This window comes from Aptenodytes patagonicus, chromosome 1 (assembly GCF_965638725.1).
Source record: "Aptenodytes patagonicus chromosome 1, bAptPat1.pri.cur, whole genome shotgun sequence".
In the NCBI taxonomy this organism is placed as follows: domain Eukaryota; kingdom Metazoa; phylum Chordata; class Aves; order Sphenisciformes; family Spheniscidae; genus Aptenodytes; species Aptenodytes patagonicus.
The window spans coordinates 197,396,033-197,467,869 of NC_134949.1; the positions used below are offsets into that span (position 1 = coordinate 197,396,033).

Consider the following 71,837-nt stretch of genomic DNA (forward strand, 5'->3'; position numbering starts at 1 on the left):
GTAGACACCTCCTAATTAGCCACTGTGTAGGACTTATCAGGCTAACAGATTTGAACATAGTCATAAAAATACACTTTACATCCTCTTTTAAGTACCTTAAGTCCTATTTTAGATGTGGCCCTAGGCAACTAGAAGCAAGAGAACTTTCTGCAGAACTAGCATTATTTTCATGTCCTCAGTGTTAGTTTGGTTTCGACAACAGAGTGGTTTACTTGTTTTGCTTCTTTGAAGATGTCTCCTGATACTTCTGTGTCTGACAGTCTTTGTGACCACTGCTATTAAATGCTATTTAATGAAAGGCTTGAAATTTGGGGAAATTTAACCTAGGAATATTTTCACTATATCCTTATCTTTAAACCAGTATCACAGCCTCGTAAGTATAAGAAAGTAATTAAAATCTAACTTCTCTTCTCAACAAACCCTACAGAGGAGGTAATGTGAAGCACAGGTAACAGATAAAATCTAAGTGAAGGCTAGGATTTAACACCTCATTCATTAAAATCTCTGAAATGCTTGGAATTTAATGCAGAGAAGTCTCCTTTTCACCATAATTATGTGAAAGACCAGAATAAAACAGAGTTAAATGAGGCAAATATATAAATAAGAGAGCCTAGAGTTTGTGGTAGCTTTACTTACTATCTTAATTATATATTTCCTTTGAATGTTTCTTTTTTCCCTCCCTGGGACAGATGGAATAAATTAATCTTAAATGCAGCATAAAATCTATTCCAGATCCTCTCATATGCCAGTGCTTAAACATAACTAACTAGAATAATAAAAGTCAGAGATGGAAAAGATCTATTAGCTGACCACCTAAAATTTTACATACAGAAATGTATCAATTTAACTAAACCTATTTCTAAATATTTAAGGAGGTTTGGTTACATCTTAAATCAGTTCAACAGTGGCTAGAGTCAATTTATTTCACTTTGAAATCACACTTAAAAGCAAATGGAAGTGACCTGCTTTTAAGCACAGTTGCACTAGCTAAATAAATAAATGTGTGTAGACTAAGAATCAGAGAGACAGCAAGGTCTGCCCAGTTCTGGTGACACAGACTACCGATACCTCCTTTGGGGGGCTCAGGGTCCTCCACCGCCATTGCTGTTGACGGAGAATAAATATTTACCCGTTCCCAAAACAGAGGCCCAAGGGAATCAAGATATACTGAATTGATGACTCAGTTTTGCCTCTCTCTGGCCTTGGACGAGTCTCTTAACATCACATTATGTCTGAAAACACGTTAATGCCTCTTACCTGAATAGGATGATTCAAATATGAGCAAGCTGAGAACCAACTCACGCCACGGTTACTTTCATAGCCAGGCACAGCGTTTTGGTCCCAGTCCTAAGAGAAATCACATGCATTTAATTTTTTGAGTAAATTGGTTTAGACGGCAGTTTACCAGTCACGAACAATAGAAGAGTTTGTTTCTGTATATTCTGAACTACTACGTAGGTGCCTGTACAGGACTGTTCTGTATGAGCACTTTTTATAGCATTTTGTCCAAACTAGCTTTTAGCAACTTGCTAAGGGAAAGACGGAAGAGGGATTGTAATTAAAGGGGCTTATTCCATACCTAAAGCCTTATATTTATGGTAATGTTTATGTGAAGTCCTCCACATAAACTGAAAAATCATTTATACTGCTTTCAAAATGACATGCATGCAAACCTAGCCAGATATTCAAAACAGATTAAATACCAACTTTCCTATACAATGATTTTTTTTCTAATTCTTAATGAATAGTAGAGGCTGAAAGTTTCTTCTAAAGATCACTGGAGACACACGATGGACTGACCTCCTGTGATGCCGAGAGGCCACAGAACTGCACACGAGCCCAGTGTCTCTCCACGGCAGAGCAGTGGGAATTCACCAGCTTCATAAGCATTCCTGGTTTTGGTGCCCGCTCGTTGTTCCTACAATATGCTAACAACACCTTGACAGCTCTTCCCAAGGTGTTCTCCTTTCCTTTGATTTTACAAACGTCCTACCCACATCCAGATTATTTTAGAGAACCAGGGCCATACACTATTAGAGACAACAGTGGCATGAACTACACCCAGCGTGAGCCTGTTAAACAATGTTCGATATTACTATTAATCTGTGCTACTGTATGCCTATATACGGCTTAATGTACCACTGACAAGCATGAATGTATCTTGAAATGGAGGACGTCAATGCCATACAACGTAGACATAGCTAAAAAAGTACCGGTGGCAGACTAAACCAGTTTAGCACTTTTTATGCCAACATAAGATTCTCTTGTGCAGTGTATTTTTACATTCTGGTCCATTTTATGTCTCAAATATTGAGATCTTCACTATTTTTCTTCTTTCTTGTAAGGCACAAATAATAAAAAGCAGAAGAAAATAATTATTTTTTAAAAACCTTTTTATTTTACTTCTGATCACTTTCTGCAAGTGGCCATCTCCTGCAGCTGATAGTAATTTGGTAGTTGGAGAATTTTGAAGAGAAAATTTCAATTCATCAAACCTGATATTTTCCACAAAACATTAATGGAAGAGGTTTCCCAGTTCTGGGGTAGATTTATTTTTTTAATTGTCCCACAATATCTAGATTGTGGGGAACACAGAACACCACCTCCCAGTTCTGTGCTTGAACCTGATCCAGAAGAGACCCAAGTGCTGGTCTCCCAGCTTGGGGACACAAGCTAACAAATCAGTTCTGTCCCCTCCTCTTGTCATCTGCTACAGCCTGAATGACCAAGTGGATTAAAGAAAGACTAATTTTTTGTCGGAGTGAGAGATTGGTTCATACCTATGTGGGTGAATATTTATGTAAGTGATGGAGAAACAGAGAGGTGTTGACCTCCAAATACAAAAGACGGGCACGGATGACATGCACAGAATACAGGAGCTCACCCACAACTTTTCATTGCACTGTCACGTTATTGAATACGACTGCCCCGCTACCGGTAGGCTTTCCTACATCAGCATTTCTTCCCAGGCAGCACTCAAAATGCTCCTTTTGCATCACATCATTTTTTGTCATCATTACAGAAATTCTCATGGGATTGGAAAACCATCCCCTGCCCTCTTCTCTGTGTAATTTCAAAATTATTATATTCGATGTAATGAGCAAGTGCCAGGCAGCACTAAGGGAGACTGGAGGAAGCTCAGTACAGCGACAGACTTCAAATAAAAGACTGTGACAGCAGATACTCCAAAAACATCTGGGTAGTGAGGACGTCCATCCAACAGGCTCTCTGAACTTTCACTGGATATGGGGCGCGGTACCTCTCGGCCCTTCTTCCAACTGGAAAACCAAAAGTGACATAATGAAGGTGCTCAAGTAGTTTCTAAAATACGGCCACCTAAACACGGTGGCCTGTCGACAGGCGTGGATGAAAGGTTTTCTCTGCGGGACGGGGGTACTTTCAGGGAACCGGGCGAGGCAGGCGCTCTCCTTCCCCTCCGACCGGGCTCCCCCGCGGCAGGAGGGCGGCGGGAGAGGGGAAGGGGGGCTCGGCGCCCGCCACGGGCGGGGAGGGGGAGGCCGGGCCGGAGGAGCGGCTCCGACCCCCGGGCAGGCGGGCTGGGGCGGGCCGGGCGGCGGCAGCCGCTGCCTCTCGCACACGGCGGAGCGGCGGCGGCAGAGGCTGGACGCGGCAGCCGCCGCTCGCCGGCGGGAGGGCGGGCGGGCGTGGAGCCCCGCCGCCGCCGCCGCCGCCGCCGCCGCCGCCGCCATGGAGAAGCAGCCCGGCGGCGAGGACGACTGCGTGGACTCGGGAGCCGAGACGGGCGGGTGAGTGGCGGGGGCCGGGCGGGGGACTCTTACCTTCCCCCCGGGCCGGGCCGGGCCGGGCCGGGCCGGGCCGTTGCGGCGAAGCGCTGGGGAGCTCCCTCCCGGGCCGGAGCGGTTGCAACCCGCCCGGCGGTTGCACTTGTTGCCGGCGGCGGCCGCCGCCGAGCGCGTCCCGGCAGCGACGGGGCTGGGGTCGCGGGTGCGGCTCTGTGTGCTGGGCTGAGCCTCCCTCCGGCAGACGGGACTGCACCCCGGGCAGCACCCCGCTCAGCACCACGTTTCCTTTCCTCCCCCCACCCCGGGGCTGGGGGTCCTGTGTGATCCCCTGGGGAGGCGGGGAGCGCTCCTGCCGCCGGGCACCACCGTGCTTGGAAAGCCCCGGGGAATTTACCTTCTCCTTCGGTTGAGTAGGGGAAAGGTCCCCATCATCCTCCTCCTACACGTGGGGAGGAAGATACTAAGAGATCGTGGCCGTGGGCTTTAAGTTTGAGCTCCAAAGCACGTTGTGCTGCCTCAGCGGTGGGGCCCAGCGCTGTGCTTTGTGGGCTGTAGACACGTTGGTCAGGGCTTGGTGCCGCACCATCCCTGTATCCCAGGATAACTCGTGTTAAGAATAGTCTGGAAGCGTGCCCAGCTACCTATGCTGTCCTTGTGGCAGTGACACTCGGACAATGTCAGGCAGACAGAGCTGACTCCTTAGAAGGACCATCAGAGAGCCACAAAAGCAGGTTAGATTTGTAGGCACCCTGAAATTGGGTTGCTGTTGTCATGATACTCATCGTACTGACTTATGAAGTGCTGTAAACTTTGCTGGTAGTTGTCTAATCTGTAAGTGTCATGTAAGAGTCAAGGAGAATGACTTTTTTTCCTGACTTCGTGACCCCACTGCCAGAGGTGTGCTATGTTTTTTAGTTGGATGACTTCTCCTAAGATCATGGAGCTGCAAGGATGATCCGTGGGATCCCCCATTCAGCTCCCACCTTCAGCCCATCTCTGTGGGAGAGAGAGGGCTGTGTCTTCTTGTCGGGAACGACAGTGAGCCTTTGCACCTTCTCTGGCTCCAGAAGGACAAAAGGAGGTTGCCCACTCCTGTTAACGCTGTTCTCTCCTAGGTCTTCATTCTCCCCCCTCCTTGCTTTCCCAACTATATTTCTCCCAGCTCCGTGTCTGGTGTATCTCCTGTGGTCTCTAGTCTGACTGTTGCATGGGCATGAGGGTGTACGCATAGACAGATACTTCCCTTTGCAGCAAGGTCAGACAGCGTTCCTGTTCTTTCTTTGACTCTTTTCCTTCTTCTTACCATAACAGCACATGCTGAGGTTCAGGGAAAAAGACGGTACCCTCATCTCAGACTGATACTGGTGAATAATAGCCCCATGTGTGGTGCACCATGATGCACCCACTGTTGCATCAGGGCACCATGCTGATGTATGAGAATGAGAGCATAACAAAACTGTAAAGACAATTCTTTTTTGCAAAGTGGCGTCAGGTGCACGGCACCAAAACTGAAGTAGCAATATTACAAATTAAAAAAAAAAGATGGAAATGGCATATGGCAATCTTTTTCATATGTCCAGCTATTAATTCAAATCATTTTTTTAATCTCTTCTGTGGTCTGGGAAGTTAAGGACTTTTTCCGTCACCTTAAATAGTTGTAGTATTGTGGACACACCCGACGGGGAGAGTTTGAAAATGTTTTATGTGACATGAGCTTAAAGGAGAAAATACAGGCCTCTTTCCAGATAGTAGGATAACAGGGTTTTAGTTCATCTTTGGGGAACGTGGGTAAAAGGAAGACAAAATAACCAGTGAATTCGTGGCTGGTTCAAAGCTCAAAAAATCCTTGATGGGTCAAGTCACTCTTAATTTGCTGTGTTTATCTGGAATAGAAAAACCTGGGTTTCCTTGGGAGGGGCACTTGGAAGGCTTTGACCCAGCTGGTGATGTTAGCCTTTAGACCTCAGTGACCAGCATGACAGCTGCTTGTGTCTGGTGCTGATGAGGTGGTAAAGCTGATGATTTTATGAAGCATCCCTGTCCCAGGCTTGACACTGGAAGGTGTGGGTTAGCAGAAGAGTCTGTCTGAAGAATTTGAACAATGACATATGGCAATTAATAACTGCAGTGCTTTGCACTGAAGTTTATTTTGAAAAGCAATGGGTCTCTGCATTTCAATTATTATTTTTAGTTCTGTTTAGCAGCTATTTTAGTCTGATAAACATGTTGCGTATGTCTCTTTCACAATGTTTATATTTCAGCTTTCTCACCAAACCAACTGTTCGCAGCACTTGCTTTTCCCTCTTACCAGAAGATCTGCTTTTTGCTTTGTCTCAGTCCCATCATAGCTATTGCTAAATTGAGCTGTTTTCCTTTTTCTCCAATTATTCAATGGAAAAAAAAAAATTAACTGTTTTGAAGTTCAGCTGTCATCCTCTGAAAGTACAAGGAGAGACAACTGTCAAAGTAATTCAGTAACAGTTTTGCATCGAGTGGTCCCTTTCTGTCACTCAAGGAACAATAGTTGATAGTGACTGTAGTAAATCCAGGCGCTGCAAGCCCTTGTCATCTTGGTGATGGTATGTAATGATGGGTGAGCTCTTATACAGAGCCTGTACTGCTGCAGCTGCTTATAGCAGCTAACCAATCTAATACATCAAGTACTCTATGGGGCATATGTTCCTTAAGGTTTTGCTGTGGCTCCCAGCTACAAGAGCAGGCAAAACTCTGTGCTACAGGCAAGATCGGTTACAGTTTAAAGCCTTCATTTTCCTAATCCATTGGAAAATACCTTCCTCTTACTGCATTTGCCTCGGTAAATGGGGTTGGCAAAGAGGCTGCTGAACAAAAACAGTGTATTTTGAATTCTTGAATCCAGTAAGAATGGATTGAGCTGGTGTTGTCAAGTACCTAAATAAAGGGAGTAGAACATCTAAGCCAATTAGTTTATATTGGCTATTTATTAATGAGATTTGAAAGAGTTTGACCATCCTTGGTCTTAGAGATTTTGCCTGTACAAATTGTGTCTTCTCAGGAAATGTATTTTTGGGCTTTTTAGTATAAAAACCTTATATTTATCTGCTACTGAAATATTTTAGCCCAGAAGTATGTGTCAGAGAGCTTTCTGTGGTAATAATTTTAGTAGTGGATTTGTGCTATAAAACCTGACATTTTAGGAAGAAGAAAATGGTCTTTCTTTGGTCTTTGATTAAAAGCGGACAGAGGGAAAAACAAGTGGAAGAAAGAAATTGAAGGGAGGAGAAATATGTATGTTTAAAGAACTGTAGATAAATTGTAAAGAAAAAACAAAAAAAGCTAGAAAAATTAACACTAAGCTACCTAAAATGAGTCATAGAAATGTTAATTTTCAAATTTTCTTGGTTTTACAAGCCATGCAAATGCTGTTATTTCACTATCCCTACTCTGAATAGCAGAGCAAAGTTTTGGGGGGCTGAAACTCCCAAGATGACAAACTAAAACAATTTTCGAAGTTGTTAGGCATGCGATTTTGAAGCAATGAGACCGATTCTTGCTACCGCTGATGTCAAGGGCAAAGCATCAGCTGAATTCATTGTATTCAGGACTGACATCCTGAGTGACGCATAGTGAATGTGGAAAACAGGTAGTTTCTCAGAACTAGTCTTAAATATTTGGTTCCCGAACTTTTATTTGGTCCTATTAGCTGTGTTCAGGGACTACTTCTGTAGGAATTCTCCCTCCTATTTATCAAGTGTATGTGCCTTAACTGAGCATAACACTTCAGTGAGGTAGCTGGCATTAAAGAAGATTTCAATATATGTGACAATTCCCAGCAGAACTTCATTTGTTCCCTTAGATGGCTGTGAAAGCCCATGTCTTAAAGGGTTCACGCTTTAATCATTAGCTTACTAATAGTATCAAAGTTCACCTAAACCCTTAGTTTTCTCCTTCCTCACTTAGAAGTCATTTAAAGTTTTGAGAAGTTATAACTTTTAACTTAAATTATTTGAATTTGCAACTTTTCCACTTATATTTCAAATAATTTATCTTTTTAGAGAAAGTGGGGAGACATTATTGAAGTACAAGGGGTTTTTTTCTGTATAACAAGTTAAAAACCTAAATATTGATGATGCAAACTGAATTCATTAGTATTTAATTGCTGAGTATTTGATGAATTTTAGGAAGAAGGAAAATTATACTGTCTCTTTGGTAGCAGACAACTGCCAAGGAACAGTTCAATAATATATAGAGAAACCTATTGCAAAACAGATAAACAAAAGATCCTTGAAGCTTAGGGTACTGTACCATGTGGCCGCTATTTTTAACATTTGTTTAGGAAAATCCATTACTGTTTGGTTACAGTTATATTCACGGGGGTTGTTCCCTCCTTTTCATTTTCTCCTGTGGTTCTATCCCTCATATTAATTTTGCAGAGATTATGTTAATTTTTTGACTGTGCTATACTTGTTTGTTGGTTTTCCTTGTGGCTCTCACTAGCTGCGTGTGTGACCCTGGCACCCTATAAAAAAGAGGGTGTACCTCACTTAAATGAAAAAGTATTAAGAAAATTGTAATTTATGTGTGTCCTCAGTCAGAATGGGTTGCTTAAATTATGAAATGAATAGTTGAATGGTTTCTTGGGGTGAGAGGTTGTTTTCGTGTCACATGTTTCTAGCTTAAAGGGCTTCAACATTAATGACTTTGTCATCTGTATGGCAGTCCTTCAATATGACATGTCAGTCTCTTGTCACATATTTCATCCATCTATGAGAAACTCTCAGGAATAGAAATCACTGCTGCTGAAACCTATTTTAAGGCCTGTTTTTACCTTGGGGTTTCTTTTTTTTTTTCCTGAGACTTTCACTTCCTATATATTCATCATTCCAGATGTGCCAAGGTAGACAACTTGTCTCTGATTTGACATTCAAATAATATAAAGTTCAGCTATTTGTCACAAATTGGGGTTGAGGCACCATTTCTAACCAGATTTAATTGGTGGGGCGAAGCTGTTTGGTTGAACCTTAGGGCAGGCAGACCTGCTAGCACATGGCACTGGGGCTAGGCACCGAAAGTGAGGTTGAAACAGACTTTAAATCACATTCTGGTGGCCAGGAGGTCTGTGCTGACACCCGTGATGGCTAGGTCCCAGCAGGCAGTGAGGTTCACCTCAGCTAACCGTAGCTGTGTGAAGGTTAGGCATCTGGTGTAAGTTAGGCTGCTTCTGTTGTTAGTTAAGAGTGACAGGGCCCTGGGAGGGTGACACACCTGCTGGCTTTGGATGGGCAGGTACGTGCCACCTGAGTCCTGATGCATCCCTCTAGGGAGTGCTCTGTGGATGAGTGGTGAGCGTGGTGCACAGTCAGGCGTGCTCACTAAAGCACAGTGTGGTCCTGTCCCATCAGATGCTTTTCGAAAGATTACAAACAACCCTTCATCCTTATAAAATGATGATGATGATGATGTCTCTCACATGGGGCCTCAAGCACTGTTGTTGGTAACAAGCTCCTGAGTGTGGTAGTCACAGCTGAGGGATGGGAATCCATCATCCGACTTCATTGCTTGAATAGAAATTCAGAGCAAGGCATTTTAAGACAAGATGCTCTGAGTTATTCCATTGCAGTTGTCTTGATTACAGAAGTAGAAGTATGGTGAAGGTAATGGATTTGCGTTGGAATGATATTAGTGAAGCAAACTGTAATCTGACCCACAGGAATTTGGTGAGAAGAAACCCAAGACAGAGCTACAAAGCTAAATCTTGACTCCCACATTGTGCTTTAACTGCTATAAAATCCTCCCGTGTGCCCTATGGAGGGCTCTCTGGGGGAGGCAAAGAAGCTGTTAAATACAGCTCTTACTATGAAACAGTGAAATCTGAAACAACACTAGGTGGAAAAGGCAGGGGAAATGTGAAGCCAGCAGGTGCTGTTCCATCAGTCCTAGGCAAGTGAAGGATGCAGACAGCAGAAGAGCTAGTAAACTTTCCACGATTTCATTTTTTTGGGGGAATAAGGAGTCCAGGCAATGGAGACCTTGGGCATATCGTGGTGTAGTGTGTTAGAATAACTTGAGAGGCGTGTGTTCGTTTTACACAGCAGACTGCCTTGTGGAGATGCTGCCTGGCTCGGAAACCCTAATTACAGCCATGCCAGTGCATTAAACAGCATGTGGGGGTGTCCCTGAGCACCGGGACAGAGTTGTCCATATTGTTGAATACTTAAAATGGTTGATGGCATCAGTTTGGATGGGGCCGTCTAGCTCTCTCCCATGTGATTCTTGGGTGTGTTTTACCGTGGGCCAGGGACTTGTTTCACCACATCACCATGGCCCAGGGACCGTTCCCAGCAGACCACTTGCCAGTCTGTTTTGGAAGGCAAGAGGTTTTAATGGTACAGGTGCAGACTGTTTCATGACAGTTGGCCTCAGTCCCAGACGGTTCTCTTGAGTGCATTTGTTTATTAGTGTAGATGTCACCACTGTAGCTGTGTTAACGTGATGCTGTGCCATGGCTGATCAGCATGCTGAAGTAACCCAAGCACAGTGCGACGCTGGTGGAGCTACATTGGTTGTGTGATTCAGAGATGTAACGTAGTCGTGCTTCTTACCCAAAGAAACAGGTTTAGAGTGTTTTACCATAGTCAGTAACTGCAAGTTGTGCTAGCAGCTACTTACTGGTATTTAGTGGGCTATTTCCTTTTCTTGGGTATTTTAAGGCTCTGTATTACTAATCAGCAATGAGTAGCACAGACTGATCTCAGAAGATTGCTTAGGATCATTTGTGCTCGTGATGGTCTTACGCTCTCCAATAATGCACAGTCCTGATCATTCAATGGTGCTAATGGGAATCGAGGTCCCACATTTATCTCAAGCTTCTACACTCCTATTTTAATGTCTCTTGACACGTTCACAGCTCCTCTTCGCTGGTGGGCTGACCGTTGAGCACAAATTCTTTGCAGACTGATATGACTTTTGACTGAGCGATGAGCCCTCCTGTTCAGTACCTCCCACTGCTTCAATACCCTTTTTGATCATTTTTTTCCTCATTATGTGCCTGTAAAGGGAACAGTCCTTCATATGTTCAGTTTCTGTCCTGAATGTCTCTTTCCTTTTAGCTATAATGTAATATCTATCAGAGGAAATAGCTTGCTGCAAGACTATGTAATTGGCCTGGAACCTCTGAGCCCCAGTATGGCCCCAGCCTGTCACCATTAAAGCCCATGAGTACTTTACTCTTGAGTTATCCTAATGGGAAAATCCTCTTCCAAGGGAACTGATAGAAGACGATACTCGGGACATTTAAAACAGGGATGGAAAGAATGGGAAGGAACTAAGTTGCTTGATGTCCAGAGAGTCTACATGACCCAGGAGGTGTTTATTTCGGTGCTTAATTTTTCTAATGCATGATCTTGTCAAAAGGAATGTTTGTTGTGTATACTAGTCTAAAAAGCTTAAAAGACTTATAGAAACTTCAGAATTTAGTATCCTAAATAGCTGACTATAAGGAAAAAAAATGTATTTTGTAAGCCACTTACCAGTGCATGTCATGAATCTGAATGGTTTGTGCTAAGGTTTTGAAAATATTAAGGATTTTACTAACACTGTTATTTTTGTTCTTAAGGACTAGGTTCAAGACAAAGAAATTCTAAGAAAGAAAGGAATCAAAGGGAGGACAAAAGGTGATTCAGGTTGGCCCTGAGAGCACATAGACTCGTATTCATCCCATTTGGTTTTAGCATGTAGCCGAGGGTCCTACATTAGGAGTGTGGTTTCTGTAGGCTTCGTCTCTAGACAACAGCCACTTCAGACCTCTCTTTTTATTGTCTGTAGAGGGAGCTTAGGGAGGGTACAGTCCTCATTTCAGCATCTGAGGTTGACATAAGCCTTTGAGCTTAATTATCCTTTTTTTTAATTCTGTGTATGTCAGTTATGCAACAAACATGAATTAAATATTAGCTTGAACCATGTTAGAATTACAAAAAACCCCCAATACAATTCTAAAGCCTATTAAAATGTGTCTGTGCAATTAGTCTCCAAGCACACTGTTGTCTCCTCCTTTCTTACTCCCCATCTTTTTATTTTTCCTCTTGTCTCATTTTTCATGTCCTGCCTGTACATAGACTGCCACTTCCTCAGCTCAGGACTCATTAATTCTCCATGTCCTATAATGTGCCTGCAGCACTTTGGGATAATAAAATAACAGTGTGAAGTAATAGAAAGCTGCTTCTACTTGCAGTAAGCAAAAGGCAAAATGTTGTCTTGCTTCTATGCGAAATACAAGCAGTGCAGATTCATATTGAATTAGCCGCCAACTGCTGAACATAGATACATTGAAGGACAGCCACAGGCTGTTTTCAAACAGAAGTGCAGACTAAATGAAGCCTTGCTTGGGATGCTTGGAGGCAGCTGGATGTATATTGCTTGCCTCTGGGCTTGTGAAGAGTGGCATGTTACGCAGTTTTAACACCATTCCAGATATACATGGTGCCAAATGATACCAACGTGACTTGCTGCTCAAAATACCATGCAGCTTTATGGCCTGCACAGCACTACTCAGCCAGCCCCTGGGATCGCTTCCCCTTGGTCCCTGCCCGGAGCCGGACCGGTGGTGTGTACGTGGCCTAGCAGTAGGAAGAAGGAGGTCTCCTTCTCTGCTCATGTCGTTACCGCCTTTGCCTTTCCCAGCTACATAAGGGTCCTGGGGGAGGTTGGTTGAGGGATAACATTTTATTCATAGAGGAGGTGCTACGTAGCAGATATATGGGGCAACTGAGAGGGGCTGCTAATGACTTAATCCTGTGGTCTCTGCCATGTGTGACATAAATATGTTTCCTTGCTCCTTGACATTATCAAAGTGGCTGGGGATGCAGGAGTTAGTAAAGGACAGAGAGCAAGAGAGAGCTGCAAGCCCCCATCAGCAACTCTCCTCCCCAGCATTGCACAGACCTCTTTCAAAAGCTTCGATAACCTCATGGTACTTGATATTATTGGTGGATTTTTTTCATCAGTATTGTGAAAAGTTCAGATTGTGTCACCTTCCACCAATCCAGCAAGATTGGCAAGAAGAGTTGGGGGTAGCTCCTCATGGTCTTTATCACCTAAACCAGCAGTCTTAGCATCTAATCTGCAGGATACCGAGTGCTAAGCATGGGGCTATGAAATATGGGGATGACTGTAATTGCTTTGTTTCTTCTGCAGAGATATGTCCATATTAAAATCGAAAGTGACCACTATAGTTATGTGGGGTTGTTGGCCTTTATTCCCTTGGATGCTTGACAGCCTAGAGTATGAAGGTATCCTGAGAATATGCTTAGATGGTATCTATTTCCAGACAAATATCTTAGGAGTCAAGGCTCACATGTTTTTTTAATTTAAAGCAATATTGCAAACTTGTTGCAATTATTTATATAAACCCAGCATTTAGGTTTGGATCCAAGAACTCTGTTATGGCTCCCCGAACAGTTTGCCTGTTATGTTCAGGGCACCGCAGGGCATGCATGCGAGACGTTAATTGTGGCAGACAGCTCTGGCGAGTGGGGTCTGTTTTGGGGACCCAGAGAATAGGGGAGTGGAGGCTGTGTGACTGTGAACTCCAAAACCAAACGCTCATAAGTCATAGGTAGGGCCTCAGAAGTGGAAATGAATTTTTTTTTTTTTTAAAGTATATTCAGTGTTGGCATATTTGTTTTACCTTAGTATTTCTGAATCTTTAGGACATAAATGGGCCAATGTTTATGAGTTTTAATCAGCCCAGAATGGGGTTTTCAGGAGTTTGGGGTTATATGCAGCTGCAAAATTAATTGCACTGTTGCTCAAAATACTTAACTGCTCTGACTTTCTCACAGGTAATCCAGTATGCACTGAAGTAGAACCAGCGGGCCTATGGTTTTACTGAGAGATGTCTTGAAGAGGAAAAGGGTTTCCTAAAGCAAAAAGCTTTGTCATCTAAATGTTTATATTTTGCTACTCATTTTGTGTCTTCCCTGCTAGTTGTGACCAAAGAACAATAAAAATTCTGCTCTTTGAATAGAGTTCTCTTAAAAAAAAGAAAAAAATCTGCAAAGCAGCATTTAGAGGACATAAGGCGGGGAAGATGAAGAGCAGAGTCAAAATCTAGTAGACTTCTGCTCCTAACCTGTCTCTGAAGCAGCCTATTTTTTCCTTATAAAGAGCCTTCTGAGCTTTAATTTTCATGCCTAAAGTTAGGTAGCATAAATAGCCCCTAGATAAAACCCTACTTGCTTTACTCACTCTACGTAGGCGTTTTCAAAATTCATGCAAGATGCCAGTTTTTCTGAGGCCATGTTCAAAACCTGTTCCAGTTATTATCTTAGCACAAAAATAATGCTAAATGGGTGTTAAACTATTTTAATATGCAATGTGAGTTAGATTTGGTACATTTTTCGTTATCTCTTTTAGATTTAATATGGTCTAACTAAAATCTTTGTCTTGCAGGTCTGAGTACAGCCGTATGTCCTCTACCAGCAGTGAGTATAACTGAGAATTTTTTTGAAATGGATTCTCATATTTTCTTTTTTTCTGGTTGCTAATATTTATTAACATCAACGTAGTGTTATGTTGGAGTTCACATTGACATGATAAAGCCCCCATTCCTTCTCTTCTTGGATCTATGTCTAGAAACAATATAGAAAATTAAACTGATTGGATGTTTATGACCAAAATACAAGCCATGTGTAAAGTCCAAGTATTGGAGCTCACAAGAATGCAAGGCAAAATGGAACAAAATCTGTAGACACAGTGTGGCCAGTGTGAATGGGTCCTCTGGGCAAATGAGTTTGCAGTGATGAACATCATTAGAGCTGGGGGATGCAGGAATAATTGAATGCTTATTGTAAGCTGATGCCAAGGAAGCACTTGAGAGCAAATTTTGTGAAGCATTTCTTTGATTTCAAAGATGATAGATGCTCTAGTAAGTGTCACAGTCTTTCTAGACGTTTACGACAGCCAGTTGAATTTCAGGTTATCCAACTGATAAAAGATGAATCCTAGTGTCTGGATTATTTTTTCTTTCTTTTTCATCAATGCAAAATGGCTTTTGAGTTTTAGGAACAAGGAGCGCTTTTTCAGTCCTCTCTCTACCCACTCCAACCATTTTTTTAGTTGTAGGACATACTGTATCCACAGCACTTTGAAATGCAATAATGCCTATTCATGCACAGCTACTAGTATCTCTCTCTTGTCAAAGTGCAAGGTGATGTCTGTCTCCCTGATTCACACGTAGACGTGAGCTTTATTTATGCCAAGCAAGCAGATCAAAAATTCACAGATGACTAATTGTGTTTTATAATCTGGATCTCTAAGCGCCATGAAAATCAGAGGGGAAGCAAGCTGTCAGTTTTTTCGCATTCACACATTCTGGCTGAAGCATGGAGAGAGTTATTTTCCATCTCCCATGGTCTTCAGTGGAGGGCTTTTATTGATTTCAACAAGAGCTGGATCAGACAGCGTTCGTAATGTCTGGCTCCTGAGCTGATGTGACTAACAGGGAGCTCGCTGTCTTTCCTCCATCTGCTCAGTGTGTGTGTGTATCTGAGAAAGAGAGAATTCAGTGCAGCTTTTTCCTAAATTCTGTTGTTTAAATAGATTTCTGGTTTCCCGCTGTCGGACGTGATTCTTGAAATGATTGGGAGGCAAAATCCAGGCAATCAACTTTTCTGTGATAGTAAAAGCATATTGGATTTGACTGGTTACACCAGATGTGTGCCCCACCACCCCCTCAGCTCACAATTGTGGGTGATGGCTTGGGGAATATGCTGCCAGCTTCCTCCACTTTTTGGGTGGTGACTCATAATTATTTGCCTAGTGGAAGTGCTTATTTGGCAGATAAGTTCAGAAAACAAGGTGTAAGTAAAGTATTTCTCATCTAAAAATTTGGGTTTGATCCCTTACCAACTTTGCGTGGCTGCTGGACGTTTTACAAATAAAGGTAACAAATTACAATTGTAAGTCTTTGTTTTTATTAACTGAGCTGTTTGGAAGCGTAATTTTTGGTTGTGTGGCAGCTACAGTGTGTCATGTTAACTGTGGTCACCTCAGTGTCTTGCTGGCGGAGGCTGTCCAGAATATGTGGGAATTACAGTTGTATTTCAACACCAGTAATTTGTCAGGACAAGGACGTATTATCATTCCAGCAAAGACACAAAAGTTCAGGAGACAGGACAGTCTCCTTCTTTCTCTTTTCTGCTTCCAAGGCAAATTATATTGATGCAGCTTCACAAGTAGCAGTATTTAACTTTGCATTTTGTGGGGTTTGTGTGGTCGGTTTGGTCAGACAGTGCAAGAGTAACAGAAACAGCTATATAAGAGTTTCAGTAAAATAGAAATGCTTTCATGTCAGAGGCTGGCAGTCAGGGGGTGCATAATGCATTTGAAGAAAAGATTATTGGGGAAGAGATATTAGGAAGAAAAGGTGATTTGGCCATTTTAATTTCTTTGCGGAAAAGATTCAGCAAGTGGTATAATTCACAGTGCAGAAAGCAGTCTAATCAATAACACTGTTAGGCCCTAACATAATACAAAGTAAGCTGTTGTAAATTAAAAAGCGAAGAATATCCATTACCTACAGCTGCTTCATCTGAAGCTCCTGTTCTAATGAAGTGGAGTTTATGTAAACCAGAAGGATTACAGGCTGATCTGGTTTTACAGGGGTCTTATTCGGTGGTACCAATGAGGCTCCGATTTCAGTGTTTAATAAATTAATAATCTTCTAAATTTCTGGATGAACTCCACTGGACAACAGTTTTCCACAGACGTGCTGAGAAAAGGATAAGAAAGATTTAGCAGGTGAATTAACTATAGCTGCCTATATCACTTGCTGCAGTGACAGCAGCTGAACAAACTGCAGGACTTTGCATCAATGCAAAAGTATACAGGAACCCTAGACGCCCCAAGTCGGAAGTAAAATCTCATCGGCTGCTATATGGCGATGGAAGGATCATTCTGTACATGTGTTATTTCTAGTACTTTTATTCCCTAAGCATATGGCAGCAGTTATCGTGGGCGATGTACTACTTCAGCAGTTCAAAGCCCTGCCTGGTGAGTTGGTTGGACCTTGGGTCTTATGCAGCATCTCAGTTCTTTTCTGCTTTGCCCTTGTGTCCTGGCTTCGGGTAACCCAAAAATGCTTTTTACTGGCAGCATTTGTCTAACATTTGTGGTTTTGTACAGCAAGTACTTTGGGAAAGAGTACCAAAGTTTGTAGAGTGTGTTTATTTCTGCAAGAAAATGCAGCAGTTAATCTGCCATGCAGGCTCTGGCTGTTGTCAGGGTGACAGTGTGCCACTTTGCCTTTTCTTATTGAGCAGAGTAAATAGGCCACGCAAACCTGTCTGCTGGATGCTGGGTTTTGAGGTATTACAGCTTTGAAAGGTTCAGCAGTGTGATTTCAAGGAAGAGAAGTGCTAAATTAATTTTGACATTTTTTTCCCTGAATTCTGGTGTGTATAGCCACTTTTCCCTTTGTTCTTTAGCAGGAGGTGTGCTTTGTCTTATTAGGATGTTTTGCCCATTGATGTGCTTTTCATTAATCTAGAAAATGTGTTAAGTTTCTTTTTGCTCATATTTTCAATTACCTTTTCAATTATGGTTTTCAGTTACCATTAGGGATCCCTAATCATATACAAGAGGAAATTCTGCTAGACAATTTACACACACAGAAGAGACCTTTACCCAAAGTACATAATACCAAAATATAAAGACCATAGATGGCATATGAATACAGACAGTTGGAATCACAAAGAAATAATTAATTACTGTTGGTCAGCACAATAAGCAACAGTCTCTGCACATCCACATTTTAATTATCTTCAAATGGCTTTGAGCTATGTGTTTCGGGGATGATTTTTCAACCAGGGAGGAGGAGTTTTGATGGGGGCTGCTTATTTCCTCCTCTGCATAATCTTTGCATTTATGATAATGGCTCTTCAGAAAGACTCAAAACAGAAGTGGGCATTTTGAAGCAAGACTTTTGTGATTTGTAACATTTGAAATATTCCATACCTAGTCAGCTCTGGAGCCAATTTAACCAGGTTGTCTTAGAAATAATTGTGAAAGTGAGCGATTCCCCCCCCCCCCCCCCCCCCCCCAACATTTTTCAGCTAGGCAATCAGTAGGGAGCTGCCTGGATACACCTTTGTAGCGTTCCAGCTAAGTCAGTAAATGAAACATAAAACTGGCCCTATGGGATAAGATGCAAATTTGTGGCAGATTTTAGAGCATTTGAGATAGTAAAACCCTGTAGCACGCGGTGGTTCATGTTGTGCTTCTCAATGAGGTAAAGGGCTTGTCACTCACCTGCTTTGCAGTTGGAAAGCTGGTAATTCACGTTTCCCTGCTCCCCTGCCTTTCATTGAGCAGCTGGGAAATGATTGAGTCCTTCTGGGGTGTTTTTAGATTGTTTGTATTCTTCCACGGTAAACCTGAGAACTGGGACATTAAAATTTTATTTCTGTGTTGCACATACTTCCTAACCCATAGAATTTCACCCACTTTCTGGTTCTAAAAATTAAGCACAAGACAGTTTCTTTTGGCAGATTTACAAATATGTGGGTTACTAAGCATGTTTCTTTTTAATAAATTTTTTTCTGTTTGGTATTCTGTTCCTATGCTAGTATAAATTCAGATCTTTGTTTTGGGGTTTGGTCAATGTTTTGTCAGTGTCATCTGCATCAGCTCCCTGGGCTGGTTTTGGACTCTATTTTCTCTACAAGTGGCAAGAGTCATCATGTGCAAAACTTGCAGTCTTTATGGAGGGCTAGTGAGGGCAAGGTTTCTCTTATTCCTGATTCCAGAGGCAGGGTGAGGCGCTAAGGCTGTATCTTACCTCCATGCACCAGCTGTGTGTTGAAATAGGCTGCCCTAATGGCATTTTGGATGGTAGATCTTCTTTCCTGAGTGGTGTTTGCTCTTTGTGCTGGATCTGGCCATGGGGAATGGGAAATCACCAGCACTACAGTACTTGCTGTTTATGAAAAGCCCCTTGAAACCCTGTGTTTGTGTACGCACCCTGAACTAGTCCAAGACAACATACCCTAATCGACGTCCTTTTTCTTTCAGACTTATTCCCAGTCTTTTTTAGACACCTAGCAATTGTCATTAAAGACAATTAGGGTAAGTTAATGTCAGTAGTCAACTGACAATATTCAAATAAGAAAAAAATGATTGCCCGAAAGATAGTGCTGTCCTGAATTTGAGGTAAACCTTTGTTTTCCTGAAGCTGCGTTACCTTTCTCTGCTGATTCAGTGCTGTATTTATCTGCTCTCATTTTGAGTAACTGTGTTTACTTTGAAGCCAGCTGTGAGGTTAGGGCCTCATTAGAAGTAGAAATTACGTATTTGTGTGCACTGTCATTCTGAGGACCCATCAAAAACTACTCAGGTGCCAATGTAGTCCATCAGGTAGGTTGTGAGAGGTCAGTGTTACGCCAGCTGTCCCATCCATGCTTGGAGCTTGCCAAGCCACAGTTACATGACAGTTTTCACACCACTTCCATACCGTGTGCGTGTAACAATGTGCTGCCTCTCTCTTTTGCTCTTTCTGTTTTGTCTCTTTTTCTCTTTTTTTTTTCCCCCCACCATGGCATCTGCTTCTTGATGTTACCTGGCAAGAATCTTCCTCTTCCCTCTCTATTCGAGTTATTAGGTTGTAAGCGTTGTGGGAAGAAAATGTGAAAAGGAAAGCGTATCCCTGAATAAAAGAGAGAGTCAGATCCAGCCTGAGCACTAGGTCTTTTATAGAGGAGAGCAAAGTCAATGTCTCCAGAAGTTCTTCCATTTCTAGTTCTTAAGAATTTTTGTTACCAAACACTCCAGAGACCGAGGGATCGCATCTGTCAAAATGGGCACTAATGGAGCTTTCGACAAAAAACCAAAAGATGTAGCCTTCCTGGTTGCAGAGATAATGAGAGCTACAGAAGTGTAAGGATCTATAGTATTATGCAGATGTATAGGTGCCTTGTAACAACAGCATATGGAGAAATGGCTTCCCGTTACTTGTGTATCATTTCAAAATCTGGCTGCCTTAACTGTTAAAGGTGATGAAAACTAACCAGGAGTGGGAAGGGGGCTGGGTTTGATTTGGGCTTTTAAAAATCTGTCACAAAGCTAAAATTTTATAATATAGTTGCCTTCTTTAAGTTAGGTTAGTTCAAACCCATTCTGACCCAGGCACTGCTGGACTGGGTATCTTCTAAGTATATTTCTCAAAAAAATGTAATTTAGTAAGTGTAAGGATATAATTATATTCTTTTACTGCAATATGAAGATATACTGTAGTATATTGTTTCTTATTTCCATAGAGAACTGAGATGCTTTTACAATGGCTGGCAACGAGCTGTATTAAATACAATTGTAAAAACATCATGCTGCATTTCCAGAAGGTGTTATTATAAAAGGAAGACTAATTAAAGTATGAGGAAAAATGGAAGAGGAAGTTGGACCCAAATCATGTAGAGCTCTTAGCCTGCAGCATCTGTCAGTGTTGCAAATTCAGGTGGCTTATATAGTAGTGAAATCTGAAGTGTCAGCTCCTGTGGAAAATATAGTGAGCATCTTCTGCATATCTTCCCTGGCCTGTGTTATGCTGCTAGAGGTAAAGAGCAATGCTGTTTCCCACTGTGGCTGTGTGAAGAAGAAAAATGTCATTGCTACATGCCACCTAGCAGGCTTTGGCTGTGCAAAACATGTTTATGTAGCCGCTTGTCATCGAATTCCACCGCGATGATGGAGGAAATGCTTGCATACAGGATAGAAATGTATAGTACTGAACCACAGAAAGTTGAGGTTGGAAGGCAGCTCTGGAGATTGCCTAGTCCAAGCCCTCTGCTAAAAATAGGGGCAGTGAGAGTGGGTTGCTCAGGGCAATGTCCCATCATGTTTTGAATATCCCCACAGCCTCTCTGGGCAACCTCTTCCACTGAATGACCACCCTCACAGTAAAAAAGTTTTTTCTTATGTTTAAACAGAATTTCCTGTATTTCAGTTTGAATCATCAGCCCGGAGCAACATCAGCTCTCCAGTCCCTAATTTTCCCTCGCAGTTGCATAATTTTTAATCAAATTCTTCCTGTTTTGCTATGGTATTTGATCACACAGCACGATCCCGCCTCCCAGCCCCACCAGCATCCCAGTCTTATCCACAAGCATCCACAGATGATGCATCCTGATTTTCAGGAGCTGCAAATGGACCCTTGCCTATGTCAGGAACAGCACGGAGTTATCACTGCTGCCGAGCACCATCGCCTGGAAACCATGCTGGAGATGTTGATATTGCGTTAACATTGTTATCTGCACTTTTACCTTTCAAGAAGTTGAGGTTAGGATGCTGTTCTAGTAGGGAGATAGTATGTTGAGGTTGGTCTTACTGCACATGGTTATTTAGAAGCGTAAGGAGTAGAGAGGAAACGTGCCCTTAAAGACATGACTAAAGATGGCCAGTGGCCAGAAAGAGAAGCTAAAAAAGAAATGAGGCACAGTCATGTGTAAGGACATGCACAAACGAATGTGTAACTGTGCTTCAAATCAAATCTAGATTTGATTTTTGCATGCCAAGTGTGTGGCATTAACCACAAGCATGCCCTTCCCCTTGTAAAGACTGAAGTTCCTGTTTAAATGTATTTAGTTTGGAGTAACCCGTGTATCTCTGTTCTTTGTTACAATCAGAGTTTCATTCTTTGGGATCATTTAGCACGCACCAAACTGCGTGTCCCATGCTTAAATTACTTCCTACTGGCTTAGTGGTAGCTTGGGATTTCTGTATTGAGGGGGTGTGAGTGTACCCTAAACACTTACTGGACCAGAACTGTCAAAACTCTGTTTTTGTGGTTTGTATATTGTCTTCTGACCACATCCAGTCAGGTTTTTTTCCTGTCATACAGATACAGCAGATAAAAACTGGACTAGTTATTAAAAAATAATAATAATTCGTGTATGAATGACAATGTTTTTCTAGCTCCTTTTCTAAGCACACATAGTCATAATCAAAACCACATAAGCAAATATTTCCTCTTGCTCATTACCAAGCACGATTCAGAAGCATGGGAAATCTTTCATAGACGCTGAGCTATTGAGTGCCACACAATTCTAGTAAAAATTTATAGGAAAGATTTCAGAGAAAGTTAAATTGGATTATTAGGTGATGTGGGTTGAATTTCCCTCTGTGGAAGTGTTACTGCTGCTGTCCCAGAAAACCACAAGGATCCAGGCAGCCATTTAGTGGTTCTTTTACCCTGAGCAATGGGTTGCAGGAAAGATATTAGCATTCCAAGTTCAGCCGGTACAGTGATGAGAATGATCTGGAAATTGTTGAGACGTCTGTCTGAATTGTTAAAGCCCAAAGAGGGAAGCTAAAAAAATAAATCTGTCCCATAGCAACTCCTGGCTCAGAGGCACTAGTTGTGGTAGAACGGGAAAAGCCATCTGACTCACCGAGTCAAATGACAAAACACTTACGAAGGCTGAAGCTGTTAAGGCAGTTTCTACTAAATGCGTGCTGTTTTGACAATGCCAACAACTAGTTTCCTCATTTTATGGCTGCAGTACATTATCGTGGTGTATTTTCTTTAATTTGAACTTTTTAAGATAAATAAATAAAATTTATTTATGCAAGCTTGGTGGGGAACTGGGACATTTGGTAATCGGTGCACGCCACATTCTAGAGCAGTAGATGTCCACTGCCAGCCTCATTTTTGTTGGTACCACATAGTTGATTAATAGTTTCAGAAAAAAAATCTTGTATCTGTAATTTCTAAAAGGTTCATGAAATGTTTACCAGGTGACTCCTGGCTGCCGCCGTACGGGATCGGGGTGAAGCACTGCTGACAAAGCATGCTTTCTATTACTGCTTCCCTTTTTCATCCGCTGGTATGGGGTAGGTCTTTTGAACCGCACACTGCTGTCGGCTGAAAGGATTATGAGATTCAAAATAGTTTTCCACTACTGTCAAATCCAAATGGCTCCTTTGCTGTGATGCTAATGTTGTTGATTGTCTACAGATACACAAACATGGCAATGCTTGACCATGCCTTAGGGTTTGATCCCGTATTTTCTTTGGATATGTCTTGAGTGTAGATGCTTTGTTGTGGCTTCTGCCTTCTCTCTGGCTGGGTTTCCCTGCCACCTCTTTGTGATACCAGGAAGGTTTGTGCAAAAGCGCAAACTGAGTAAAAGAAGAGGTCTGCCTGAAAATTAACATTTTTAGCCAGATCAGTTCTCTGTCTGCCACCAGAAGGCACAATCCTGATTACTCCTTGTCTGAGGGCTTCTTTTCAGTCTGTTCAGCAAGCTGTTTCAGCTTGCACCTAGACCTGACACATGGGAAGCACTGGAAACACTTAGCTGGGAATAGTAGGGGGAAGAGTGCCAGCAGTGAAGTCTTAAATTGTCTTAAGCCCATCATAAAATCACACTCTCAGTTAAGTAGAGTACAGTGTGTGAGGTATGGAGCTCATTGTCGGACCAAATTTGTCAGCTGCTCAAGTGTACAGCATTTCTTGGGGTTTTTTTAAGGCAATGTTCTTTCTGCCCTTTTATAAAAAACATATTTTTGAGAATCTCAGCTTTACATAGGAGTCGGGTTTTAAGAAAATACAGTGCTTGCAATCAAAGGACTTTGAACAGTATGGTGTTGGATGCAGTTTGAATGCTGACGTGCACTGTACAGCTTTTGATTTACTGGTGATTGCTGATGGGAGTTTTACTGAATTACTGCACATTGCAACTCTGTACAGAATCTGATATTAATACCAAAGATTGGTGTCTGGGTTCTTGCCAAGTACAACGATCCATATCTTTCTTTAGGAAAATGTTATGATTGGGAAGGACGTGCATCTTTGCAAAGCTTAACTCTTCTAAAGTGGAAATCTGCAGCCATTTGGAATGCTGCTCTCACTCTGTTTCAATTTCAGGCCCTCTCCCCTTCCCTACCCCCCTAAAAAGTGAGGCGACTTTTTTTTTAATTCTACATACAATATAAAAGAACAATAAAACAAATTAATGTAATAGTTGAGCATTAATAATTAATGGACCTTCCCTGTATTTCTCCACTGGACTGAATTTAGCAGCAATATAGGCTGTTACATAAAGTCCCGCGTCTTACCCTGATGGCCCAGGCTCATTCGTGCCAGTAGCATCACCGGACTCACTCTAGGCAAATCCTGCGAGCAGCAGCTCACCATTGTGCTTCAGTTCCCCACTTGGGGGTTTCTGAGTACTGTTTCTTCTTGTGTGTTTCTAAAAGACACAGAATGACAATTGCTAGCTGTTTTCCACAGATCGGGAATACTTTTCAGGGTATCAAAAGAAATTTTCCTTACTGTTTCTCTTATGGGTATTGGGTCTCCTGTGAGAATTAATCTCTGTGTGATGAAGCCATTTGAGCCCCTTGATGGGCAAATAGAGGTAGATTGTGGCTTTTGAGTGAAGACAGCTAAGACAGTGAAGACAGTTTGAAGATGCCAAATCATGTGAATCTGGTTTGTGGCATGGACAATGTGCAAACTGAGACACCAAGACAGCTCTCAAATTGTGGTGAGCTGTGTGGGAGGGAAGAGGGGAAATGACAACAGTTGACATCCAGGAGAATATCCCTGAAGGTGTATGAGTACACCAACATTTTGGGGTTCTTGCTTTTCAGCAGGTTAGTAGCTAAGTCTGTGGTTGAGGAGAGTATTGAGGTAAGACTTCAGTGCTCTCCAGGGGGTAAGCAGATGATAAGGATTTTTTTTTTTAAATTGAAATTCTGACTATTTCTAGCACTGCTGTTGCCAATGTAACATATGGTGTCAGCAGCATATTCTGAGGGAGGAGAACATCAGGTTGCAAGAGCATCATGCAGCAAGAGTAAAGAGCTCATGGAGAAGATCACAGCATTGGTGGAAAAATCCTTATCTTGGGGTGTGTTTGTGAGGAACTGCCAAGCAGTTTGCTTGCTTGTAACCATGGTGTGAAAGCACCCACTGTGGGTTCCCACAGTTTGTCTGCGTGAAGATCCCATACACCTCCTTCTCAGAGTTGGGGGTCTTTTTTTGCTGGGTGCTTAATATACAGTAAAGCACAGCCTCTGCTTTGACATGCCTACAGGCTCCATAAAGCCTAGGTAGAACACACAGACACAGCAAGGAGAAAGCTGTAGTGTCAAGGACATGGGATTACACAGCCAGAAACACGATGTGGCACTCCTGTCCCTTTCTTTTTAGCCTGTTTTTGAAGGGAAACATGATGTGAACTTGTGCCATCTTTCTTCATAGAGACACTAACTTCCCACAGGTTTTGTCAGAACTGGATGAAAGGCAGTGGGAAAAACTTTTGTCTCCATGGAGAAAAAAGGCTGTAATGTAAGTTCAAGTTACCTCTTCTCCTAACCTACAGCTGGACAGTCAGCCCACAGGCAGCACACACATACCTTTATACCAAGTGTGAACTGCTTCTTGTCTGCCAGGTAGTTAGGGGATAAGTGAGAAAGCTGCAGTACTGTGAATGAGGAGAAGAGGGAAATAGGAGCTGAGAGTGTATCTGTGACCTAAGGAGTCCCTGCCTGTTTGCCTTGCTATGAGCAGTCAGCATCCTGACTAAAGAGTCAAAGAAGTTGGTTTTGGAGGATGTAATGGAAGACATGACAATCACATAGTTCAAGAGCATTTCTTCCATAACGCTCATCACAAAAGCATCTCATTTGTTGACAAAGTGGTACAGCAAGATAAGATACTAGAAGAATGATCTTCAAGGTAAGCATGTAGACCCACAAACTTTCCTCCCAATTTTAGTTGCATAGCTGAGGTGCCCGAGATGGAAGTAGAGTTACATGGTTCCCACTACACTTGTGGACAGTGGAGAGTGATGGGCCTTATCTGAGGTTTGATTCTGTCTCTCACCATGGACTACAAAAGTAGCCCAGGACAGCCAGCCTCCTGCTAGAGGGACATCTGTTAGGTACCTAACCTTCCATGGGATGACTCTGGGACACAATGGTTGTGTTTCCTGTGAAGAAGATGAGGGCCATATGGTTCTGAAGGCAAGCCAAGATGGTGATCTTGGCACCATAGACCATATGACTGCAAACAGGAGAGCGAGTGTCAGGGTGCAGTTGCATGATCAGCTTAAGATGTGTAGCTACACAAGTATCCAGGCCAACATAAGGCAGTGGGCAGGAGTGCATGGAGAGATGAAGGATGTGAGATGGAGTGAGATGGCCCCTTTCAACAGCAGCTTAAGTTGAGCATGAGAGGTTACCCTTAGGCAAGGCAGGGGAATGTAGCTGGTGAGGGAGGGATGAGAATTCACTGGGGGCTGTAGCACAGTGGGGAGTTTCAGCAGTTGCTGCACCATCTAACACCAAACGTACCACATGATGAGATCTGCCATTGCCTTTGCTTGATCATGCAGGGCCTCTGTGGGCATTAAGTATCACTTTTTGATAAGATTCATTCCTGCAGGGTTGGCTGCATGCTGTACACTAAGGGCAATGACATCTCGTAAGACTGTTCATATTAATGTACTGGAGAAAGCTTTTTATCTCCATCAGGCAGATAATGGGCTTAATTTTCCAGCTTTAATTTTGCTAAATACTTTTTTTTTTTTTGGTTCTACAGCAACTGGATAACAGCTCAGAGAGCCTATATCATGTGCCCATCTGGAGAAGCAGATTGACCATTTTGCCATGCTTGTCAGTATGCCGGTCTGCTGTACGTTGTCTATACTACCTTAGTACGGATGGAGGAGTGAGCATCCTGGCACCATTATCTCCATTAGAGAACATTCAACTGCAGCTCCACAGGAAAATGCTGCTCTGATGGGAGCGTGAAAGAGGTTTCTCCTCTTGCCGCTGTGCTGTGCAGAATATCCCCTTTCTTATTGCTTCTGAACATCCTTCATGAGTTTGAGGTGGTGTGCAAAGCAGGGCATGCTGAGAAGCACATTATCCTGCAGCCCTGCATTTGTCAGACGCTATTAAACAGCGGGGAAAGAGAATGGAGGAGCTGGTGAATCTGTCACATCCTGCTTGTTCAAAAGATTATTGATGCTGCATAATTCATCAAAGCATGACCTAGCAATGGGTTCTGCTGCCGGAGGTGTCCAGTAACTGCTCCTGTTGCAGCTGCCCATAAAGTGATGCTCCTTGTTTCTGAAAATGGCCTCTGTCTTTGTGTCGGCCCATGAGCCTTTCAATTAATACACCTAAAACTGTCAGTCTTGCCTTGGACTCAGATAAAATGTGAAAGTCCTGTTCAGTGAGAAATGCTACCATTTTGACATTTCTTTGTGTTTTGCAATGGGAATGAAATAGGGAAATATTGACATTTTCTGTGCAACAGAAATCCTGGGAAGTTTCAATTAGGAAATATTATAGTGCTTTTTTTCTGACATTATTTATACAGTGATTATTTTTTTTTTACGTTCTCACAGTTGAAATATTTTGATTTATTAACAGTGAACAAAACATGCTGATCTGTAATGTTCAGGTTTGAATTATTTCATTACTTCCTGATAGCAATTATTTCCTGATAATGAAGTACTGCTCGATGGGAGTTGCAGTTCAGAAGCTTGGCGCATTCACTCTGACCCTCTCCCATTGCCTGATTTACATCTCCTGTAGTGTATCATGCAATTTGGTCAGAATGAAATGTGAAATCTTACTGCCTGATGTAGTGATAAAGGAATCTAGTCTGTACAATGTAAGAGAGGTTCAGGCGTTGGTTCCCATGAAGCAGCATGCCACAGCAGGAAAATGGAAGTTCGTGTTCCAGTGTTCCGATTCTCAATGCAATATTGTGGGTCACCTAAAAAAAATATTTATAGGTTGAATACTTCCTCTGAGTTTCCTGAATAGAAGATTGAAAATGTAGGTGGCTAGAAAATTGAAAATATCTGCCACAGTTTGGAAATGCACTTTCCCTTGCACAAACTGGGGCCGGGATCCAGTCTGCCTAAAATCTCTTTGCCATAGACTCCATCCTAGCTCACATACTTACTAGGTTTGCCTAACCCTGTAGGTAGCGCTTCATTAAATATCTCCTGGTGAGTCTGAGAGGTCCATATCTTGATTCACCAACACAGAGTTAGGAGAGACATTTCAGGGAGACAGGTACTTATCTCCTTCCTAAGCTCTCCTATGGGCTGGTTTTAGGCAGTCAGTGGATTTCCAGCCAAGTCCACTGGAGAAGCCTGGAAAATCAGATGTCATCAAGACTGCTGAAGGTAGTGACTTCTGAAATAGAAAAGTGGTTGGAGCTGCCCCGAGAAGGGACAGGTCTTTGTGCAGGGTAGCTCCAGGGGGAATGCAACCTGGGCCTCTCACAGCGTAAAAGAGGGACCAGACTGCCAGGTCATGGCCAGATAACCCAGTAACCGTTCTGCGGGAGCCAGGTGTGCAAGAGTCCTGGGGACAAAAAGCAAATGCGAGAAGGAGACTTCTCTAACCTAGGGTTATTCAGGTGGCATGGGAGAAAACTCTGCTCGTTTCTTCTAGGGACATTTTGCCTCTTGTGTGGTTTAATGTAAAATGCGTACATACTCCGGGGAGAAGGAGTTGTAGCTCCGGGTCCCCGTACCTCTAGATGAGCCTGGCTGCTTCCCAGCTGCTAGGGTTGCTGACCTGAGGTTACACCTGCTTGTGCCTGCTTTGGGCCAGGAGCCCTGCCTTCCTGGCCAGCTGCAGCAAGGATGATGTTACCAGATACCCGAATCTTTATGGCACCTCTCAGGGGTGGTGGCTGCCCCCCTCACCCCCCCATCCCAAGGGAGCAGAGCACTTAACCCATTGCTTCCTACTTCACCCGTGGGTGTTTGTGTCACTAGATCACCACTGTTGTCACAGCCGTCCTGCTAGGCACCTCCGGCCAGGCGAGGGCTGGGCAGCTCTGGATGCCAAGAAGGTTGTCCTCTGCAGGCACCGCTGTTCCCTACAGAGTGATGGGGGAGGAAAGGAATTAGGAAGGCAAGATCATCCTCCGCAGGTTTTTCAGAGGCAGCATCCTCTCTCCATGCACTCAGCAGGGGACGTAGGCAACTGGGCTAGACAGACAGGTACCTCTCCTGTTTGTCCCCAAGACAAGGCAGCTTGAATTTCAGTGAAGTCGTACGGAAATGAGGCAGCTGGCACAGACAGACTTGACAGCACCCACTGCTTTCTGTTGGATTGTCTTTCTGATTAAAAGATCCTGGTTTCTGGTCAGGGAAAGGAGGGGAGGAAGAACCACAGGGCAAGACTGCCATTCTGCTTTGCAGGACTTTCTTTTTTCTCCGCTCAGCAATATTGCATCAGCAACAAAATAAAAATAATATGTAGAGAAGGACCCATCCAAAGCTCAGTCATAAAATATCAAGCCACCTTCAGCTCTCAGCTTTAGGACATCGAGTGTGACAGCCCCGCAGCATTTGGGCTGACAGTTTGCTTTAACCTCTCATGGGTGGTTAATACTACCTAACAGAGGAGTAAAAAGTTTAGAACTGTAAAATACTCTTTCAATCCTGGTAGTAATTAGCTCTTAGCAATGTTAGTGCTTTGCCAACTCAAAGAGAACTAATCCCCTTCTGTCATAGGAAAGAAAAAAATGTAATAGCTGTGAGAACTGTGGAGCTTATTTTCAAATAGATGCCTCAGCATTTTGATATTTTCTGTGGGATTAACTAGTAACACAGGAAGGCTAATACATATGCAGAGCTTTCATTTGCTTCTGTGACAATTTGCCGGGGGCAAACTGAACTGTGTCGTGAGAAATGGTGTCGTTTCCCCCCTTCCTTGTCAGCTGAAGCGAAAAGACTTGTTGGTAACATAGAAACAATTTGCAACTTATCATCAGTTCCGGGGAAGTTTCTTTTAGCTCCTTGCCTCATGTTTCTGCTTTTCTTCTGTTTCTCTTTTTCTTACCAAAACAGAAAGGGCTGCCATTTTATAAGCTCAGAAGCCATATAATGAAAGGTGTAAAAGTGTTGCAGTAAAAGCATCTTTGCTAACGTAAAATAGATACTGAAGCTCTTTCTGTACAGTTTTGTTACACTTTTCCCCCTTCGGCATAGTTGCTTCTAGCTCAAAAGAAGATGATTTGCTCTGCTGTACGTATAACCCTAGCTCCTAACGATGGCTTTGTGCCATGCTTTGGTGGTCTTCTGAGGCTGGCTCTGCGAGCATCTGGTTCTGATGGGCACAGGCAGCGATGACTGCAGAATACTAATGCTGGGGCTGGCTCCCACAGGGCTCCACTTTTGAAAAATGCTTCAGCCATTCAGTGTCCCTGCACCATGCTGAGCAACAGGAGGGCAGAAAAGCCATGCTCAGGGATTTTTTCTTCAATGCAGAGCAAGAAGCCGACAGGAACGATGGCTCTTTGCTTCACATTGTTGTGTCCAGGCTTCTTTCAGAGCTGCAGTCATTTATATGCATAAATATCAAGCCTGTCACTTGTTGCAGGCTTTGATAGCATTTGTGTAACAAAGGAAACAGAGGGAGAAAAGAGCTGAACATCTTCTATTCCAGACTTAGAAAACGAATGGCTGCGTAGCTATGGCGATTACTTTCTTTCTGTTTTTATTAGATCACTGTCCTCTGCAATTTGTTTTCCTTCCTGTCCTGCTGTCCCGTGTAAAGGACCATGAGAGGACCTCCCCCCACACCCCCTTTGTCTTTCTCCCACACAGGGGATATCTCAAAGAATTGCCTACCAGTAACAATTGTTACAGCAAAGCTTCTTGCCATATAATGACACAGATTTTTTTTTTTGCTTCAATTTTTTTCTTCCATTAACCATCTGACAAAGTCACTCCACATCAACCGTTTCATGCAGAGATATGAGAACTCTGCTGTAATTGTATTTTTGATTATTTACTTGATTTTTCTATATCTCCCCTAGGCAAAATGCATGCTTACTATTTGCTCTGCATACCATATCTTTCTGCAGCTTCTAAATTGAGGCTGATGGTATGTTTACCAGTCATCTCTGGAAAGCTATGCAGTTGCATCTAGCTTTTCTCTGGGTCTTGCTGCTATCTGTATTGAAAAACAAGTAAAATACAATACTTGTATAATACTGCTTTTCCATTAAAGCAATTGCTGAAGTATCACAGGAATGTTATTCTGATGCCAGGAGGGAGGAGGGAGAGGTTCATACTGATTGCCAATAGGAGGGAAAAGAGCCTGTGATACAATCCCCCTATTAAATGTGGTCTGCACAATGAAAAGCTTGGGAAGCCTTTCTAAGGCTTCACACGTTTACGCTTTGTGCCCAGGCTCGGGGTTTCAGACACGGAGGTGGTTTCAGAACACTACACAGGGGGAACCATTTCAGCAGAAATATCCAGATTACCTGGATAATTTATTAAACTGTCTTGGATCTCCACTCACATGCACCTTTATTGGCATGCAGCTCCAGCAGAACAGAAGTGACAGTTTCTCCCCTGCCCTCCAACCAGCCATTGCTCTGCTTCTGAGCTATCAAAGAGTTTTCAGGGACAGCAACAGATAGAGCCCCTGTGAACATTCCCAAGGTTAACTAGAGGTTTCTTTTTCCCCCCTGAGTAAGTGTAATTTTTTGTGCTCCCTGCTCTTACGAGTCTTCCCTAATCTTATAAAAACCTTGAAGCAGTAGTATTATAGTCTTGATGGTCTGAAGATATAAACAGTGCAGGATTTGTAGGGACAAGTAATATCTTTTCCTGAAGAAGGACTTGTGTGCCTGAAGGCTTGTCTGTTTTTTTACCCAACTGTATCAGTTGGTCTAATAAAAGATATTACCTCTCCCTACAAACTTTGCCTTACTTATTAAAACAGTTGCCTCCAGGACACAGAACGCTATTAACTGGGTGGAAAACTCCAATGTCAAGGTGATAGAGTGGAGTTCAGTGGTGTGATTTTCATGCCCCGAGCCAACTGGCACAAATTAAAACAAGGTGGGATGAACACGGTCCACCCTGATCATTCTGTACATCATTAGTGTCCCTTCCACCCCCACTCTACGTCAGTAATTTTGTCTTTCCTACCTCTCAGCTGTATGGGGCAGCTCTTTTCTAACACAGAAATGCACATTGGGTAACATCTTTTGGATGCTACCTCAGTAGAAACAGCAACTCTTACGGTATGCTTGATGAAACTTCTCTGTCTTCTGATTATTTTCTTGGTTGCTATATCTCTGTACATTATTTTTAGTTTACTGCAGGTGAGCTTGAGAGAGATTTAAAAAAGCCCAGTGTGACTCAGTAGACTGTTTCTCCTTTAAGGATCACCTAAATGTTGACAACTTGGTTACAAATCTTAAAGGATATTTTTCTGTTTATACTCTCAGGTGAACTTTCTGTAGAAGGCATACAAGACCCATTCCTTGTTAGTGTACATATTATCGCAGACCCAGGAGAATCCAAGACTCTTCAGCAAGCCATCGATAAGCTTCTAGCCTGGATCCATCCAGACCTCCAGCTGTTCCGAGTCTCAGAAAGACGAGTGCCCAAGAAGCGCGGGAAGCCAGGTAAGGCTGGTGTTTCTCAGCCAGCCCTTGCCGTCATTCTGTTTCTGCAGGAGGAATATGGAGAAGAACCGATCTTGCAGCTCCACGAAACCTTTCAGCGGCCACCTTGGCACTACCACCACACAGAGCGAGTGCATGGGAAGTTCATCCCTTACATGCCATGCAGCCAGGACTTTTACACTTTGGCTCCAGAGACTCCTCTGTGGGCCATTCGCCCAGTGCACTATGGGAAAGAAATTATCCGCTTCACTATATACTGCAGGAGTGAAAACTTTGTTGACATTTTGAAATTGTACGAGTTAATACTGAAAAGACCAGTATGCCAGAAAAAAGCAGACTTTTGTGTTTTTCCTGTCTATTCTAACATGGAAATAGACATTCAGTTTTCTTTAAAAAAACTTCCAAAGGGCCAGGTGCCAATGCCGACAGAGTCAGCGGTGCTGGAGTTCAGAGTAAAAGATGTGGGGCAGCTTGTGCCTCTCTTGCCCAACCCTTGCAGCCCCATCAGTGAAGGCAGGTGGCAGACAGAAGACCACGATGGAAATAGGATCCTTTTGCAGGTAAGTCCAGCACACAGGGAAACAGAAGCACATTTATTGGCTTTGTGCAGGAAAGCTTAACCTGCAATGGCAGCCAGAAAAGGAGGCTTTTTTTTTCCTCTGTCCTAGGAGAAAGAGCCAGGACAGTACCGCTAAAGAACTTGAAACCCCTTGCTGTGTGTGTAACTAATCAGGAAAGCAGTGGATGATACTATCCAGATATCAGTCAACCTCAGTTTATGCAAAGAGTGATGTGAGATAAGGTAGCTGTTTAAAAGAATGAGGAGAGAAGGAATTATGAGCCCGAGTGGAGAAATGACGGCTGATGGGTGTAGTTTTGTAAGAAATACGGGCACAGAACTGACAGGGGTTTATAAAATAGCTCTCAGTTGTGAGATTTTTATGGAAGACAAGCAGAATTCCTGATGGTACTCATTATTTTCTAGCATCACAGGGTGACAAAATGCATCTCTCTTTCACATTGTGATTATCAGGATGGGGAGAGAGGTGGTGAAGGAAAAGAAATGCACCCTGAAGAGCAGTCTAAGAGAGACGTTCCTACAGACTCTCTTTTTGAACTAATCTCAAGTGCTCGTAACCAAGTCCTGAAAGAGAGTTTATTTGTTAGGACATCCGTAGGCACCATATCTGGGCAATGTATCAGCATGCTCTGCTTCACTACACCACATCCGAGGGAGATAAAGGGGATAACAAGCAGCAAGCTTTTAATAGCTGCCTGCCCTGCAGAGGGGGTATCATCTGTGGCAATCCAGAGCCAGGTTAATGTGCATTCCTGCACTGCAGAGGTATTTATTGCTGCTTAGCATTCGAATCAGGGAGCACAGACCCTCACCTTTGGAAGACTGTTGTTCAGATTTCAAAGGGTATTTTTTTAGAGTGAATTGCATTCATGAAGCTTGTCAAATTGTCCGACCTTGTTTCTGTGGAAGAGGCATTGTAGGTTGGATCCTTCCACTGTACAGACCTCCCAGCGTGCCGAGAGGTGTGTACACCCCCCTGCAGCACAGTGCCTCTGGGTTTGTAGCTCCTGCGACTGAAAATCCAGGTGCGCGGGGCATCTGTGCTCTGGTGAGTCACACCCCAGTGGTGGTGAAACCTTTCGATGCCGCTTTGCAGATGCTGCCCACAGAGACACCCCATGCCAGAGCTGAACAGCACACGTGTAGGGCTCAGGAGGCAATTCAGCGTCCCTGCCCGTCTGCCAAGACAGTCACCAATTTGTCGGGATTACTGCTTGCACTGTAGGCATATCTGTGTTAGCCTGAGATAACTCGTAAACTTAAGCTTACAAGAGCCATCATGAAACTTTTACACAGCAACCACACTCACCTATGTCCCCTTTTCCCTGTTCTTTTTCAGGAGGTTTCTGCTATGTGATATAACTTTGGTTTATGGGATCTTGCACTGGTTTCAAGTGAATTGAAGGGAAGGGTAAAAAAAAACCCAATAGATCTTCTAAATAAGGCTTTCGATTTCAAAACAGCAAATTTTCAGAAATAACAGGTGCCAGGCAGTACAGAGTAAAGCGAGACTTGCCGAACAGCAGGCTGAGGTAAACCCTGCAAAGAAAATCAGAATAAGATTTTAGCCGTATGCACCAAAAGAGAAGAGCGAAAGCCTGCTAAGCGTGGCCTCCAAGTGCAATTAATTTTCATTTCTGTTTTCAGTGAGGATGATGATGCTGAACAGGAGGGCAAAATGGCAAATGGGAATGAAGTTACAGAAATGGAAATTATCACACTGGAAGTGTGGTGAAGCAAAAGAAGTTTAATATATGCAAAATGGGGGGAAAACAGAGACTTTGGATCTAACTTACGCGATTGTAAAGTCATGAAGACTAGGTCCTGGTATACAGGTTTTAAACAAGTCTGTACAATCAGAAGTGGAGCTCTATAACTAAACCAAAGGGAAAATGTCCTGTTTGTACTCAGATGACTACAAGCCACCAGTGCAACACGGCCGTGAGAAGAAAAGTGCAGTCTCTGGTGTGTACCAGAGTTAGTATCCCCTAAGGAGTGTGGGAAGTGCTTGTGCCATTGCACAAGGTCCCACGGGCCTCACCTGTCTTCAGCCTTGGGCTCCAGAAAGGTGACTTCAGAGAGGTGCGGGTACAGGGAAGGGCTCTCACCCCGTGCAGAGGGATGGAGAGACTGTCTTACAAATGGAAACTGGAAGAGTAGGGTCATCTGAGCCTAGCCAAAGTAAGTCTGAAGGGAGCTCTGACTGTGCTCGGAAAATATACAAGAAGGTAAACAGCAGGAACGGGAAAAGGCTGTTTCACTAAATGACTTCTGGCACAGGAACAGAAAACAGTCGATAAATAGATTTAAGCTGGCAGTTGTACATATTGATGGCCAACTACATAACAGCCACCCAGCAGGTGCAAACAGGTTAATAACCTAATTCAAGACAGGATGGTCAGTTAAGGAAAAGGGATTATATGATGGAGCATGGGTTATAGGAAACACTGGATTTGGTGATCCGTGGACTCCTTATATTCTTTTAGCTCACTCTGCATTCAAAACAATTATAGTATCTACCTTTCAAAGTAATAGGACTACCTTTTGACTTCTCACGGAGTGTTGCTATTAACAATATTATCAATGCCACAGCATTGGCAACAACTTTCACTTCTTCCCAGTTATATGAATCCAAACAATGATGTCCCAGTGTTTTTCAGCCTGCACATCAGTTGGTATTTAGTAATCATCAGAATATTTTTATTTACTTCATATGGATACTGCACCTTTTTACAGATTAAAATTACCAATTATACCCAAAATGGTAGATTAACATCCCTGTTAAATTACAGGCAGTGTTTAATGTTTGAAGTTTAAATATACCTGCATGATTAGACTAACAAGATGTGACCTCTGTGTTTTTCTTGGTGTGCTTACAGGGACTTGGATACTTGCCAGCCAGATTGATCCATGTTCTTAACCCATTTTGCAAATGCAATTACCAAGGGGCTTAGATAAAGTCAGTGCAAGAGAAAATAAAGTTATTCATGGGCAGGATAAGTCTGTTTAATACCACAGAAACTATTCCTTCATTTGCAAGGAAGCCCTTCAAAATTATTTTGTCACAGTAGCTTTTCCACGTTGGCAAGTTAGCTCCAAGGGTACAGCTGTATACCAGCTGAGGCAAAGGGTAAGCTTCAGTTAGCTTTAGCAGGAGCAGGGCTTAAGAGCATGTTTGCATCCTGCGGGAAGACACCCACACTGCTTCACCAGTGCTAAGGCCAGAAGCAGAAGCTCTGGGGAGCTCTTGTCAGAACAGTGGGAAGAATATGTAAATAATGTAGTTAAGAATATACCATATACTGGTATACTGCCAGTTTTATAAGTCTTGTCCAACTTCCTGGCTGCCTCTGGGCATAATCTGCACAGAGACAGCTGAAGTGCTAATGAACTTGCACTCGTGGCAGTGCAACGTGGGAAGCAGGAAAGGTTAATAACTGATGGGACTGGCTTGGCCATGCATGTCTGGGAAGCAGGGATAGCGAGCAGAGAGAAGAAAGTGCACAGATGGCTTCTTTAAATTATGAGAACGTCTTTGCATAGGGTAGGAAAGGTAAAATAACATTTTGGCAGAATTTCCTAGCTACTCTGCATGAAGGGGGACATGCAGACATACTTGGGACAAAGGTGGGCAACAGCAAATTAGTATCTCACCTAGGTAGTGACTCAGCACTTAAGCAGAAGACCTACTGCCATTTTACATGCCAAAGGGTACCTGAGCCGCCCAGAAGAGATGTCCTGGCAGATTAGATGCAGGACCTACAGAAGGGCTGTGCGCTCCTGGAATGCCAGGCAGGCACCCTAGGAGATACCAGAATGGACCAAACACCTATCTTCAGGTACCTGACTCACCCTGTAATAACCAATTTCTTGCTGAAATCCCTCCCCCTCCACCATCTTCAGCACCAAGAAGCAAACAACATTGCCAGAAAGCCAAGACAAATAAAAATCCCAAGAAATGTGTGATTTGTTACCAGTCTATGCTAATCCTGCCTGAAACAAGGTAGTCAGACCTGGCATTGTAAGGCTTTTATGCCAGTTATTGTGCTAATGAACCTATACTGTTTATGGGGTGGCTCTTTTCTGCCTAGTGTTGCTTTATAGATCATCCTTGAAATAACAGTGCAAATGTTAACTGATCACAGCTTTTAGTTAGAGGGATTTTTTTAGCTGATTTGCTGAGTTAATCGGCCGATGTTCTTCTTACCTGTACCTTACCAACTGTAATCTTGAGTTTAGAAGTGGTATAATCATATTTAGGAAACATGGTTTATTACCTGAAGCCTTCGTTCTGAGAAAAGATTGCTTGCGGACCCAACCATTAAGAATGATTGACCTGCTGCTTAGTGCTACCCGCAAGCTCAGGTCTCTGCTACCTTGGAGATTTCTCCATCGCTTGGTGCACAAAATGAGTACTCTAGATCTATGGTCAGGCAGTAGTCATCCCCTAAGGGTTTCATGAGGTCAGCTGCAGTCATTTATGTACAAGATCAGTATGTTACTGTTGAATAGGTCCTTGGAGTTGCCAGAAGTCAATCTGGGGGTGCAGATGTCTGCCAGCTGCATGCATAAAGGCATTCTGTGCTAGGCATTTGGAGTGCAATATGCCTGAAGATGGGAAGCAGCATGAAGGTTACATGCCTATACGGACATCGGCAAATACGTTATACAGAAAAAAGAATCAAAAGCTTATAGCTGAAAACCTCTTTGTTTATTCAGTGTATTATATACAGGTGTCTGTGAGACTCATGAACTCATCTCTTTGTCCCCTTTTGTCTGGGGCCACGAGGAGAACAAAAGTGCCGTTATTTCCCTCAGCTTATTTAAAACATGTACATATCTGCATGAAAAGTATGGTTGTAGTCAAACCTCACACTCAAGAGAGCTGAACACAGAAATCGGGGAGAGAGATTTTTCCATGATGCACAACTGACGCGATGTGTTTTAGGGAGCAGAGACAGTGCCTTCTTACAGAGTGCTGGAGACTGGCCGTAACTGAAGCAAGGAGCTGGGACAAGAGGACTCAGACAACGCAGAAAATACCCTGTCTTAGATACATGGGCAGCAAGGGTGGGTATTACTGAGCTGCTGAGGTCAAAATAATTACAAGATCTGAGGTTAGGACAAAGCTTTTCCTTTTCCTCTCCCAGCCCCAACTAAGACTAAAAGAAACATTTTACTCTCCTCTGCAGCACGAGGAATGGTTTGCCTCTCAAGCTTATCTTGGCCAAGGAGAGGCAAATCTTGGAGGCTCAGGGTCCACTTCTGTTTCTGTTGAGAGGTTTAGGACACAGGTCACAGTTGCATTTGCTTCAGCTGACCCACCAAACCCTTCCAGACCTCACCCGGCTCTGCACTTCCTCTCTCCAACACAAAGCAGTGTTCCTTATCCTTCCCTTAGTTTCCAGTTTGGGTGCCTTGATGGTCAACCAGCATTCATATGATCTTGATAAAACATGTAAATAGTCTAGGAGCATTAGTCAATCTGCTACCATTTTAGGGGCCTTGGGCTTTGTGGCACCTCTGTCTTATGCCCCTGCCTGAAGCATACAGCAATTTAATCTCCTGAAAACTGAAATGCTTTTGTCTGCCTAAAGTGTCAGCAGGCTCAGTAAAGAATGGCTTAATGATTTGTAAAATAATGAACACAAGGTCAGACTGAATGGTATAACGTACCCCTGTAGTCTTAAATGCAGTTAAATCATCTCGTCCCTGTTACTCAAAGCATTACTATCTATAGACTCTGGGAAATAAAGGAAAGAAAGCACAGTCCCACTACTGCAGTCTTGAGTCACTACAGTTAAGTACAAGTAGAAGAGAGAAAGATGAGCTAGTAAACCAGGAAACAGAGAAGGTGAAAAGGAAAGACAAAAACAGGCAAAGAGAGGGCACTTCTGCAGAGAACAGTTTGGTCTGCAAGAAGGAAAATGGAGGTGAGAAAAGAGCTTCAAGCTTGCTTGAATTAATAGTGCAGGTAGAACAGATCTGAACACAGAGAGGAAGAAAGGCAAGAAAAGCATCAAGGACAAGCAAGGATGTACACAGGGCACCTTGACAAAAATTACTTTTAGTTTCTGTTGAAACTGGTGAAAAAGACAGACTTTTGGAGTAAAAATTGATTCAGTCAAGGGAGGTCCCTTAAGTTGATTTAATTGATCTCTAAGTCTAATACTAGCCTCCTGTTCTTAAAAATCTGCTACTCTATTTTTCCTTTCCTTTTAGTGCCGTAGGTGTTTGGTTCTTCTTAGTGCTAATGATTGGTTTTGGGGGGGGACACAGCGAATCAGTCACTAACTCAAATAGGAGGAGATTTTTTAGTTGTTTTTCTTCATCCTAAGGTACTTTCTCTCTGTCTTTTCCATTAGTGCAGTTATGTTTCATGGCATGGTAAGATCTCTGATGACTATACAACCAGCAAAAACTCTTGAGAGTGAATATGTTTAGCGTTACAAGACACCCACCTGTTCTAGTTTTGTAAACACAGTACTTGCCACTTTTCAAATATGTTCAATTCAATTTTAAATAAAATTTCTGCATTTTGCCTTTTGATATGCTGCCCTTCTGAATACATTTTGCCTTTCAAGTAAGACTTATTATGGTGATACTGAGGACTAACCTCTACCACTTTTTCTTGTGTTGATATTTTTTTTCCTGGATCAATCCAGGTTTTAATACAATTAAACAAACACCATTGCACTCCTATTGAGCAAGGCGGGCAAAATCTGGGCTCGAGATGGTGATGTCATTGCTGTGCCGGCAGTTTGGCTGGGTTCTGACCTCATTGGAGCCTTGCTGGCAGTGCTTAATACAGATAATGCATAATGAGATCACTATCTGCTTTCTTAAAAAACACATAACTTAAAATAGACTGGAGGAACACTCATGGATTTTTTGTGTCAGGTATAGGCAGCCCAAGTGAAGTCGAAAGTGCATTTCTGTGAGGTTCGCGCCAAGTTGTTTATGGCATTCCCAAATATTCGTCATGAAATTCTTCTGCAACCCATTGTAATACACAAAGACTCTAAATCCCTCCAGGCTTCACAAAGATTTGTGCAGAGATTATAAATGAGCAGCAGATTAGCACGAGATGAAAAAATCTGTTCTGTTAGAGAGCTAATCTAATCTCAGTCAGTTGAGTCAATGGCCGGGTTTGTTGTGTGTCTTTATAGCGAGGTCTGACAGATCTCTCTCCCTGTATTTGGAATTTCAGTCAAAATCAACGTATCGGTTTGGATCGAGTCTTTGCCCTCTCGGATGGCTGACCCCCTCTCCAGCATCTCTGCCGCGCTTGTGCCTGACTCAGGCAGCTTGGCTGTACCAGGCAGGGCTCTGCCGGGCTGCAACCAGGTAACAGGCAATGCAGAAAGCAAGCTGTCAGAAGGCTGAAGATAAGGACTTAAAAAAGAAAAAAATTCAGAAAAATTAAAGCAGATGCAACAACTTCCAAAGCCAAGGGAAGAACTGGGGAGGAGGGAGAAGGCTGTTCTGCTGAAAAGAGGAGCTGTATGTGCATCACGCTCTCCTCAAGGCACAAATATAGGTCTTGCTGTTTTCAGCATCCCATGGCCGAAAGGGCAGTAGAAGATCAGCGTCTCCCGCTTGCTTGTCGTGGTTTCTCCCGAGAGCAGTCACATGTGGAAGTCCAGTCTGAACTTTGTGGGACTGTCAGGCACTGTAAGGTTAAAACGAAGAGGAGCGATCACATGAACACACAGGCTGCATGCAGCTCTCCCTGTGCCGTGCCAGGGTGGTACGAGGGAGCACAGTCAACGGCCTTGGCACAGGACTAGGAGCTAGTTTTGCCTAAGTTTTAATCCTGGCTAAATCATCGAATCCTCTCTATGATCTTTGACAAGCTACAGAATGTAGATATAGAAAAGTCTTATTAGTCCACATAATCTAGTTCTCTACAATATAGGATTAGCCTGTAATCTTTATTCACTAGTATTTCATGAGATGGAGCTTCTGACACTTTACCTGTAGTACAGTTGTGCAGTCCGGTATTCTCAGAGTCAGGAAAGTTTTCAGTTATGTTGCTTTAAGATGAAAGTATTAAAAAAATCTCCCCCTATTATTCCCCATTTCTGCCCATATCATGAAGAGCAGCATTGGAAAATAGGTCTTCTAAATCATAACACATCTAAACAAAAAAGGATCGAGGTAAACAATTCTTTCTATAAACAGAGCTGTTCAGAAATAAGCTGCATTAGTGATGTCTCTTGGCCTGCCCTGCAGGCAGCCATCCTAAGGGCAGGCTGTACTTGTCCCCTTCTCCTTGCTGATCCACCATTACCTCCTGCCAGGCCGACTGGGCTTGACCAGGAGCTGTGACCCAGTAGTAGGAATAACAGCAAATTCTTTGTATAAAATGAAATGCTCTTATCTGTCCGCAGGAACGTTAAAAGAGCTAGGAAAAAGGTTAAAAATAGCAAAACCTTAAAACAAATAGCTTACCTAAAGTAGATTTTTCTCGTTAGTGTAAGTATGTTCCAGTTAGGCCAGGTACTTAAAGCTGTTCGGCTGCACGGAGCAGGTTGCCACTTCCAAGTGTTCCCACTTAGAAGTGCATTTCCCCTTTCCTTTGAGTCTCTACTTTTCGTCTGCATTTTGGTTAGAAAGTTCCTACATGAGAGCCCCCAGGGTTTCTAGCAGGGGTGTTTCATCTCACCTCATCCATTTATCCCGGCATTGCCCTCCGCTCCACCCCCTTGTGGGCGATGCCTTGGGTAAGCATCCTTTTGAGTACTGGTAATTTGGTTGCACCTGTAGTCAGTGTGTTGCATATCTACAATCCAAAACTAACACAAGCTGATTTAAACTGGAGGGTTTGTAAATATTAGAAAGAGCTCAAAACAGCTATTCTTGTGTCTGTGCTTTATTCCCAAAATGCTTAAGACTTTACCTGTATTAATAAATTAAACGTGCCCAGGAACATTCCCAGGCACTGAAATCCCTGATATGGAGTGGCCCATGTCTGTGCTTGCAGACCAGGCAGGATACAGCAGGTACCTACAATTACACAGCTGAATTAGACCCAGTATCTCTCACCAGTGGTGACCTGAGAGACCAAATTAAATTACTTTTTCTTTGGAAGACGTGTCAAAAGTTATGTCAATAAATAAGAATAACAAACTATTACCATCATCTAAGTGCATGAGACTTTTACTAGTGTGCAAAATATCTCCTCTATACACCAAAGCAAAATGAACATATGGGAGTTATCTCTGCAGGATTTGGTTCGGCTCCAGATTGTAGACACGTAAAACTGGTGTCTAACTGCAGGTATTTTTGTGTGAGCTATGGTCTGTGTTCTCACTGTAGTCGATGGATATGTACTCAGTACAGCCCAAGGACCTAGAGAGCAATTTGGCTAACCAGATACAGGACTTTCCTTTAGGGAAAACTGAATTGCTCTCCAGACTCCATTGGCTGTATTAACTAGACAACTAAATCCTACCTGTGAAGTCTGTGGGCTCTGCTTTATATATATAGACAGATGGTATCATCTGTGCAATGTAAAGGCAAGGCTTTCGTACTGCCCACAGAACTCTCCCCAGTGCATGTGTCAGATCTGTCCCCAAAAGCCTTGTGTTTTCAGGTACAGTTTGTCCGAGTTGTTACCAGTCCTTGTGGTCCCAAGGGCCTCCTTAACTTTTCACAAGCAAGAAGACTGCACTTGCTTGGATCCTTGGTTTCTTTGGATGCCTGATCTGCCAAATTATCAACTAAGTCTATGAAAACATAAGGATATAGCATAAAAACTAGCCATGGTCAGGCAATCCACCGTCTTCTCTCTGAGAGGTAGGAGAAGTGTTCTGGAGGTGCTTCTGTTGATTCAGCAAGCGTGGTGGTTGAGTCCATTTAGTGTATCTGATATCAGAGCTACTGAACAGAAAAAATAGTACCTTTGGTTAGTGCAAACAGCAGTATAATGAGGAGTGTTTTCTTGAAAAAACTCATCAAAAGAGTGCAGTGATTTGGTTGTGTACTTTCAGCATGTCGTATTGTTATTGCTGGGTTATCCAGAAATGTCTTCAGTTAAGGAGCAGCTGGTATTTTCTTCATGGACACAAGCCTTTTGTCTTGCTGAGTAATTTTTTAAACAAATTAGCTCACCTATTACATAGATAAAATAATGTTGCGTGTAGAGGTCTAAAGTGATTTCTGGTTAATGTTTTGTTGACAATTTGACTTACTTTATTTGACTCTTTTGTACTCAATTTCTTACCACTTAATGAAACTACTACACTACTGTGCTAATTTACCCATTAATTCATTTAATTCTTTATGGCATTAAGGAAAACAGCTTATTATATTATACAGAAATAGGTTATGAATTAACATACCTCATTACATATACATTCATGTATATATAGATATTAATCTACAATGCCTAAGTGAACTCCTATGGTTTGGCTGTCCTATAAATCACCTCTAGTTAGATGATCACAAATGAGCAAAACATTTTTTGCAGATGTGAAAATCCTTTTTTGCCTATAAAATGACTGCAATAAAAAATAGAAGATGGTTATGACAGATCTGGGTCACTAACAGAGTGCTGTGCACTAGCAAGATGTTAGAAGCAGCAATATATGGAGTTCTTTTAAAGACAGCAGATACAAAGGACCTCCTTGGTCTCATCCCTTTCTGTCATGTCATATAATCTCTTTGGTAAAATGATCAAGCTCCATCTTTATCCATTATTCACCCTAGAAGACTCTTTTACTTCTGTTGTGATTAGAAACCTTTTATTAGTTTGTGGTTCAGGTTTTTTAATGGATAGTTCATCTTTTGTTCAGCATTTTGTATTATGTGAGAAATTCTAGTAAGAAGAATTTAAATTAAACTTTTTAAAATGCGAACTTCTAAAAGCCTTACTGAGGTAAGTGAGATGATGAAAAACCTTATGATTGCTCGGGCACTAGGGGCTCAGTTCAGTTACCCACATGTCAGTCTAATCCCATAGGAAGGCCACCTGGCCTCCAGCAGCTTCTTGAGAAGGACATTGGCTCCCCATTTGTCACAGCTGCTGTCCCTGTGCAAATGCTCAAGTGTCTGGCAGGTAGACAACTGAATCCTGCCCTAGGAATGAGATTCAGGTCCAGATTCAGATCATAACCATCAGGTTAGATCTTCAGTCTAGGTGTCTACAAGCAAATTAGGTGTCCAAAGCTGTCCTTAAAGTCATTAGGAGCTAGAAAATAGAGCAAGCGGGTTCTAGGTTTGTCCTGGTTTCAGCTGGGATAGAGTTAATTTCTTCCTAGTAGCTGGTACAGGGCTGTGTTTTGGATTTAGGATGAGAATAATGTTGATAACACACTGATGTTTTAGTTGTTGCTAAGTAGTGCTTACACTAGTCAAGGACTTTGCAGCTTCCTATGCTCTATGGACTGAGAAGGCTGGAGGTGCACAAGAAGCTGGGAGGGGGCACAGCCAGGACAGATGACCCAAACTGGCCAAAGGGACATTCCATACCATGTGACGTCATGCTCAGTACATAAACTGGGGGAAAGCTGGGCGGGGGGGCCGCTGCTCGGGGACTGGCTGGGCATCGGTTGGCAGGTGGTGAGCAATCACATCGTGCATCACTTGCTTTGTATATTCTATTATTATTATCATCATCATCATCATCATCATCATTATATTTCAATTATTCAACTGTTATTATCTCAACCCATGAGTTTTCTCACTTTTACTCTTCTGACTCTCTCCCCCATCCCACCGCAGGGCGGGGGGAGTGAGTGAGCAGCTGTGTGGTGCTCAGTTGCCAACTAAGGTTAAACCACGACAAGGGTGCACTGTTCAACTAACCAGATGTGAAAGAGAAAATGTGAAAGAGTTGAAAGAAGTAGTATTCCCATTGAGACAACAGAGAATGAGGTTGCTTGCTAAAGGCTTTTTGATGTTTCAGAGGAAAAAATAAAAACATTTGCACCACAGTAAGGAAGAAATGAGAAATAATAATGATGGTAACATACATCTCCCATTTCTTCATTTTTGTTCTTTAGCTGTCCACTAAGGCAGTAATGTTGGAAGACAGAATATGAATGAATCTGAACAAGTCAATAGTAAGTGAGAATTTCAAGCTAGTGTAATTCAGCCCGCAAGGCAGGGCTCCTCTACCATTTTTTCATGTTGTCTTCAAGGCTTCTTATGTAAATATTTGGGATTTTGGCAGGGTGCTTTCTCTTTTTTATTGAAGTGAAACATTTGCTGCAAGCATACTGAATGAAGTCTGCTTCGTAATTATTTGCAGTAACAACTCAGCAACGGAGACTTACGGTTGTAAGACTGCCAATTCTGTATTAATGTGATCTTCTTTTCTCCCTCTCCCGGCTGCAGCAAGCACGCAGTTGGTGTAGGAAGTCTGCAAAGCAGAACAAGCAACCATATCCATCTGTGTCAACAGATTCCCGCTTCACCACTCTGCCAGCCTTTCTTCCTCAGAGCCACCAATCTGTCCCTGAACAACCAAAAGAAATGGGTCAAAAAAAGGTACATCATGCAAAAGGCCTTGGTCATCATCTTGGTTTCTCCCAGCAGGACCTGAGAGACAGTGATCGAGGAGACTTCACACGCAGATCCAGCAGTGCCTCCAGCATTTCGTGTTCATTTCAACGAAGCAAGTCTCTGTTCTGCTTGCCCACAGTGAACTCCTCCTCAGCCTCAGAGACTTTTCATTTCAGTGAACCATTTCAGTTCTTAAATACTGGGTCACCTGCAACCAGGTTAAAAACATGGAGATGCAGCCCCAGGCTTAACATTGACGACTTGGAGGGTGCCCAGGAGACTGATGTAGACACAGGGATGAAGCTGTCCTTCTCAGACCTGTCTGTGGTCTCTGCATACTCTGCCCTTAATGGATTTTGCAATGACTTGGAAGCCTCTCTTCCCCCACAGAAGCAAACTGTCGGTAAGACTAAACAGGCAGCCACCAGTGGAAGGCCTGTATCAGCCATGTGCAATACCTTTGAGTCAGCTGACGGTTCACTGCCTTCTCTCTCTGAATGGTCTTCCAGCTCATGCATGTCAGCATCTCTCTCCAAGCAGCCCAAACAGTCCTCGAGAGCAGCTTCTTGTTCCTTGGATGATCATGGTAGTGTTTGCCCAGCTTCACCAGCTAACGAAGAAGAATTTTACATCTGAGGTTTCTCTGTCTTACACCTTCCAGGGCAAACGTGTTCTACTTGTGAATGACAGCAGTGGGCCCACCTTGAGCTTGCAGAAGGTTCCTTGCTGAGGAGAAGGTGATGCAGCAGAGCATGCTAAATATTTGAAGAAAACATTCGGATCCCTCAGAGATGGGTGTCCCCAAACGATGTACAGTAAAGCAGTCTGAGCTTGCACCCTGTAAGTTTGTGCTGGAGGGGATGATCAGAGGCTTGTCCATGGCAGTGCAAGGTGGATGGTTTCTATGACTGACCCTTGGACTGGTGGTGAAGGAAATCCCAAAAGAGGCACACACTAATCCAGTTTTCTTTGGCAGAAACTGAAGAGTGATTTGTGACACCAAACTGCTTTAACTTTTCTGAGAAATTCCCTTAACTCAGCAAAGATGGGAGGAGAAAGGGGTCTTCTTTCCCTTTCACAAGTTCCAAAGGCAGCTCTAAGCACAGCAGGTGCCATTAACACGTCTCCAGTAAAGTCAGGCGTTTCCTGCGAGGACACACATGGTTCCTTCTAACTTCTGAGAGTTGGCCGTGCTGAGGTGGGGAGAAGCTTCACTCCTTCCCCAGGGAAGAGGAAGCTCAGCTGTATCTGTTACTTCGACAGTCCAGGATGTGGAAAGTGCCAAAAGGGAAACCTTACAGAACATTTTCAACCCATCCCCTCAAAAAGCCCATCCTTTCCAGATGGAAGGGAGCCATCTGGGCTGTTGTCTGACCGCTCATGTAGACAGTGGTAAACCCAAGTAAACCATGTTTGCTACTTCTAACTCAGGCAATACAGAGCTTACCTTTTTGGAATACAAAACAAGGAAGACAACCCAGCATTTTTATATATTGCTACACCACTAGTCCCAAATATATGGCAGCTCCCTATTTTTTAAGGGGTTGTTATTTTATTCTTCATATTTCCAGTGCAAGCATACTTCTTTCTGAGTAAAACACATTTCTTCTCAAATACCTCTCTCCAAAGGGAGAATGAGTCAAATTTTACTGGCTTTTCAAGTGATGTTTTTAAAATATGCATTCTTGATAACCTGTTTTGCTCCAATTCATTTGGTATTAAAAAAAAAAGTAAAAAGCTATTAATATGACAGCTAAGTACCTTCACAAGGATTTAAGTTGTATATACAGATTGCATCATGCATGTTCTGAAAAGTTACATTTTTGGCAGAGAAGTGGTGCCAATTGCAGCTCTGGCCTACCCAGTGAGAAAATGACCATGTGAAAAGGTGTATGTATAATGCTGTATGTAACCTATATACAGGTGCAGATGCTGAAGACCTACCATGATGGCGTTGTGGTGGATGGAATAAAAACACATTTGCAGAGAAAAATGTTTGCTATATTACCAGGCAGTTTTACTCAGAAGAATTGCTGCTTTGAAAAAAAAAAAAACCCAAACAAAAAGCGCACACATACTCTAAATAATATTTACAAAAAGTGGAACAGGTCCCCTGACCCATTTAAGTAAATGCACAGTTTGTACAAATAATTCCGGAAGAAAGTCTGGGGGAAATTTAGTACAGGTTTATAGGGGAGGAGGGGGGATTCCATTAAGCCTGCACCCCCAATCCGGAAGACGCCAGAGGGATAGTCAAGAGTCAGGATGCTGCTCCTCAAGGCTTTTTCCTTTTGCTGTCATTTTCGCCACACACGGAAAGAGGCATCAGGCTGAAGTCCAAGTCTCCTCTTTGTGAGATGCTATCATAGCATGTACCAGAGGTAGACCTTGTCTTTTGTGCTAAACACCATGTATAAATAGGAAAATCTATTCAAGCTCTAAGAGCACAGGAGATTATCAGCCTCCTCCTGCCCTCCAAACTGTTCAGGCTTACTGCAGTTTTGAGCCGACTGTTCTTTTAAGAAATGTCTGGGACAAGAAATAGCACCAATGAAGGATTTGTCACGTTGTGCATGTGTTTACCTGCTCTATACTTCTTCAGAGTCCATGCAGCCTTTCCCCTGACTTTCGGGCCTTTAGATCAATCCCCCTCTGAATACAACGGACCCAATTTATCCAAAGTTGTGCTCCATGTTATTGTTTGTACCCTGTCAAAATACTTGTAAAACACTGTGAGGTCAGACCAGCAGTTTTTTCCATCAGCTTGCAATTCACCGTACGAGCAGCAATGCCTAGGACAGTCAGGCTCCACAGGTTTAAACTTATGATTCATTATTTTCTGTCATATTCATGGTAGTACAAAAATAAATGATGAAATAGCATTGTATATTTATGGGACAGCCATTTTATCAAGACTAGCCACTTCCAGATATGACAACCAACAAGATAATTTTGGTTCAAATCTGTTAAAAAAGTTAGTATTCATTATTTGGAACAGGAGAAAAAAAAAGCCTTTTCACAATATTTTAATAATATAGATAATATTTGATCTGAACATGAAATCAAAAACTGGTTTGAGTTGATGTGTCTGTCTGATCCTGGAATCATGCCAACACCCAGACTCCTGACAAAAGCTGATTGGGGCTTTTAACGAAGAGGAGGCTTTGAAACATCTTTCCGCCTAGGGTATGCCTCTGCAAGAAGGAGTTCAGCACATCTGGGGGCCGTCTCCTGACGCAGCAGGAAGCACTGGTACTGAAGGTCTACAAACAAGCACAAGATAACTCAAGTGTCAATCGTGAGGCTCATGTGCAGCATTAACTGGCAGCTCCACAAACATCTCAGCTCCAGATTTTACCACATTAATCCTAATGGGAAGAAAGCCAAATGAGCTTCCACGGACTCTGAATTTATGCTGTCTCCACTGGTTCTGTCTCCAAGTATTTCTGTTCTGTTTATTGATACTTAGCTAGAAATGAAAGTTTTAATTGTTTACATTCATGGTGCTTGTGACCAAGTTTTGGAATAACTGAGTGTCCTACTGTCAAGAAAAACAGAGATGATAGTGTACAGAAAACTTTTGTCTATAATAAAGCAAGCCAGATTTTGAAGAGTGTGTCACTGAAGGTAGGCTTCATTAATTCTCTTCCCATTATTTAAGAAGGGGCTGATCTCTTCAGAGAGTTGAATATGCACAAGTTTCATGGCATTTACTTATTGTTTTGGTTAAATTATGAACAATGTCATTTGAGAACTGCAGGTTTTCCCTGAACTTCCTTCTCACCCCAGAATGTGTTGCTTCTGTGAAATAAAATAGAGATGAAAAGTCAGTTGTGCTTAACCTTCTGTGTGTTCATTTATGAAGTATTGCAGACTCACTGACTATTTTAACTAGGCTTCAAAATGACTGCAGTGACACAAGCTCTCCAACTCTTGGCAGTGCATGTCGGTGGGATAATTACAAAATAAACATAGCAAAAATATTTTTATGTTGGACTCAGCTTTGCCTCTGCAGACCGGATCTTTTGATTCTCGCTGTGGTGTTGTAAATCATTTGCTCCAGTAAAGCTGAATGATAAAATAGGAGCTGTGACACATATTGGTAATCTTGCATGCTTAAATCCCATCTTGGTTTATTTCATGTACATTGGTCTTCATAATAGTGCTTCCCTCTTATTTCCATCAGTGTGTGGTGTTATCTATTATACATTTCTTTTTTCCCCTCATGGGACGTGTCTGCATGTCAACATTACATTGTATATGCAAAGCTATGTAAGTTTGGCTTTGTTTCATTTTTATGGTTTAACATTGTGGGTTTTATATATATTTATACGGCAGTTATGGTGTCGTACAAACATCAGGAGTTAGAATAGGCCTCTGGAGGTCATCTAGTCCAAAGTCTCTGCTGAAAGCAGGCACAAAGCTGCTCAAGCCTCAAAGCTTTGAAGTTAAATCAGGTTGTTCAGGACCTTGTCTGGTCAGGTTTGAAAATATCCAAAGGTGGCAATTTCACAGTGTCTCTGGGCAATGTGTGCCAGTGCTTCACCACTGTCATGGTGAATGAACAGTGGTTCCTAATCTGCAGTCAGAATTTCCCATGTTCGAACTTGTGATCATTCCCTCTTGTTGTTTCGCTGTGTACCTCTGAGAAACTCTGGCTCTGTCTTCTCAATAATCCCCCTCTAGGTGTTGGAAGACTGCAGTTGCTCCCGCAGCTTCTTCTTGCACATCATATGCTCTAGCTCCCTGACCATCTGAACTCTCTCGTTTGTCAGTATCTCTCTTTTAGTGGGAAGCCCAAAACTGTATGCAGCCCTCTGGATGTGGTTTGAGGAGTGCTCAGTAGTCAGGAAGAATAATTTCTGTCAACCTGATGGCAACTCCCTTGCTTATACCACCCAGTATGCTGCTGGTCTTATCACTGCAAGGGTACACTGCTTAATCATGTTCAACTTGCTATTCACTGGGACCCCAAGATCCATTTCTGCAGAGCTGCTCCCTAGCCAGTAGGTCCTTAGCTTGTGCTGTCATACCAGGTTAATCCATGCCAGGTGCAGGACTTGCATTTGTCTTTATTGAACTTTGTGAGGTTCTTTTTGGCACCTTCCTCCAGCTAGTGAAGGTCTCTGTGAATGCTAGCCCTGCCCTTCAGTGTATCAGTCAATCCCCCCAGCTGGGGGTCATTTGCAAACTCGCTGAGGGTGCATTTCATCCCCTTATGCAAGACATAGACAAAAATGTTGAACAGCACTGGACCCAGTGCTGACCTCAGAAGAATGCCACTTGCAGCTGGCTACCAGTTAGACTTTAAACTGTTGACCAGTACACTCTGAGCCTGACAATTCAGTCAAGTTATTCACCCATGTTGTAGTCTACCCATCTAGTTCATGTTTCCTTGATTTGGCTACAAGGATACTGTGGGAGACTATGTTGAAAGCCTTACTGAAGTCAAGGAAAATTACATTCACTGTTCCTTCTCCATCCACCAAGGAAGTTATCTCATCAAAGGCGGCAATCAGGTTAGTCAGGCATGATTTACTGTTGGCAAATACGTGCTGGCTTTTCCAAATCACCTTGTCCACCTTGAGCATGGAAATGGCTTTGAGGATTTCTTGATAATCTTCCAGGGGACTGAGGTTAGACTGATAAGCCTGTAGTTCCCCAGATTATCCTTCTTGCCCTTCTTGAAGTGGGTTATGACATTTTCTTTCTTCCAGCCATCTGGAACTTCACCAATCACCACAACCTTTCAAAACTGATAGAGACTAGTTTCACAATGACATTGGCCAGTTCCTTTAGCACTGTCAGATGTAGCCAATCTAGCCCCACGGACTTGTGTATGTCCAGCTTATTGCATCCCTGACTGTGATTAGTGTGATTAGTAATTTGCTCCTCCAAACTTTGTTTGGTTGCTACTAGATACAGACACGTGGCAGGCCTGACAGCAGACCTTGTGAGTGAAGATCTTGTAAGTGAAGACAGAGGTTTTTCCAGTTACAGAAGACAGGAACTGTTCTAGTCTGTTCCGAACCAGTTTCCAGTTGTTCAAAGAAGGCTTCGTCTGTCTTCTCTTCTTGATTGAGTGGGTTGTAGGAAATGCCCACAATAATATCCCTTTTGTTAGCTTCTCCTGACCCATGAGCTCGACTGTTGCATCCTCTGTTGCCTTGCAAACGTGCATGCATTCATGCCACTCAGTTGCCTAGAGCACAAACCCCACCACCATCTGCCTTCCTTTCCTAGAGAACCTGTATCCAGCCACGGCAGCTCTAGTTACAGAACTGTCCCATCACATCTCTAATTATCTGTTTTTACATCCTGAGAGTGATGGGGTCTTTCAGGAGTGATTTTCAGGTTCAGCAGCCTGAGCATTGGCACTGGCCATCCCATCTGCCCAGCAGACTGGAGCTACCCTGGTCTTGGTAAGACAGTCCCATCTCACAAAGGGCTTTGGAAGCACAGTAAAACCATGGATGCGTTAACTGTTGAAGAAATCAGAATATTGGAACACACTGGTGTTTTCAGTGGCTGGTATCAGCAAGGAGATGAGCTCTTGTGATTCTGTACAGAAGCTTTTCAAGGCCTGCAGTTTCATGCCTAGGTCGCAAGCACTGCAGTGGCCTAGCTTGGACACATGAGTTTGCCTTCATAAGAACATATCCAAAGGCTATATGAATGATTGTGTGGCTGAGGTGCCATAGATGGCACTTTTGTAAATGGTTTTCCTCTCTTGAATTTGTCCAGTTGCTTTCTGAGCCCTTTTATCATCTGCAGCATCCTGTGGCAGGGAGTTCCACTGCTACATGTGGAACTACTACATGTTGTACAGGAAGGTTTATCTGCCAAACCTGCCACCTGCTAACTCAATTTGATACACCCTAGGTTTGCTCTAGGGAGAGACAGTCAATAGCCATTTCTTGTTCACCATTTTCAGGCCACTCATGGTTTTATAGATTTCTATAAAACCTCCCTCTGTTCTGTTTTCTCCTTTCAAGCTGAGAAGTCCTAATCTAGTTAGTTATTCTTCATAGGAAAACCATTCCATGCTTTTGTTCATTCTTGTTACCCTTCTGTTCTTTTTTTTCTATTCTGCTATGTGCTTTTTGAGCTAGGGGGTCCATAACCACACATAGTTTTGGAGATATAGATGCACTGTGGATTTACAGAATGGCTTGAAGGTGTTTTCCATTTTATTCTCTGTTCCCTTCCTAGTAATGTGACTTGCTGCTTTGACTGCGGCTGAGCACTGAGCTACCCTTTTCATAGATCTTTATATAGCCCCAAGGTCCAATTCCCAAGCAGTAAAAGTGAGTTCAGAGCCTACTATCATGTATGTAAAATGAGATTTATTTTTTTGATGTAATTAATTTTAGAATTAGCTACATTGAATTTCATCTGCCTTTTTATTGCCCAGTTGCTGTGTATTGTGAGAGTCTTCTGCAACTTCCCCAGTTGTCCATCATCTTTACTATCTTGGATGCCTAATAACCTCAACAAACTCCCATCTCACTAAGCCCCCCTTTTTCCAGGTTTAAGTCATGCTGAACAATATAAGCTTGAGTACAAATCCCTGCATGACTCCACTGCCAACCTTCTTCCACTGTCAGAACTGTCTATTTATTTCTACCTTCTGTTTCCTGCCTTTTAATCAGTCCTTTATTCACATACCCTTACCTCTTAAACCATCACAGCATGGTTTCTTTAAGAGGCTTTGATGAAGGACTTTGGAGAACTGTTCCTAGCTGTACACCTATTTGTTGATGCCTTCTGAAGACTCTCATAGATTTATGAGGTGTGATTTCCCTTTATAAAACCATGTTGACTCTTCCCCAAACTAACTCAAAATCATTTCTGTTCAGATAATGAATTCTCTCTCATGTAAGCCTGTCATTTGAGTACAGAGCAATCCTCCCTGTGGCATCCTTTCCCGGCTTCCAGGACTCAGCATAGTGTAAATTGCTAAATTTACACAGAATCCAGACTTCCTGAGCCAAAAACTGTGTTCAGATCACTGTGTGACCAACTGCTACATTGTGCTACCAATGGATTTATCCTCCATCAATTTGTCAAATTTCAGAGATTCTGTTGAATCTCTTTTCATTCCTTAGGCTTCCACAGCAGTTCATGGCAATGAACAGCACTGAATTCATGCCCTACATGAGAAGATAGTCACGTTTATTTGCAGCCTTCACCCAGATAATTTCACTGAGCGCTTCCTGTTCCAGAATTCAATGCAGAGTGCTGGGGAATGTTACTTCAGTACCTGGGAAGAATCCTGTTGCCCTGATCCTGGGAACGAACGGGCTGTGAGATAACTGGGAGGAAATGTCCTGCACATGTGCATGTGGGGGAGGAATCCAACTGCTCGATGTGGAAAGCCCTGCAAGGCATTGTAAATCCTGTGATGGGAAATGTCTACAGCGGTAAATGGAAGAGGGACAAGGAGAAGGTTCAGACACTGGATCATTTGGTTGCTTGTTGGGTCTGTTTTGGACCTGTTCAAGCAGTTTTGTCCAAGACACTACCTGTTGCCCTTTACCCCAAGGACTCTTCCCACTATGGAAGAGGCTACATCAAGCCTGGGCCCCTCTGTCTCCAGCACTGTCCCACCAGACTTTGCATCTTCCTGTTCTCCCATATGCTTTTGGGCATCCCACAGGGCATGAAACTCAGCCCCTCAGGGTCATGCTGTAAAAACACCTCTCAGCTGCACTGCAACGCGGTCCTCACTTTATTTCGGATAACAACCTCCCCTGCAAAGTGGGATAATTATGTCCTAGAGCTGTAAGGATCCTGCAACAGTGCAGGGGGGAAGCCAGGCCAGCTGCTGTGTGGTATGTCTGTGACTGATGGGACAGCTCTGAAGGGTGTGGACACAAGTCAAACAGTGCTGGGCTGGCCTTGGAGCTGGAGATCAGTATTCAGCCTGCTTTTATTTAGCAATTTACAGATAGACAGCGTTGCTTCAATCTGGCCACAGAAAGGGCATCTAGACTCTTAAGAGAGCTTCACAACTGAACAGGCGCACCCTGTCTCTGCTTTGACTCAGCCTTTTGTATTAAGCATGGTTCCCTTTAGAACCTGTTGTCCTTTTTAATCACTTTTCTCCTGAATATATGAGGCATAAAATACAAAATATCTTGGTAGGTGGAGGCCATTAACCCAATCTGCCCATCGTAAATAAAAACTGCTGACCATTGGTATGTAATGAAATGGCAATGGAGATGGATTTAGCCAAAGCTGACCAGTCAGTAAGAGAAATACCCCTTTCACGTCTCCATGACCGCGGAGTACCTGTATTTTGTGATGGGATCACAGCAATGCAGCATGCTGTGTTTTTTGTGTACCTCGCTGGGAAGCCACCAGCCTGCAAAAGTTGCTAGTGCCATCTCGTGGTCTTCATGCACAAGAGTGTCAGCGCAAGGAGCTGCCAGCCCAGGCAAGTGACACCCCCAGGGCACCCGGCGGGGGACACTGCGGGCCCTGGCACTGTGCCCTCCGCACCCCGCAGCGGTTCCTGGCGAGCCTGAGACGTGCCCCCGTCCCCAGGGTCTGGCAGGCACTTTGCAGCAAGCGTCCCTGAAGAGCGCGGGGTGAACACGGTGACGTTCACTTCACAGCACAGTAGAAAGCAAGCCTTGCCCCAGCCATCTCTGCCAACAAGACCTGCCTGCCCTCGCACCCTCTGTGCCCTGTGTTTCACTATTAGCTGCTGACAGCGCCTGTGCTGGGCTTTCACCCCGCCGCTGTGTTTCATCACCCTCCCTTCCATCACAAAGCTCGGCAGCAGAATAACCGGACGGCTTGATGACCCAAGCGGCTCTGCTGTGTTGTTTTGCTGCATCGGAGCCACGGGCGAGGAAGTGGCCACAGCCCACGGGGTGACCACTCAGGGCTGTGCTCGGGATGGAGGCGAGCATCTGCTGCGAACAAGCCCTTGAGCACGACACGGTAAGCCAGCTGGCTGTCACAGATTCCCCTATTTACTTTAATGGAAATTTTAGCCCTCCTGGTACAGAGATAATCTGCTAAGTATGACCCAACTCCTGCCAAGACAACACTTCTTGTTAGGTTAGAAGTGCCAGCAGAGCACTCCTGCTCCTTAGGTGTAATGCGCTCGGTGACAGGGCCTCCCGAAACTGATACAGTTTAAGTATTATGCAACACATAATACTAATTTTATAATTCCTCCTGCTTAAGTGAATTAACAGCCATCTTTTTGCAGTTCACATGTGCTATTGCATGGACCGATTTTTTCAAACTGGATTGTGATTAGGAGCAGGTGGGGTTTTATATGGTTTGCCATGACACAGCTATGAGTCCCACTTTTTCCTACTCTGTTTTTTTTTTTCATCACAAGAAAGCAAAGCTTTAATTAATTACTCTGCTCATGGATTTTGAGTAGTTGCTAGCATTCCCTTATTGTGCCACGTAAAGCCACAGAAATGCAGCCTCTGCCCTTAAGTTTCTCTCCCAGCACTTTGCTGCCTTGCTTTCTTTCAAGAGATGGCTGGTCTGTGGTTTTCCCACAGGAGGGGTGAGGATGCTCATTCCCACCATGCCACATTTGTAAAGACTGTGCTGAAATTTTGAAGAAAGGAGTTTCGGGGCTGCCTATGGCAGCAATAGGCATAGCTGTTGCTGGGGCTGCCGCTGCTGCCCGCCTGGGTATGTGGTGAGGAGGCAAGAGCTGGAGAGGAGGGCAAGGGAGTGCTGGGACAAACCAAATGGCAGGAGAGGAGCAGAAAGATAGGATCCAGCTGTGACCTTCCTCCCTTTTTCTAGCTCCAGATAGTGCGCCAGCTCCAGACACACAGGGCCATGCAAGACCCTGCTCTTCAAGGCATCGGAGTGAGATATGGGGATGGTGGAGGGGAGCCATCAGCCTTAGGGGCTAAGGACACTGAAGCTGTGAGGTTGCCAACAGGGCCCAAGTGCACAGAGTGTTTTCCAGGTTTCCAGGACAACCTTTGTTCTGAGCTGATGGGCTGGTTCACTGTTTCAACCCCTTCCTTTGCAGATGAGTTCCCTTGGGTTCATGCTGCCTGTCCCCACAGACCCTCCTCCTCCTCCCTGTCCTTCCCTACCTCCCCTTAATCTTCCCTTTTCTTTTCTTTATCTTCCCATCCAGCTCATCCATCTTCTTCACAAAACCCCAGGCCCAAAAAAATCACACTCAGTACAGCACTAACCCCTCCTTGGCCAACACGAGCCTGGAAGTGCTCCCGCTCTTCCCATCTCCCAGTTCCCCGACACATCCCCTCTCTCATCTCTTCAGACAGGATCCAAGTTTGGGGCTGTGCCTGCGGCTCTGTGTCCAGAACAGAGCAGGACAGGCCCCAGGCTCCTTTCCTCCTGCCCACTCCTCTCCTCAGCATCTCCTTGTTGAATCAATGGGATTTGGTACTTTTACCTTATCTCTAGCTGCAGGGTACAAAACTCTGCTTTCAGCATCACTGGGAATCGTTCAGTGACATCGGCGAGGATGCTGCTGCAGGTGTGCCCTCCTCTTCTCTGGGCGTGAGGGCTCGTTGTCTGTTAGACATACCAGGTCACCAGAATGTGCCTTTTCTGATGCTGCAATTTTTGGTAGATGGTCCAAAGAAAACCTGGCTGCTCTCTGGAGTGACAGCTAGCTTGCAGCCTGACACGAATGAATAGCATAGCAAGATGGAACAGATTTTTGCCCCAGGCCTTCTCTGCTCATGTGTTAAGTTTGGCAGCATCATTTGGAGAAGAAGTGAATTAATCTTATTGGAGTTGTGTACAAAAGAGACTGGGGCAGGGGGAAGGGGAAAAAAAAAGGATGTGTGAATCCATGTTGATTATTTTGAAGCCATAAACAAGTGGCATCAGAAAAGAATTTGACAACCATATGGACTTTCAGAAGTGTGAAATCTTCTGAAAATTATATGCAATCATGTAAAGACTGGCATGAAAAAAAACGGAGACTTGAGATATGGATGGATGAGAAGTATAGACAGGGGACTGCAATCTGTGATACAGGAGTTAAGATTCTGGGTACATGAAAAGAATGCTATACAGAAAAAAGTATATAAATTAAATTAAATTAAATTAAATTAAATTAAATTAAAGTACAGAAGAGAATTCTCCCAAAGGTGAGAATCTATCTCTCAAAGGTGATAGGAATAACAGTCAGTCCTATTTCTTATTGCTGGTTCTTAGAACTAGACTCTTTAGGGAACTGCAGTCTCAGGGACTGAGCAACAACTTTTCCAGGAAAATAATCATTGTTGTCCTGGGAAGCTTCACTGAAGATGCCACATGCAATCTGGATTTTGCACAGGGCAAAAACTACAGGTACAAGAGAGCAGGTCCTGCTGAAGGGCATCAGCCTGTTTCCGCTGAGTTCAGTAACTAGTGTGACAGTGTTAGGTTTGTCCCCTGATGTTGACCAAGCAAGTGAACATCACCACTTCTTGCTCCCAGAGCTTGGGAGGTGCTGGCGTTGCCCCTGAGAGGCAAGTAGGAGGACAAGAAAGCAGATTTGCAAACTTTGTAGCTAACTTTGGTGTAGCACATCTCCATAAGCATATGGAGATGTGCATATGGTGGGGACATCTCCATGGGCCACAGGGCTTGACAGGTGAAGGTGCATGATATGAAGTCACCCATACACCGGGAAAGGAGTTAATTGCTGCTCTGCTGTCTTGGGGAAATGGGGGCTATTGGCAGAGGCGACTCATCAGATCTGGACAAGGACCACCACACTGCGTGCGGTCTTACCTGCTAGGAGGAGAGAAACTTGAGAAGTCTAGACTCTCTCTGGGGGACTAAGTGCCACTCTGAGCCTCTTTACACCCTGAGTGTTTGATGTCTTTCCCCTTCAAATTATCACAGTGCACAATACTGTGAGACACAAATTGCAGCAAAAATCTATTCAGGTTTGATTTATAAACGGCCCTGATATGCCTCTGATTTAAGCTTCCCCTTTGGCAGCAGCCCAGGTCCGGATACTGGTTTGTAATGCTCATCACACCATGAGAGAATGGGAACAGTGGATGAAAGGTGAAAAACTGAAAGTGGAAAACAGACCAGCTGTGCCATCCTAAAAAAGCAGGAACAAAAGTAAGCTGGATGCTCAGAGAAGAAATGATCTATCATGAGAAAACACAGATCAGAGCAAAAGCTGGCTTTCATGTATCAATGTGTGAGATGTGTGATGGAATGAAATGTATGACATATGTGAAAAGTATCTATTGGCATAGTTTGGACATTGGATCTGATACCTCAGCAGAACTTTGGCTGTGAAGTTACCGTGGTTTGGAAAGGGGAAGATGATGTTACCTGTGCATCCTGTAATGCACGTTACTGCATTACCAAAGCACTGGGGTCTCAGCCCAAAGAAATGCAAAGATGACTGATATAGGGGAGCCCAGAATCAACTGAAAGATCCTAGCTGATGTCCAAGGGAGCACTTGTGGGATTTTGGAAGCCCTGTAAAATGTGTTTGTTTAGATCAGCAAAGGTGTGTGAAAGTTAGTAACAATCATCTCTTCCCCCTTCAAACTGACAATCACTTAATTGCCTCAATGGAAAAGCTGCTATTTGAGCCCCTTCCTGGCACGTTTTGCATCCTCCTGGGAAGGAGCAGCAGGCGGCAGTGGCTGCTCCTTCTCCATCAATATCAGATATTCCCTGAGCCACAGAGAAAAGCAAAAGGCCCCTCTGTGATGTGGTGTATAACAAGGCTCTCGTATGGCAGCTCCAGGATCCGTATCTCTAAGAAGCAGCTAAAAATTTCTTACGTGGTTGGTTCATTACTACAGCCACAGCAGTCTGAAAAGGGCGGAAGCTTGTGTGTCCAGCAGCTTCTCTTGGCTACATCCATCAACAAATATCCTGCCTCTCTACAGACTTCACTGGTCTTACACAAAGTGGAAAGTTTCAGCAGGAGGACTTCAGAGCAACCTGCCTCAGCTGTCCAGGGAAGGTGGTGGGAGGCAGGGAAGGAGGAGCTCCTGGGAGATGCAGGCTTTACGACTACACGGCAGATCAGACAGGGGAGGATGTGCATGTGCGTCCCTCATAGCCCAGCTATGGTGTCCCATCACTGAGGCGTCACAGGAAACCCAACTCGGAAGCAGCTAAAGGGAGGTGAGAGGGATCCCAGCCTTCTTCTGCCATTGCACGGGGTCAGTGTTGAGGACACCACGTGGGTCACACCAAGCACTGAGAGAGCAGCTGGGACATGGGGGGATGAACAGGTTGTTCCACGCTGAGTGCCAGTAACAAGGTTTCTGGGGGAATATCTTCACTTTTTTTGGCCTTCAAGCCATTTTCTCCTCACCCGTAATGCCCAAAGGCGTTTTCTGCTTTTCTCCAGTGTGGTTTATATCTTCGCAGGGTACACGCTACAGAATTGCCTACTTCTGTTTTGCTTTGCACCCAGAATGAAGAAAGCACAGAATCTGGGACATACACAATCCTATGGTCTGATATTTTGGGTCGCTGTCTCCATTCTGCAATATTCCCATTAGACCCCAATGTCTTTAAGAAGTCAGTACACACAGAAAAAGCTTCACATGTATCTTAAATTTTTCCAGATGTGTCTTCTAATGATACCCTTTCTCTCTTTCCCCTTGCCTTTCATTAGGCCATCGCAACACCCAACAATCTTTTGTCGCTTGGTGACAGAAGCACAGTCATCAGTAAATTTAATGTCCCATGGTCTCCTTCCACCACTGAAGGTGGTATTTGAAGTTAGTCTGAAGAGGGACCAGCAAGAAAGTGTCACTGATGAGAATGTGATGAAATGTATAGAGGAACATAAGGCTCTTCTGCTCTTTAAAAAGGAAACTCCTGAGAATAGTTTAAGATGCCGTGATCTGTATTTTCAGACTGTGGAGTGAGAAGCCTAAAGAAAAGCATATCAAGACCCTCCCTATTTCTCTATTTAATGAGGTACAGGGTTTAGCTGAGGAATTTAAATGATTGACTATAAGCATTTGGAATTTTTGAGGGTCATAAAGATCAAGGCAAATGGATCAATCCAAAATAATTAATATTGACACTGTGACAACTGCTAGCTCTTTTTTTTTCCCCTAAATGAACTATGAATATTTTTTCTCTTCTTGAAACGCTGAAGTAAAAGGAGAGTCTTGTTTTCAAAGGAACTGTAATATTAAATGTTCCCATATTTGACACAAGAACTTACAGACATGTGTAGCTCTTCTATCTCTAAAAGAAAGAAAACATTGAAAAACAGCAATTTCTTAATTTCATTATTCATTCATTCATCAGCTGGTCCTTTGACACATTTTCTTAATTAATAGAGTTGTTATGAGACAAAGCAGCAAGAGAGACACATTAAGCAAGGAGAAAAAAATCCATTGAGAAATAAATGTTTTATATTTAATTACAACAGTCATGCAGTGAGCATATGTGCTATGTCACATCTCAAGCAGAATCAGCGCATCGTTGTGTCCTTGAAGAAGTGACCTTCAGAAAGAGCAATTAGCTTTCTAACACTTTTTCTTTTCTATTACTAGTAATGTTTCTGATAAAACATGATAGTTTAACAACAGTTTAATTTTGACTTCTTCCAGAACACAGATTTGCCACGTTTACATTTTCAAACGTACTACCTCGGGGGCTGGGAATATAACAGTGCTGAGGGTCCCAGCTTGAAAGACAACTCAGGACAAAAGTGCACGGAGGACAACTCCAGATGAAACACCAGCAGCCATCCTGCAGTTAATGGCACATGCCTTCTGCATGGCTTCACACAAGACCCTCAGCCACGTGGTGCCTCAGTCTCCCCAGAGAAAAATTGAGAGTAACATTGTGTTACCGAACCTAGGTCTAATGTAGAGCTGCTTACTAGAGAGAAACCTAAACAAAACAATATTATTTTGTTAGACGCATATTTCAGCAGACTTCACTTTAAAGGAGGAGAAGGCAGTGCATGTTGTCTGTAAGACCTGAGCCCGCATTTGAGCCCTGAAAGCTCAGCTTGGAGCCAGCTCTCTTCTGCCAAGGCTCCAGCTGTGCTGGAAAGAGCTCATGGCTGGATATGAAACAGGCTGCACACTGATACAAGAGAGGGGAGCTTCCCAAAATCACTGCTACTCTGCATATTATTTTTACCCTCTTTATCTCCAAGAACCGCTATGGCTCAGGGACGATGCTTCAGAGTTAAGGGGGGAAAAAAAGAAAGGGCATAGCAACAAACCAACTTCATGCTGGAAACCAACACTTGTTCATGCGAATACCTGCTCACCTACTTCTACGGCTTGAGCTGTTTTTTGCCTGTCCTGTTTGGGGCTATCTGAACAAAGGTAAACCCCAAGCAGTGAATCATGCTGTGCTCAGAGGATCGGAGGTGCCCCAGTCACCATGGTATCTGAAGAACTACCACCTAGCTCCTTGGTGTATTTGCCTAACATTAGCCACTTCAGGATCAGCAAGTTCCTTTTCAGGACCCCATTTCTGGGAGATTCTTCTTCCCTGACCTTCGTTCTGCTGCTTCATCCCTTTTTCTGTCTGTAGGAACATCTGCAACAATATAGAAAAAAAAAATCAATTTTAAAGTTGTTTCCCTGAGCCATAAGGGTGATCATATCAGCCTGCCTTGATATGATGCAGAAGTCTTGAACAACCATCACAAACGAGGCAACATGACAGAGGCAATGGCCCAGCAGGGCTGAGGGTCCGTGAAGAGCCTGCAGGGAGCAGGGCAACAGCACTCTGTTTTGTCCAGGACCCACCGTTACAAGAAAAGTTTCATATTAACATATTGGCTCCCTATTCAAGTGCTGGTCTGGCCATTGCCACTGTCATGAAGATCAAGAGCCAGAGTTGCTAACATCCAGCATTAACACTGGGTAGGGTTGATTTTGGCTCTGTAACAAGCTTTTCTTGCCACCTCATGTACCCAGTTTTCTCTGTTGCCTTAGGAAATAGTAGACCAGCCCTGGTAGAGCTGAGCACCATCATCTGCCAACACCAGTGGGTAGGAAGGTGCAACTGCAAATTACTGCTTGTTCCTGTGGAAATGAAATCCATGAATCATCTTCAGCTCTAACACTGCATTGCACCTTTATCCTTGCACGCTTTTTCATACCTAGGAGGAGAGAAATGCAGCTGCCACGGGTAAGATCTGTGTGCCAGAGCCCAGGAGAGCTGCCAAAGTCCCCAGGTTGTGATGGCGGTGGGAGGGATGGGGCTGGGGAACGGTCAGCAGACAGTGCCAGGCCATTGCAGGGGAGAGGAAACTGGTGGCACAGGGCCAGCCGCTGGCAGGGGAATCAGGTGGATGATTTCCTGAGCTCTTCCCTGAAGAGTAAAGAAATCTGCTTTGCCTCCTAGTGAGAAAAGCCCCTGGCTTATTCTTAGCAGCTAGCTCTCTCTCAAGCACAACGGAGAGAGACAGGAGCCTTCTTTCCAGGAGACCGATGGTACCCTCAGATACTCCATCAGGAAAGAAAGGACACTCTAGCCTCAGCTGCTCCATCTCCTTGTTCAGGAACCGAATGCCAGGTCCAGATTTGAATTGGTAGAGACCCATTCAGGCCTGTGAAGGATGTGTGCTAGGGGAGTTGCCTTGCTGGAAAAAGAAAAAAAGAACAGCTATAAATGCATAATTTTTTGTAGAAAACTGTCAGCAGTAAAACAATGGTGTATAACTGGGGGGAACATGCTCATGAAGAGTGTGATGTTTCATTTCTCAGCTACATCAGCCAGGTCACATTAAATTGGACACTGTCGTGGTTTAATCTCAGTCAGCAATTAAGCACCACACAGCCGCTCGCTCACTCCCCCCCACCCGGTGGGATGGGGGAGAGAATTGGAAGAGCACAAGTTAGAAAGACTCGTGGGTTGAGATAAAAACAGTTTAATAATTGAAATAAAATGATAATAATAATATGATAATAATAATAATAATACACAAAACAAGTGATGCACAGCACAATTGCTCACCACCCGCTGACCGATGCCCAGCCAGTCCCCGAGCAGCGGCCCCCCCGGCCAGCTTTTCCCAGTTTATGTACTGAGCATGACGTCACATGGTATGGAATGTCCCTTTGGCCAGTTTGGCTGTGCCCCCTCCCAGCTTCTTGTGCACCTCCAGCCTCCTCAGTCAGTAGAGCATGGGAAGCTGAAAAGTCCTTGGCTAGTGTAAGCATTACCTAGCAACAACTAAAACACCGGTGTGTTATCAACTTTGTTCTCATCCTAAATCCAAAACACTGTACCAGCTACTAGAAAGGAAATTAACTCTATCCCTGCCGAAACCAGGACAGACACCAGCAGGTGTCCTGCTGTAAATCAACCCCTTAATGCTCTCTTCTGCACTGACTTTGACTAACTTCAATTACCAGAGGGATATTTCCACTTGAAAGAGGATCCCAATGCCATTGTGAACATATTTATTGATCCATCTTTGGATCTCCTGCTTTCCCCCTGCTCTTATCCTTACCGCTGTAAACTAACCTTGATTTTTCTCCAACAGGATTCTTTGTCCCGGTACATGGCTGTCCCTTCAGGTCTGCTCAGCTGTCACTCACAAGGACAGGCTGAGTCTGTCACCCGGACCACTAGGTAGAAATACTGGACATCACAGTTCCTCTATGGAGATAGTAATCCAAAGGCTTTGTCTTTCCTGGTGCAGGACACCATGGGCTACCACTGATCCCACATCAGGAGGGAGGGGAGAGCAGGAGTCTGGTCTCAGGGAGGCTGTTTTGGGCTTTTGAGTTGCACCAGGACACCTGGACTGTGGCAGACTGAAAGCTTTACTGTGGTCACTGTGCTTCACACAGATCTCCTTCGTGCCTCGAGCAGACACATGCCTCTCCTCCCAGGTGCTCTTGCTGCCTGTGGTGCCATGGCAGTGCAAGGCTCTCACAGCTGCTTCTCCCCACCACCAGCGTAAGACTCTTCTCGTACCCACCTTGCTCACTTTGCTGCATGTTGTTTGCTTTGTGGGCTGCCATGAGGCTGGGGAAGACCTTCAGCACTCTGCTTTCTGTGTCGCATGAGGAGGGCAGAGCTCAGCTGCTCAGTAAGGGAAGACGAGAGCCACAGTGGGCAGCGTGCAAGTAAAGACACACACACTCGCTCGCGCCTTCCTGAGGCTCCATCAGACATGGTGCTTGTACACAGGAAAGAAAAAGAGAGAGGACTTGTATCCACAAAGTCGTGCTCCTTTACTGCTGAAAAAGAAGAAGAAACTGTTATTCTCTTTGGATTTTCATGCTTTTCACTTTCTGCCCTGTTGCAGTGCAGCACTGACAAATGCTATCTGTAAAAAGGAAACCTCGATAGAAAGCCGTTAGGAAGAGGCCTTCCAGTTAGTGCATTCCCCTTTCCTTACAACTCCAGCTTCGTACGGCACTCTCCCCACTCTTTGTTTAAAGCTGTATCTGCCTGTAAGTCACCCACAACACAGAGCACTAGACCTCCCTCCGTGAAGCACATGCACCAGCAGATAATCCAGATCAGTTTACCTCTGTGTACCTGGCAGCATGCTACTGTGCAGTGACCAAATATCAGAAGAGTTTGTGGTTAATTAGGATCAGATTAATCCCTGCTGACTGCCTGTCTCTGTGTAAAAAGGGCACTAGAGGTTAGAAAGTATTAAGTACCTTAAACGTCTACTTGCATAATGTAAAAACCTACTGAAGATCCAGACTTTGTGCTTGAAAATGTTGATGTGAAATTATTTACCCCTAGAGGAATTTAAACATGCATCTTATCCTATCAAAGCAAGAAAATCCATTAAAAATTTTCCAGGAGGAAATGTAACAAATATTTGTCCATGGAAAATAATAAACCAGGAGCGCAATGGAGACAAGACATCTACCAAAAAAAGGCCTTAGAGATTCTGAACATTATTTCCAACTTCTAAGAATTTAGTTCAGCATATGAAGTATAATTTTTATAGCTGCAATAAAGCTTTTTCTGGGATACAATTGTACCTAGTTTTCCATTTTATTAGTTCCTATTTATCACAAAAATACAACAGCTAATAATTAGATAGCTTCATATTTACACTCTGTCTATGGCACTCCTCATGGAGCCTAGGGTGCTTCACAGAAAAGACACATTTCCTTGCTCTTATATGTTCAAATTATTTAACGCATTCCTGACACTAATATGTAGATTGTATTTTGTTGAGATGCTTAGCTATCCCTAAGCAGTAAGTGGTTATTGGACATATCAAAATCATAGAATCACAGAATAGTTTGGGTTGGAAGGGACCTCTAAAGGTCATCTAGTCCAACCCCCCTGCCGTGGGCAGGGACATCTTCAACTAGAGCAGGTTGCTCAGAGCCCCGTCCAACCTGACCTGGAATGTTTCCAGGGATGGGGCATCCACCACCTCTCTGGGCAACCTGTGCCAGTGCTTCACCACCCTCAGCGTAAAAAATTTCTGCCTTATATCTAGTCTCAATCTACCCCCTTTTAGTTTAAAGCCATTCCCCCTTGTCCTGTCGCAACAGACCCTGCTAAAAAGTTTGTCCCCATCTTTTTTATAAGCCCCCTTTAGGTACTGATAGGCTGCAAGAAGGTCTCCCTGAAACCTTCTCTTCTCCAGGCTGAACAACCCCAACTCTCTCAGCCTTTCTTCACAGGAGAGGTGTTCCATCCCCCTGATCATTTTTGTGGCCCTCCTCTGGACCTGCTCCAACAGGTCCGTGTCTTTCCTGTGCTGAGGGCTCCAGAGCTGGACGCAGTACTCCAGGTGGGGTCTCACCAGAGCAGAGGAGAGGGGCAGAATCACCTCCCTCGACCTGCTGGCCACACTTCTGTTGATGCAGCCCAGGATACGATTGGCCTTCTGGGCTGCGAGCACACGTTGCTGGCTCACGTCCAGCTTTTCATCCAGCAGTACCCCCAAGTCCTTCTCGGCAGGGCTGCTCTCAATCCCTTCATCCCCCAGCCTGTATTGATACCAGGGACTGCCGGGTTGACCACTACCCTCTGGATGCAACCATCTGACCAATTCGTCATCCACTGGACAGTCCATCCATCAAATCCATATGTGCCATGTATGATGGGGGTCAGAATACGGAGAACTTTTGTGCTTTTCTCTTAATTTTAAATGTAATAATATTTTTAAATGAGGAAGGATCCTGAGGTTGATTAAAAAAGCTGAGCAGCTATATAAATGGAGATAATAGTAGAAAAATTTTTAGAGGCAAGACAGACTAATAAAGGATCTACAGGTCTGTGAGAAAATGTCAAATTTACACACATCTTCACATATGCTGATAGGCCATCAGGCCTTTTTTCTTTCTTATTTTTTGTTACTGGCACATTTATATAAGTATTAGGGACATTTATATAATAACAGGATATTAGCTCCTTTTGAGGTCATCTGTTCTTGTGACTTATTCCCCATTTACAGTCATAAGCTTCTCATTGTGATATCACCTTGGCGGCCGCAGCAGTACCTGTGATGTCACCAAAAGGGATTATGACCTGAAGTGGGGAGTAAGCTGCAAGAGCAGATCAGCTCCTAAAGAATAAAGGTTTTGTTTTGCCCTGCTAGCAGAGGGAGAAGGAAGCACCCCACCCACCCTTTCTCCTCCACCTGTCATGGTGGAGCAGGACCATTTTTCCACGCAGTGCTGGCTGGTAGCGCAAGGACCCCTTGCTGCTGCCACCAAAACCCACCAAGGCTCTGCTGTGAGCCGCAGTGGAGCAAGGCTGGCAAGGGAGCTGGATCAGGCCCTCCAGAGCTGGGACCCCCACCTGCACTGCTGCTCTTCGGTGCTGCCATGCCAGCGTTGGGGTGGCACAAATACCGAGATCTGCTCAGGAAACAGGCGGCCAAGATTGTCAGGAGAAATGCCTGACATACAGGGACATCTGTGAACTACATCTGAGCTTTCCCACAACTATAGATGTGTGGAGCACTCTGGTGAAGAAGCATTGAATGCCAGGGAGGAAACTCCTCCAGGGAGGAAGATTGGGGCTGGCTGGGTAGGAGGGTTTGGTTAGCTTGGGCGAACTTTGGTGCATGAAAGTGGGTGCGTGAGAAAATATGTGCAACATGTACAAATATGTAAAACCTTGCTTCTCTGCCCAGCTCAGGGGTACATCACAAGCTGAGGTGAGAGTGTAGGAACAAAAGCTTGCTGTGAAATTGCAGCGAGCACAGGGAGGCACAGACGAAAGCCACAACGGGACATGTTGCAGATGTGCTGTTGCTGCTGCCCAGCAGCCCCAGGGGTCGGTCAAATGTTGCTCACTCGGGTCCAGTTGGTTTTCTGACCTTATATAACCCCAGGCTGAACGGAGGGTATCTATGGGATGACAGGCAGGATATAAAAGCTGTGGCTCAGTACTAAGCCAGTTCGGCAATGTGCCTTTCAATGTGGATCCACCTAGTCAGTTCAGGCCACAGGAGAGGCAAAACCGCAGCTGACGAACTGGCCTATGCAGAGCTGCCCTGTAAATAACATTCTTCCGTGCTAGTCACTCTGGAAGTTCCCATTTGATCTCACCTCTCTCACCTACTCAACCAAATCCCTTTCTAAAAACCAGGCTTCTTATGGGAAGTCAGCTCTGCAACTTCATAAACATCTTCATGTTTTCATCTTCTGTTTGGTTCCCTCTCATTTCAGCCAGATCAGTAGCAGAAATTGCAGTTGGCAACAGGCTCTTATGAGGACCTCTTCCAATGTCATTTACTTGGCATCTTTTATTTGGCACTGTAAGATACTGTGATAGTCAGTTAGATAAGCATTTGGGGGGTATCTGAATTAAAATCAGTTTTTAACATACTTTATATTGCCTGTCAACAGTAAATGTATTTAAATTGTCAGTTCATGTAGTCATCTGGGAGGAGAATATGCTGCCACAGTGTTGCTCCCCACCTCTGCTTTTGGCTCACCGGCGCATCTTGTCTGAGTGTGAATTTCCACCAGGCTCCATGCAGGGTACTGACTCTCTCCCAGAAGCATTTTAAATCTGCAGATACCAAAAGGGTGACTTTTGGGGGCAGAGGTGACATTTCACAGACCGGCAAGTCAACTCTGAACGTGCTGATGCAGCACCTCTGAGCTACTGCAGGCAGCAAAGTAGCTAATCTGTGACAGCAGCCACCACAGGTCAGCTGTGCACTCAGGAAGGGTCTTATCATATATTCAGAGTCCACAGGGAAGAGGCTTTACTGCTAAGATCTTCATATAACACTGCAGGAAAAATATCCACAGCTGAGATTATCTCTTTGGAGTTCATGCATTGTTTTTCCCAGATTTTCTTAGGCTATCTTCCCCTATGAGACCTGCATAGAACTACTTGGACTACAATAAGAATGTACAAAATCTTTACTCTCTCCCAATCAGCTTTTCTTCCTTTTTTTTAAAATGCAAATAAGTTTCATCAACCTAAAAAAAAGAAGTGATCTTGTCCTTGTGGTTTCTCAGCCTTTTTGAATTCTGTCTATTGAAAACCATATAATGAGAACAGTACTGTCAGTTAGAAGACTGAACTGATTTGGGCTCTTATTCAGCCTACACTTCTGCATGTGGAAACATGTGTCGCTTCATCAGTGTTGTGATGTTAACCTCATTCAGTGAAAGAGGAACTCCTATTTGCTTTGGTTTGCTTTCCACCAAAGGCACCATTTTGCCCACTGCAGAAGACATCACACAACACATTAGAAATACCTACCCTGCAACTTGACAAAGGAGTTGACTCCAGCACTGATAGCTCACACCACTTGTTAACTTACTGCCTGGCTAAGTTTTGGGTGGCTCCCATTACCTGTCTCCAAAACTGCCCCTGGGTACAGTTCAGGGCTCGTTTATTCCAGGACTCATCCCAAAAGCCCCCATGGCAGAGCCTGCCCCAAGCCTGGGTCGCACACAGCCCTCCAATGCCAGCCCATCAGCCCTTGCATCCCCAAGGGCGCCCATGTGCCCTTGGGCATCTCACAGGGCAGAAAACTCTGATCCCCAGTGTGATGCTGTAAAAACACTGCGCCATTATTCCACTTGTAGTATTAGAGATACAGGAAAATGAACCCACAAAAATGTGATATTCATGTTTTAGAGTCACAGGGGCTGAAGGGGACCGAGAGCCAGGTGCTGTGCAGTTTGGTCACAGCCAGCCCGTGCCACTGCCTCTCAGCTACTTAGCCTGCAGCCATGGGCAGGGAGGTTACCTCCAGCTGTGAGAGCTGCCAAAAAGCCTTTATCGCTGCTAACAGTGCTTCTTTCCACCTGGAGCTGGGCAGGAGGGTGTGAGTGAAGCGGTCCTCACTGCCAGTTCTCCACTCCCCATCTGCACCGTGCAGGGATGGGAGCTGGGACCTGCTTCAACCCATGTGCAAAGAAAATGCTCTAAGCCCAGCGTTGCAACAGGGCTCCTTGTTAGACCCAGTGTCTGGGGGCTCCTGCGGGACGGAGCCCCTTTGTGGGGCTCTGCACCATGTCTCCTCCCCACTGGGTCCTGGCCGGACAGGCGCTGGCACTGAGGTCGTCTGCTCAGCGAGGCCATGCCCTGCGGAGTGGTTTGCTGCCACATCTGCACGAGGAGTTTGGTCTGAAACGCCATCACAGGGTCAGCTGGTTGATTTTTCTTTTAATAAAGCCCCACAGAAATGATTCACTTCACTGGACTTCTCCTTTGAAGGCAATCCTCTACAGCGGTAATCCTTTGAAGAGCCAGATTTTGTCCTCACACCCCAGTGGGAGTCAGAGGCAGTGGTGGTTTTTACATGGCGTGTGGATAGCAGTAAGCAAATTCACTTGAACTTGCTCAGCTGGGTGTTTCGCGGCTCTGCAGCCAGCTGTCTCCCCGCAGAATAAGCTCTGTATGAAATGATGATGCAAATTTTTCTTATCCTGAAATTCAGCAGAACCTTCTTCCTGATTGAGCAAATATGTTGGTATCTTGCAGTGTGGGCTCTCTCCTGGAGGAGAGGTGTAAGTAGGAAGGAAGCTGGTTTGGATTCAATTTAATTTCCCCAGGGTTATATATCTTAAAGAGAGCAAGCACATAAAAAACAGATGCAGATAGAAGGCTAAATTCTGTTCTCATTTATTAAGGGGTAAATGTACAGTAATCCTGCTGATAACAGGGCTGTGCTAGAGTGAAAGGAAGATTGCTGGAGACCAACCTGACACAGGAAAGTAAACAAGAGGGTTCTGAAGAGGAAAACCTGCTTCTCACCAGATCTTCTCACCTTTTTCCTCTTCTAGCCTTTCCCTGGGCTAAATTCTGTTCCAGACTTCTGTGTAAAGTCCATGTAGCAGGAGCCCAAACTAGCCAGAGCCCAAAAACAGAACTGTTCCCCCTTTCCTCTCAGCAGCCACACCAAACCAGGGCTCAGTCTTATTAGAATACAGATTAATAAATCAGAGAAAACTCCAGTCTCCTGGGAGAAACATTTGGGGGGAAAAAAGGCTTCCAAAGAAATCCCCCTCTGCCCACAGTGCCCATGCAGGCTGTGCCCTTCCCTCCCGTTTTTCATTTCAGTCCTGTGACTTCTAGCTGCTTCCAGGGCTGAACAAGCTCCTCGGCTTCCTCCCCAACACCACCGCCGTGGAGGCTCAACCCTGAGTCTGTTTTCCACAGTCAGGGAGCACCCTGTCCCCCGGAGGAGCCTCCCAGCCCATACTCCCCCAGCAGCTCCCCATTTGCTCCAGGACCCAAGTTGATGTTGATGGTTTGCATTCACACTCCTGCACCTGAGAGCAGAATCTGGCACCTTGAAGATGAAGTTCTGGAGAACAGCTGTCTCTGACCATTTCTCTTTCCCTTGTTTCTCCTTTCTACTCTTGCGCGTTTTTCACACCAGACATTGCAGAGCCACCTATGCTGGCGTCTGTCAGTGCTGAGCCGTGGGGGATGCTTCAGCAGTCTGTCCCCTTGCCCACCATGATGGTCACACAAAAGGACATCGAGGGCCTATACAGTAACAGCGCTGGCACACCGCAGACGCAGACAGGATCTAATCCATCGCTGAAAGCAGCCATCACCTGCTGCTTCTCTCCAGCACTTCCCACCAGTTCTGCTCCCTGTCTGGGGGCTTGCTCACACATCAGGAAGCTCTTTGCTGTTTTTCTTCTCAAAGAGTGGTGGTTTCCTCTGCTCAGTGAGGGGACAGAGAGGTTGGACTCCCTCTGAAGCCCTCAGAGCTGCTCCTGTAGATGCCCAGAGGAGCCCCATGGAGGCACAGCACCGTGTGCTTCAGCCTCCTACCCGCACACCGCTGTGCCATATTTTCTCCAGACGTCCTTGTTTTGTGCCTTTCCTCACTTCCTTCACAGGCAGTCAAAGTTATCTCAATGTCAAGAAGCGTTTCTCAAAATACAACTTCTACCTCTGCCTCTTTCTGTCTTTGAAGAGTTATCTTGGGGACCAATCAATTGCATTCCTTTTTAAAAGCTTTTCCAGCATTTTAAAAATAAAATGATTGCCAGCAAATTTATCAGTACTTTCCTCAGTACCTTGTGATGTATATCCAGATCAAGGCTCGAAGAAGGTTGTGATGCCTAAACTAGGACACGGGCAAGTTTAAAGACTCTAAAAAAAAATCTAAGAGCCAGAAACTCCCTTT

The 71,837-nt window shown here is 44.0% G+C and overlaps 1 protein-coding gene across 3 annotated transcripts; it reads left to right on the forward strand.

Annotated features, from left to right (window-relative positions):
- Positions 1-3,708: 3,708 nt before the first annotated feature.
- Positions 3,709-49,125, forward strand: FAM124A (family with sequence similarity 124 member A). 3 transcript variants are annotated; one of them, XM_076364091.1, is made up of 4 exons: positions 3,709-3,767; positions 14,193-14,224; positions 32,026-32,765; positions 45,128-49,125. In XM_076364091.1, the coding sequence occupies exons 1-4, from the start codon at positions 3,709-3,711 to the stop codon at positions 45,929-45,931; spliced, it is 1,635 nt and encodes a 544-aa protein (XP_076220206.1). In that variant the 3' UTR covers positions 45,932-49,125. The 3 variants fall into 3 exon arrangements, with proteins under 3 accessions (XP_076220206.1, XP_076220212.1, XP_076220222.1); XM_076364097.1 differs by having other exon boundaries at positions 3,725-3,767; positions 45,329-49,125; XM_076364107.1 differs by lacking the exon at positions 45,128-49,125 and adding an exon at positions 44,794-44,843 and having other exon boundaries at positions 3,725-3,767.
- Positions 49,126-71,837: the final 22,712 nt, after the last annotated feature.

Bases quoted from the DNA above. Each gene is read 5' to 3' on its own strand.
- FAM124A (XM_076364091.1), top strand. From the start codon at position 3,709: ATGGAGAAGCAGCCCGGCGGCGAGGACGACTGCGTGGACTCGGGAGCC. The intron at 3,768-14,192 runs GTGAGTGGCGGG...TTTGTCTTGCAG, and splicing joins TCGGGAGCCGAGACGGGCGG to GTCTGAGTACAGCCGTATGT. The intron at 32,766-45,127 runs GTAAGTCCAGCA...TCCCGGCTGCAG, and splicing joins GAAATAGGATCCTTTTGCAG to CAAGCACGCAGTTGGTGTAG.